Raw genomic sequence first — 72,089 nt, 5'->3', positions numbered from 1 at the left:
TATCGCTTCGAATCATTTTGATTTTACAACCAAGTTGATTCTCAACCTCGTTCTTATAATTTTTGAACGCTTCTATTGCTTCATCTTTACTTCTTAAAAGATAAATGTAGCAATACCTTGTGCAATCATCTATGAAAGTGATAAAGTACTTTTTACCACCTCTTGTTTGCACCATCTTTAAATCACATACGTCCGTGTGAATTAATTCAAGGGGTTTTGTGTTTCGTTCAACCGAATGAAACGGCAACTTAGTCATTTTTGCTTCAAGACAAATTTCACATTTATCTTGATTATCCACTTCATTAGCCTTTAGTAAATCTAAATTTACTAATCTTTTAATGGCTTTAGAATTTACATGTCCCAATCTACAATGCCACAAATTTGAAGACTCGGTCAAATAAGAGGAAGTAGATGCTTTATTATTATTAGCCAATGGCTTTGCAACACTGCGAGTTGCTACACTAAGCTTGAAAAGCCCATCGGTTACATAACCTTTTCCGAGGGATTTTCCAAACTTATACAAGACAAACCTATCAGACTCAAATACAAGTTTAAACCCCTTATTAACTAGTATTGATCCTGACACTAGGTTCTTGCGGATGTCCGGGACATGCAGCACATCCTTCAAAGTGATTGTGACGCCAGACGTCATCATGAGAATAACGTTGCCAACGCCGAGGACTTCGGACGATGCTTGATTCCCCATGTTGATCTTCCTCCCTTCAGCAGCAATGTAGGAGGCAAACTTGCTCCTATCTGAGCAGACATGAGCAGTAGCGCCGGTGTCGATGTACCAGCCACCCTTGTTATCCACAAGGTTAACCTCTTCGGTGACCACAGCAATGAGGTCATTTTCATCCCAGTCTTTGAACTCCTTCTCAACGACGTGGGCTGCCGGCTTCTTCTTCTTGCTGCGGCAGTCTTTACCAAAGTGGCCTGGTTTGCCACACTTGTAGCAGTCGCCTTCAAACTTCTTTGAAGGCTGCTTTCCCTTCCCTTTGTCGTTTGGACGGTTTGGGCGAGGGCGTTTGTTGGAGGGACCGCCCCGCTCCAACAGGTTGGCTTTGGCTTCATTTGGGGTGAAGCCCTTAGCCTTTTGATCACTTTTGCGCACGTCGGCCTCAATGCGCAATTTTACGATCAAGTCTTCAAGGGTCATCTGCTTTCGCTTGTGCTTGAGATAACTCTTGAAGTCCTTCCAACTTGGAGGGAGCTTGTCAATGATCGTGCACCTTAGGAACTTATCGGACAAGGTCATCCCTTCAGCCACTAAGGAGTGGATGGTCATTTGGAGCTCTTGGACTTGCTCCATGATAGGTCGAGAGTCGACCATTTTGTAGTCCATAAACTTGGACGCTACGACCTGTTCAGTCCCTGCAGCATTATCTATGCTATATTTCTTTTCTAGGCTTTCCCACATTTGTTTAGATGTGGTTACATTGGAGTATACATTGTACAAACTATCATCTAGTGCACTTAGAATGAAATTTTTACAAAGATAATCTCCTTTTCTCCAAGCTTCGTAGTCCGCCATGACTTCGAGCCTAGTCTCTTGGTCACTTGGCGCTGGCGGCTCGTTTTCCGTGAGGAAGTTGGCGACGCCCAATGTTGTCAAGTAGAACAATATCTTCTGGTACCACCGCTTGAAGTCAGATCCTCCAAACTTTGGTGGCTTCTCGGCGGGTGGCATCATTCTTGGTGCCATAGGTGCCGCACTTGGTCCATTGAAGGAACCAATTCCGTTGCCCCCGAAGGAGCCAACAACTTGGTTGGGCATAGAGCCACCCATGTTCGTGTTGGGCATAGTGCCCCCCACATTCGTGTTGGGCATAGTGCCCCCCACATTCGTGTTGATCCCGGAAGATCCAACACCAGTATTGAGCCCGAAGGCACCAACACTCGATCCATTAAAGGATCCGAAGGAACCACTAAAAGTGGAACCAACCGAACCACCAAAGGTGGAACCAGTGGACGCCCCGAAGGGGTTGTCCCAAACCCAAGGGACGGTGGATGAGGCAGCTGGGAAGCCGGGGGTTGGCATCATCGAGGGAATCGATGAAGTGTTGACCGGTCCAGTGGTCGCCATGGTGGAGGGAATGGCGGAGGTGGTGGTGGCAGCAGCAGTGTTGGATTCCGTCGACATCTCCAGCAAAGGTTTAAGTTTCGAAAGTTTTTAGTTCAGTTTAAAAGGTCCAAATCCCTTCAAAGGCAAGTTATCTCGTCTTGCGATTGTTGGTTTCTGGATTACAAGAGATAAGAGCCGGGCGTAATACAACCCAAAAGAATGAATACAAAAGAGGAAACTGAACTAGAATGAGATTACAAATGTAAAAACGAAACAGTAACCGTGAAAAATGTTTGAGCCGAGTCGAGGAGGCCTCTTCCCGCAAGACGAGATATGCCCCGGTAGTGCTCTTCGGTTTGGCGTGTCGTCCCCAAAGGTAAAACGGCTACGTCTCTATTGATGCAGCACCGCAATTAGTAGAGCTCCGGCGAACTGGATGTAGGAGAGGGCAGAGCTTCGACAGAAAGACAATGCAGAGAGGGAGAGAGCTTATGCTGTAATGCTTGTGAATGATGTAGTGTAATGCATGGAGTGGCTAGCCTATTTATAGGCTCAGTCCACTGTTGTGGGTCAACAGCCATGAAGGCTCATCATGGCAGATTTGTAACCGCCGACGGTTACGAGCGTGTGGCAGGAGTGTGCCATCCGTGTGTGGAGCGTGTGGATTTCTCACATGGCAGCCGTGACTGTGCCTCGCTTGACGACGTGTCAAGCCACTTGGATTGCTGACTCGGCGGTGGTCCAAAAAGAATAGTTTGGGCCAAGCCCCAAGCCCAAAAACCACCCAAAGACCAATTGCCAAGATCCAAGTCCAAGATCGAGATCGAGATCGGGATCGGGATCGGGATCGGTCCCGGGCCCGAGGCCCGCAGCCCGCGGCTGCGAGCGCGAGCACGAGCACGGGCTTGGGCTCGGGCGGGCGGGCGGCGGCGGCGGCGCGCGCGTGTGGGCTCTTTCACCCATCTTGGTCCACTATAATTATTAAGTAACATAAAGTCACTTAATTTATACACATTAAAAGATGTGTTAATCCTCCAATGTGGGATAATTAACACTAGTTAATTATTCTCTAAGTTCCAACTCCAAGCTTTAATTAAAAGCTAATTATGCCCAACTTTAATCCACTATTTCTCACTCACCGGAAATCGGATTTGAGAAAGTGAATATACTACATTTATCTACGTAAAATGTAGATCGACGCTATGTCATTTAATTTCACAAAATTAAATGTCTCGTCACATTTATTATTTGGTCAAAATCCATTGACCGGGCATATTTAATACCATGATTTTTACAACTTCAACAAGCGCCACACTGATAGAAAACAAAAGACAACCTACACCATCACTCTGCATGGAGTCTTCGACAACAAGGGAGTCTTCACGGACATCTGCGTCAGCTGGCCGGGCTCCATGACGGCCGAGCAGGTGCTGCATAAGTCCGCGCTGTTCCACCGCATAAATCTCGTTTCCTCCACGTGGATCGTTGGGAGCTCGGCCTTCCCGCTCGCGGAATGGCTGCTGGTGCCGTACGCGCGCCGGGAATCTGACGTGGACGCAGTACTCGTTCAATGAGAAGGTCAGCGGGGTGCAGGAGGTGGCGAGGGAGGCGTTCACACGCCTCAAGGCGCGTTGGACGTGTCTGCGGAAGCGGACAGAGATGAAGCTGCTCGATCTGCCCGTCGTGCTCGGGGCGTACTGCGTGCTGCATAATATATGCGAGATTAGGAGCGAGGGGTGTAAGAATATTTATATTCTTAGGTGACCTATGTATCTATTGGTTTAATATTAAGGATTAAGTTCATATTAAATGTTAGATTCTAATATAATAGACTATATCGTGATGGATCGGTTTTGATTAAATAATTAGAATCAGATGTATTGATAACCCTCCTCTCTTACATGTAATTATGGTAATAAATATATATTGTGTATAAATATATATGAAAGGTTTCATTACAATATATAAAGTAATGATTATTGTGTAAACGTATATGTATGAATGAGCATGTACGTGGCATTTGGAATTGCTATACATATATGTATTACTATGCATGTGTAAGTGTGGTACGGTTGAATTGTGAGATAAGATAATGTTAATTAGTTTATTATATTACTAAACTAATTCACAATTCCAACCGACACTTGTTAACGGAATTCGGAAACGGGTGACATGCATGTAAATATGTGGCTAGCGGTTATGTCCATATTTAATGAATAAAAGGTGACGACAGTTAAGTATATTATATAAAATGATTTATTTACTAAATCAAGACATTATAATATATTTATGAATAGTCATGTTTGTTCCTTTTAATCGTCAGTTGGTGCATGGAATGCTATATGGAAACCGACGCACCTTTTGACAAAAGGTTGTGCAGTGGCTATAAATATGGATGGTTCATTCATAAACAAGTGGATCTAAAAAACAATTTGCATGCTATCGGCAATTGTTTACATATTTATATTTTATAGTATTAATAACTCTCGATTCTTTATCCATTAAAAGAATCATTAGAGACTAGAGGTTAAAGAGGGGATAATATTAATTGGAGAATCCAATTGAAGAGACGATAAACATCAAATGGTGGATTTCAACCTCTACATTAAATGAACAAAGCATGGATGGAGGCTCGTGATTTTATCCCCACTTATAGTATAAATGTTATGGTTGAATTAATTCAAATCTAGACATAGATTTCATTATCTAAATCAGTAAAGAATTGAGATATGGCTTTCAAGGGTCCAGAGCCTTTGTCCTAGCGGCAAGGAGCTTAGACATTATTGCATGAGGTGCCGAGTTCGAGCACTATTGACATCATTTGTAATTTCTTCCTATCTATTGTATAGGAGTTTAATAGTAATTTCCTCCCTTATATAGGAGTTATTATTTTTTAAAAAAAAGAGATATGGCTTTCAAGGGGATCGCGGCAGACCTCAGGTTCGACCTCTTCGACGATCTCAGCGCACCGGAGGATCCCGTGTGGTCCGCCGAGGCTGTGCATGCCAGAGACCAAATTGCGCACAAGCTCTTGCATCATAATCTCGCCGCCACTAATTTTCAGTAGTCAGTCATTTTTGGTTTATTAGAGCACTAGCAATGGTGGCCTATCTCCGGAGCTCATCTCAGAGCCTATTTCAATTTTTTTCTGTCACGTCAGCAGGCCCATCCCAGAGCCTATCTCAGAGTCCATCTCATTTCCACATCATCACTATTTTATTTCACTTTTAATTGTTGATGTAAATTAAAGATAATGTAATATACGGCAAAAAATATATTTCATTTTAAAAACTAAATAAACCGAAATGAGAGTGAAATTAAAAGAAATTTATAGTGAGAAAAAAATGTGAAGTAGAGAAGGATGTGGGTGTGTGAAATGAAGGAGATGAGATTGAGGTATTTATAATAGGAGAAGAAAATTAAAAAAATAATTTAAAAAAATATGAAAATCGGCTCCGCAATCTGCCCGAGCCTCCGCAATGGAGGCCCATCGCAGGGTCGATGCGGAGTCGATGAGGCATCAGCTGAGGCTATTGTTCGGCGCTGGGGCGGAAGCGTTGGGGAAGGGCGATCGGCCCTCCCTCCGCAGTGGAGGCCAACGGGCGCCGATGTGGTGGCCGATCGCTCGGCTGTGGCGATCGGCCACCATTGACAATGCTCTTATTTCATACTATCTCCGTCCTATATTAAGTGTCACATTTTTCTATTTTGGTGCGTCCCACAATAAGAGTCACATTTCACTTTTATCATAAATGGTAAGTAGACCCCACATTCCACCAACCAATTCTACTAACATTTTATTATAAAACTAATATATAGAAGTGAGACTCATAGTCCAGTAACTTATTCAACTCACTTTTCTTTACATTTATTAAAACCCGCACCCATACTAAATGTGACACGTAATGTGAAACGGAGGTAGTATACTATAATTAATAATTAGTGTGTGGGAGGATTAATAATTGAACTATACCAATATATCTAGTTTGTGTGGGAGTAGTATGCATTTTGATTTGAAGATAACATTTGTTCAATTCAAGATTATTTGTGTGACAATTAAGATAAAATTTGTCCCTTATTTTTTAATTTTGGATTATATGGTGCAATGGCGGACGCAGGAATTGACATCCGTAGGGTCGAATACAATAGAAAATAATAATAAATATACTACATTTGTCCCATAAAAATATGTGTACTTTCCATGTTCGTCCGTCTCACAAAAATATGTGCATTCCATTTTTAGAAAGTTTTATCAATTTAATAATATATGTCCCACTGTCCACTAAGTGTACTTTAACTATCATTATCCTCCTCTCTCTTACTTTATCATACCATTCTCCTACTCTCTCTTACTTTACTAATTTTGTCTTAATACCCGTGCCGTTTCATCCGCCCATATTTTTATGGGACGGGACGAGTAATATTTAAATAATTATTTTAATTTCTTTTATAATTTAAATAGTTTATTTTCTAACTTAAATATTTGAAGTTATATTTAAATATTTTAAAACTAATATTATTAATGTTTATCAATAATTTTACAAAACTATTAAATAAAAATATAATGAAATTATCATTAAAATAAACATATAATTATAAATACACTTAATTTTAACTCTCATCACTTTTTAGATAAAGAAGTAGGCCAAATTATTTAGCCCATAATACAAAAGTAAGAATTAGAACACGTCTTCTTCGACGGTTCTTTCAATAGGCGGCGACCCCTCCCTCTTCCTCTCCATCTCTCTCATCTATTTTTTTCAATTGTTATTCTCTATATCTTTTATTTCCCGCAAAGGATGAAGATTTGCGTTGGAGATATGTCTCTTGGCATCAAGGTGGAGCTCCGTGGGGTCGAAGGTGGAGTTAGGACCTCGGAGGTCCATTAATGGAGTTTCCGGCAACTCTCGGCTGAGGACGGTGGGCTCGGTCGACCCCACCTGGGTCCGTCATTGTTGGGATAGATAGACAAGCAACTCAGCATATGGTTCTAAGCAATTTGCGATACGAAATTAGAGATAATCAAATAATCTGCGATACTGCCGATACATATAGGGATGAGCGTTCGGGTTTCGGTTTGGTTTTTTGTCCAAACCGAACCAAAACTGAAAACATATAGTATAATACATACTTCATCCGCTTTTTTAAAAATAGCAATTATTTCCATTTTGGATCGTTTATTAAAAATAGAAACTTTAGAATCTTTCTATTTCAAGACATGAACCTTGCAATCCACTAACTCTATTTTCTCTATTTTTTCCCTTCATCTCTCTTACTTTACTCAATTTTAATTTCATCTCTCTTACTTTATCAAATTTTCTCACTCACTTTACCAATTGTGCATTAAAATTCACGTCTTTTCAAATATTTCTATTTTTTTAATACGGAGGGAGTATTATATAAAATATATTAAATGAATATATATCATATATATGATATAATATATTAAATTAATAGAATAAATGTATATAATATTATATTTAAAATATAATTCGGTTTTTTGGTAGTTTTTTTCGCCCGAATTGAAAAACCAAAAATTTTGTATTTTTAAAACCGAACCGAACTGAATTTCAAAATTTCGGTTTGATTCGGTTCGGTTATTCGGTTTTCAATTTTTTTGCTCACTCCTTGATACATAAGCAAGCAAGACTGCCACATGGCAGACCAAGATTGAATTTGCTCCTAAATCTTAGGGTACTCATTTGTGATATGTTGTCATTGTTGTCATTTTAATACAATCCTATGAACATGTCAACAAATAATTAAATGTTTATAAAATCACATAAAATAGTTGTAATATTAGAATATAAATAGTTGTAAATAGAAAAACAAAAGTTATTTAACAATAAGTGATGAATGTACTAAGCATATCTTACACTTTTTTTTTAATATTAAACAAAAAATGAAATGTGTAAAATAAAATAAAACTACTACTCGGTATAAAATAAAAAAATAAAAATAAAAACACTTAATATTTGCTATGATAAATAAAATTTGTAATTATGCTAAATTATGAATCTAAATGCAAAAAATGCTCTATAATAAAATATATATATATATATATATATATATATATATATATATATATATATAGTAGTGATCTAAGGCAAATGCCCCTTAACAAAATAACTAGAGAACAAATCATACCCACAAGATCAAAGAAATCAAGGGCTAGTATTAATACATGTAATTTTCGAATTTAAGGAGAAATTAGTTCCCTCAATCACAAATTTACTCCACAATAACAAGGCAGGGGTATAATTGTCACTTCACAGACAAAATTACAAACATGGAAATGGAGGGGAGCACCCTGTTGGGCGTGGTGGAGCTGAACGAAGGAGGATCGGTGTCGGATCTGGAGACGGAAGGGGATTTCCTGGCAGATCGGTGTCGGCATCCAAAGCGTTCCATCTATTGCTGGCTGTGGTAGAATTCTTTGAGAAATTCTTGCAAAGATATGATCTCTGTGGATGCAAATTCAAGGATTTCTCGACTCGAGGAGGGAATGGGAGTGTGAGAAGAGTTAAGAAGGCGATGCATTGTTTGCTTCAGAGAAATCACAGCAGCATACGCCATCTCTCTCTTGGTAGATGAGTTTGAAAGAAAAAGAAGTGATTGAGAAATTACATGTTTAGAATTCCAAAATTGATTAATAATAATTTGAATGTAAACTAATGAAAATAAAATAATAGTAGTAATACTACTACTAATAAACTAACAACGAAAACCAACACCATTATTTAGAGTGATGTGTTTTGTGAACAAGAGTGAAGTATGATCAGAATACGAGTGATGTGTTTTGTGAACAAGAGTGAACTAAGATCAGAATAAGAGTGATGCGTTTTGTGAACAAGAGTAAAGTAAGATCAGAATAAGAGTGATGTGTTTTGTGAACAAGAGTAAAGTAATATCAGAATAAGAGTGATGTACTTTGTGAACAAGAGTGACGTAATATCAGAATAAAAGTGATGTGTTTTGTAAACAAGAGTGAAGTAAAATCAGAATAAGAGTGATGTGTTTTGTGAACAAGAGTGAAGTAAAATCAGAGTAAGAGTGATGTGTTTTGTGAACAAGAGTGAAGTAAGATCAGAATAAGAGTGATGTGTTTTGTAAACAAGAGTAGAGTAAATCAGAATAAGAGTGATGTGTTTTGTGAACAAGATTGAAGTAAAATCAGAGTAAGAGTGATGTGTTTTGTGAACAAGAGTGAAGTAAAATCAGAGTAAGAGTGATGTGTTTTGTGAACAAGAGTGAAGTAAGATCAGAATAAGAGTGTTGTATTTTGTGAACAAGTGTGAAGTAAAATCAGAATAAGAGTGATGTGTTTTGTGAACAAGAGTGAAGTAAAATCAGAATAAAAGTGATGTGTTTTGTGAACAAGAGTGAAGTAAAATTAGAATAAGAGTGATGCGTTTTGTAAACAAGAATGAAGTAAAATCAGAGTAAGAGTGATGTGTTCTGTAAACAAGAATGAAGTAAAATCAGAATAATAGTGATGTGTTTTGTGAACAAGAGTGAAGTACAATCAGAGTAAGAGTGATGTGTTTTGTTAACAAGAGTAGAGTAAAATCAGAATAAGAGTGAAGTAAAATCAGAGTACGAGTGATGTGTTTTGTGAACAAGAGTGAACTAAGATCAGAATAAGAGTGATGTGTTTTGTGAACAAGAGTAAAGTAAGATCAGAATAAGAGTGATGTGTTTTGTGAACAAGAGTAAAGTAATATCAGAATAAGAGTGATGTACTTTGTGAACAAGAGTGACGTAATATCAGAATAAAAGTGATGTGTTTTGTAAACAAGAGTGAAGTAAAATCAGAATAAGAGTGATGTGTTTTGTGAACTAGAGTGAAGTAAAATCAGAGTAAGAGTGATGTGTTTTGTGAACAAGAGTGAAGTAAGATCAGAATAAGAGTGATGTGTTTTCTAAACAAGAGTGAAGTAAAATCAAAATAAGAGTGATGTGTTTTGTGAACAAGAGTGAAGTAAAATCAGAGTAAGGGTGATGTGTTTTGTGAACAAGAGTGAAGTAAAATCAGAGTAAGAATGATGTGTTTTGTGAACAAGAGTGAAGTAAAATCAGAGTAAGAGTGATGTGTTTTGTGAACAAGAGTGAAGTAAGATCAGAATAAGAGTGTTGTATTTTGTGAACAAGTGTGAAGTAAAATCAGAATAAGAGTGATGTGTTTTGTGAACAAGAGTGAAGTAAAATCAGAATAAAAGTGATGTGTTTTGTGAACAAGAGTGAAGTAAAATTAGAATAAGAGTGATGCGTTTTGTAAACAAGAGTGAAGTAAAATCAGAGTAAGAGTGATGTGTTCTGTGAACAAGAATGAAGTAAAATCAGAATAATAGTGATGTGTTTTGTGAACAAGAGTGAAGTACAATCAGAGTAAGAGTGATGTGTTTTGTTAACAAGAGTAGAGTAAAATCAGAATAAGAGTGAAGTAAAATCAGAGTACGAGTGATGTGTTTTGTGAACAAGAGTGAACTAAGATCAGAATAAGAGTGATGTGTTTTGTGAACAAGAGTAAAGTAAGATCAGAATAAGAGTGATGTGTTTTGTGAACAAGAGTAAAGTAATATCAGAATAAGAGTGATGTACTTTGTGAACAAGAGTGACGTAATATCAGAATAAAAGTGATGTGTTTTGTAAACAAGAGTGAAGTAAAATCAGAATAAGAGTGATGTGTTTTGTGAACAAGAGTGAAGTAAAATCAGAGTAAGAGTGATGTGTTTTGTGAACAAGAGTGAAGTAAGATCAGAATAAGAGTGATGTGTTTTCTAAACAAGAGTGAAGTAAAATCAGAATAAGAGTGATGTGTTTTGTGAACAAGAGTGAAGTAAAATCAGAGTAAGAGTGATGTGTTTTGTGAACAAGAGTGAAGTAAAATCAGAGTAAGAATGATGTGTTTTGTGAACAAGAGTGAAGTAAAATCAGAGTAAGAGTGATGTGTTTTGTGAACAAGAGTGAAGTAAAATCAGAGTAAGAGTGACGCGTTTTGTAAACAAGAGTGAAGTAAAATCAGAGTAAGAGTGATGTGTTTTGTAAAAAAGAGTAGAGTAAATCAGAATAAGAGTGATGTGTTTTGTGAACAAGATTGAAGTAAAATCAGAGTAAGAGTGATGTGTTTTGTGAACAAGAGTGAAGTAAAATCAGAGTAAGAGTGATGTGTTTTGTGAACAAGAGTGAAGTAAAATTAGAATAAGAGTGTTGTATTTTGTGAACAAGAGTGAAGTAAAATCAGAGTAAGAGTGATGTGTTTTGTGAACAAGAGTGAAGTAAAATCAGAGTAAGAGTGATGTGTTTTGTGAACTAGAGTGAAGTAAGATCAGAATAAGAGTGTTGTATTTTGTGAACAAGAGTAAAGTAAAATCAGAATAAGAGTGATGTGTTTTGTGAACAAGAGTGAAGTAAAATTAGAATAAGAGTGATGCGTTTTGTAAACAAGAGTGAAGTAAAATTAGAATAAGAGTGATGCGTTTTGTAAACAAGAGTGAAGTAAAATCAGAGTAAGAGTGATGTGTTCTGTGAACAAGAATGAAGTAAAATCAGAATAATAGTGATGTGTTTTGTGAACAAGAGTGAAGTACAATCAGAGTAAGAGTGATGTGTTTTGTTAACAAGAGTAGAGTAAAATCAGAATAAGAGTGAAGTAAAATCAGAGTACGAGTGATGTGTTTTGTGAACAAGAGTGAACTAAGATCAGAATAAGAGTGATGTGTTTTGTGAACAAGAGTAAAGTAAGATCAGAATAAGAGTGATGTGTTTTGTGAACAAGAGTAAAGTAATATCAGAATAAGAGTGATGTACTTTGTGAACAAGAGTGACGTAATATCAGAATAAAAGTGATGTGTTTTGTAAACAAGAGTGAAGTAAAATCAGAATAAGAGTGATGTGTTTTGTGAACAAGAGTGAAGTAAAATCAGAGTAAGAGTGATGTGTTTTGTGAACAAGAGTGAAGTAAGATCAGAATAAGAGTGATGTGTTTTCTAAACAAGAGTGAAGTAAAATCAGAATAAGAGTGATGTGTTTTGTGAACAAGAGTGAAGTAAAATCAGAGTAAGAGTTATGTGTTTTGTGAACAAGAGTGAAGTAAAATCAGAGTAAGAATGATGTGTTTTGTGAACAAGAGTGAAGTAAAATCAGAGTAAGAGTGATGTGTTTTGTGAACAAGAGTGAAGTAAAATCAGAGTAAGAGTGACGCGTTTTGTAAACAAGAGTGAAGTAAAATCAGAGTAAGAGTGATGTGTTTTGTAAAAAAGAGTAGAGTAAATCAGAATAAGAGTGATGTGTTTTGTGAACAAGATTGAAGTAAAATCAGAGTAAGAGTGATGTGTTTTCTAAACAAGAGTGAAGTAAAATCAAAATAAGAGTGATGTGTTTTGTGAACAAGAGTGAAGTAAAATCAGAGTAAGAGTGATGTGTTTTGTGAACAAGAGTGAAGTAAAATCAGAGTAAGAATGATGTGTTTTGTGAACAAGAGTGAAGTAAAATCAGAGTAAGAGTGATGTGTTTTGTGAACAAGAGTGAAGTAAGATCAGAATAAGAGTGTTGTATTTTGTGAACAAGTGTGAAGTAAAATCAGAATAAGAGTGATGTGTTTTGTGAACAAGAGTGAAGTAAAATCAGAATAACAGTGATGTGTTTTGTGAATAAGAGTGAAGTAAAATTAGAATAAGAGTGATGCGTTTTGTAAACAAGAGTGAAGTAAAATCAGAGTAAGAGTGATGTGTTCTGTGAACAAGAATGAAGTAAAATCAGAATAATAGTGATGTGTTTTGTGAACAAGAGTGAAGTACAATCAGAGTAAGAGTGATGTGTTTTGTTAACAAGAGTAGAGTAAAATCAGAATAAGAGTGAAGTAAAATCAGAGTACGAGTGATGTGTTTTGTGAACAAGAGTGAACTAAGATCAGAATAAGAGTGATGTGTTTTGTGAACAAGAGTAAAGTAAGATCAGAATAAGAGTGATGTGTTTTGTGAACAAGAGTAAAGTAATATCAGAATAAGAGTGATGTACTTTGTGAACAAGAGTGACGTAATATCAGAATAAAAGTGATGTGTTTTGTAAACAAGAGTGAAGTAAAATCAGAATAAGAGTGATGTGTTTTGTGAACAAGAGTGAAGTAAAATCAGAGTAAGAGTGATGTGTTTTGTGAACAAGAGTGAAGTAAGATCAGAATAAGAGTGATGTGTTTTCTAAACAAGAGTGAAGTAAAATCAGAATAAGAGTGATGTGTTTTGTGAACAAGAGTGAAGTAAAATCAGAGTAAGAGTGATGTGTTTTGTGAACAAGAGTGAAGTAAAATCAGAGTAAGAATGATATGTTTTGTGAACAAGAGTGAAGTAAAATCAGAGTAAGAGTGATGTGTTTTGTGAACAAGAGTGAAGTAAAATCAGAGTAAGAGTGACGCGTTTTGTAAACAAGAGTGAAGTAAAATCAGAGTAAGAGTGATGTGTTTTGTAAAAAAGAGTAGAGTAAATCAGAATAAGAGTGATGTGTTTTGTGAACAAGATTGAAGTAAAATCAGAGTAAGAGTGATGTGTTTTGTGAACAAGAGTGAAGTAAAATCAGAGTAAGAGTGATGTGTTTTGTGAACAAGAGTGAAGTAAAATTAGAATAAGAGTGTTGTATTTTGTGAACAAGAGTAAAGTAAAATCAGAGTAAGAGTGATGTGTTTTGTGAACAAGAGTGAAGTAAAATCAGAATAAAAGTGATGTGTTTTGTGAACAAGAGTGAAGTAAAATTAGAATAAGAGTGATGCGTTTTGTAAACAAGAATGAAGTAAAATCAGAGTAAGAGTGATGTGTTTTGTGAACAAGAGTGAAGTAAAATCAGAATAAAAGTGATGTGTTTTGTGAACAAGAGTGAAGTAAAATTAGAATAAGAGTGATGCGTTTTGTAAACAAGAGTGAAGTAAAATCAGAGTAAGAGTGATGTGTTCTGTGAACAAGAATGAAGTAAAATCAGAATAATAGTGATGTGTTTTGTGAACAAGAGTGAAGTACAATCAGAGTAAGAGTGATGTGTTTTGTTAACAAGAGTAGAGTAAAATCAGAATAAGAGTGAAGTAAAATCAGAGTACGAGTGATGTGTTTTGTGAACAAGAGTGAACTAAGATCAGAATAAGAGTGATGTGTTTTGTGAACAAGAGTAAAGTAAGATCAGAATAAGAGTGATGTGTTTTGTGAACAAGAGTAAAGTAATATCAGAATAAGAGTGATGTACTTTGTGAACAAGAGTGACGTAATATCAGAATAAAAGTGATGTGTTTTGTAAACAAGAGTGAAGTAAAATCAGAATAAGAGTGATGTGTTTTGTGAACAAGAGTGAAGTAAAATCAGAGTAAGAGTGATGTGTTTTGTGAACAAGAGTGAAGTAAGATCAGAATAAGAGTGATGTGTTTTCTAAACAAGAGTGAAGTAAAATCAGAATAAGAGTGATGTGTTTTGTGAACAAGAGTGAAGTAAAATCAGAGTAAGAGTGATGTGTTTTGTGAACAAGAGTGAAGTAAAATCAGAGTAAGAATGATGTGTTTTGTGAACAAGAGTGAAGTAAAATCAGAGTAAGAGTGATGTGTTTTGTGAACAAGAGTGAAGTAAAATCAGAGTAAGAGTGACGCGTTTTGTAAACAAGAGTGAAGTAAAATCAGAGTAAGAGTGATGTGTTTTGTAAAAAAGAGTAGAGTAAATCAGAATAAGAGTGATGTGTTTTGTGAACAAGATTGAAGTAAAATCAGAGTAAGAGTGATGTGTTTTGTGAACAAGAGTGAAGTAAAATCAGAGTAAGAGTGATGTGTTTTGTGAACAAGAGTGAAGTAAAATTAGAATAAGAGTGTTGTATTTTGTGAACAAGAGTGAAGTAAAATCAGAGTAAGAGTGATGTGTTTTGTGAACAAGAGTGAAGTAAAATCAGAGTAAGAGTGATGTGTTTTGTGAACTAGAGTGAAGTAAGATCAGAATAAGAGTGTTGTATTTTGTGAACAAGAGTAAAGTAAAATCAGAATAAGAGTGATGTGTTTTGTGAACAAGAGTGAAGTAAAATCAGAATAAAAGTGATGTGTTTTGTGAACAAGAGTGAAGTAAAATTAGAATAAGAGTGATGCGTTTTGTAAACAAGAGTGAAGTAAAATCAGAGTAAGAGTGATGTGTTCTGTGAACAAGAATGAAGTAAAATCAGAATAATAGTGATGTGTTTTGTGAACAAGAGTGAAGTACAATCAGAGTAAGAGTGATGTGTTTTGTTAACAAGAGTAGAGTAAAATCAGAATAAGAGTGAAGTAAAATCAGAGTACGAGTGATGTGTTTTGTGAACAAGAGTGAACTAAGATCAGAATAAGAGTGATGTGTTTTGTGAACAAGAGTAAAGTAAGATCAGAATAAGAGTGATGTGTTTTGTGAACAAGAGTAAAGTAATATCAGAATAAGAGTGATGTACTTTGTGAACAAGAGTGACGTAATATCAGAATAAAAGTGATGTGTTTTGTAAACAAGAGTGAAGTAAAATCAGAATAAGAGTGATGTGTTTTGTGAACAAGAGTGAAGTAAAATCAGAGTAAGAGTGATGTGTTTTGTGAACAAGAGTGAAGTAAGATCAGAATAAGAGTGATGTGTTTTCTAAACAAGAGTGAAGTAAAATCAGAATAAGAGTGATGTGTTTTGTGAACAAGAGTGAAGTAAAATCAGAGTAAGAGTGATGTGTTTTGTGAACAAGAGTGAAGTAAAATCAGAGTAAGAATGATGTGTTTTGTGAACAAGAGTGAAGTAAAATCAGAGTAAGAGTGATGTGTTTTGTGAACAAGAGTGAAGTAAAATCAGAGTAAGAGTGACGCGTTTTGTAAACAAGAGTGAAGTAAAATCAGAGTAAGAGTGATGTGTTTTGTAAAAAAGAGTAGAGTAAATCAGAATAAGAGTGATGTGTTTTGTGAACAAGATTGAAGTAAAATCAGAGTAAGAGTGATGTGTTTTGTGAACAAGAGTGAAGTAAAATCAGAGTAAGAGTGATGTGTTTTGTGAACAAGAGTGAAGTAAAATTAGAATAAGAGTGTTGTATTTTGTGAACAAGAGTGAAGTAAAATCAGAGTAAGAGTGATGTGTTTTGTGAACAAGAGTGAAGTAAAATCAGAGTAAGAGTGATGTGTTTTGTGAACTAGAGTGAAGTAAGATCAGAATAAGAGTGTTGTATTTTGTGAACAAGAGTAAAGTAAAATCAGAATAAGAGTGATGTGTTTTGTGAACAAGAGTGAAGTAAAATCAGAATAAAAGTGATGTGTTTTGTGAACAAGAGTGAAGTAAAATTAGAATAAGAGTGATGCGTTTTGTAAACAAGAGTGAAGTAAAATCAGAGTAAGAGTGATGTGTTCTGTGAACAAGAATGAAGTAAAATCAGAATAATAGTGATGTGTTTTGTGAACAAGAGTGAAGTACAATCAGAGTAAGAGTGATGTGTTTTGTTAACAAGAGTAGAGTAAAATCAGAATAAGAGTGAAGTAAAATCAGAGTACGAGTGATGTGTTTTGTGAACAAGAGTGAACTAAGATCAGAATAAGAGTGATGTGTTTTGTGAACAAGAGTAAAGTAAGATCAGAATAAGAGTGATGTGTTTTGTAAACAAGAGTAGAGTAAATCAGAATAAGAGTGATGTGTTTTGTGAACAAGATTGAAGTAAAATCAGAGTAAGAGTGATGTGTTTTGTGAACAAGAGTGAAGTAAAATCAGAGTAAGAGTGATGTGTTTTGTGAACAAGAGTGAAGTAAGATCAGAATAAGAGTGTTGTATTTTGTGAACAAGAGTGAAGTAAAATCAGAGTAAGAGTGATGTGTTTTGTGAACAAGAGTGAAGTAAAATCAGAGTAAGAGTGATGTGTTTTGTGAACTAGAGTGAAGTAAGATCAGAATAAGAGTGTTGTATTTTGTGAACAAGAGTAAAGTAAAATCAGAATAAGAGTGATGTGTTTTGTGAACAAGAGTGAAGTAAAATCAGAATAAAAGTGATGTGTTTTGTGAACAAGAGTGAAGTAAAATTAGAATAAGAGTGATGCGTTTTGTAAACAAGAGTGAAGTAAAATCAGAGTAAGAGTGATGTGTTCTGTGAACAAGAATGAAGTAAAATCAGAATAATAGTGATGTGTTTTGTGAACAAGAGTGAAGTACAATCAGAGTAAGAGTGATGTGTTTTGTGAACAAGAGTAGAGTAAAATCAGAATAAGAGTGAAGTAAAATCAGAGTACGAGTGATGTGTTTTGTGAACAAGAGTGAAGTAAGATCAGAATAAGAGTGATGTGTTTTCTAAACAAGAGTGAAGTAAAATCAGAATAAGAGTGATGTGTTTTGTGAACAAGAGTGAAGTAAGATCAGAATAAGAGTGATATATTTTGTAAACAATAGTGAAGTAAAATCAGAGTAAGAATGATGTGTTTTGTGAACAAGAGTGAAGCTTGGTTTTTCTTTCTTTCTTTTAAATAACAATTCTTTTATATTATATAAATAAATCTGTAGAAATCATTTAATCTAAATTGAAGTAATCACAATTCACATATAATAATTGATTGCCTTCATTTCATACATAATCAAAACTAATGCAAATAAACCCGAATGCCTCAAACTCAGGGCAATCAAAACTCACTGCCTTTTGTGAATTTTATGAATCAACTTTAAACTAAGCAAAAAAAAACATCATCTCCTCATCATCGCCCGCCCTAATTTCCAGCATCTCCGCATCGAGATCGGCCAGCAAATTCGTTACAAATCCACAGAATTCGAACACCACGCCTATTGTTTAGCTAATTGCGCCAATTTCCACCCTACCGCTGCAAGGCATCGCAGTTATCGGGCACCGGCGAGTGCCACAGCGACCGCGGAACTGGCGACGGCGTTGCTGCTGATGATGCATCAAAATCCGCAACTCCTCCTCCAGGCTGCTCCGGAGCTCCCTCTCTAGCTCCACGTTTCTCTGCCGAAGCGCCTCCGACGCATCACGATGGCGGTCAGAGATTGGCACACAGGGAGAGAGAGAGAATGATAATAGAAATAGAGAGAGATAATGTTTTAATGGAATGTGTATGTGAGAATATGGGAACGAAGTTTGTTTCCAAAAATACCCCTATGCTATTTTTATTACCTAATAATGTATACTTTTATTAATCATTGGATTAAGATAATATGTGCCTGAGATTTGTTCTCTAGTTATACACTTTAAATTAGTTATACTTTGATCACTACTATATATATATATATATATATATATGGTGATGATCTATGGCAAACACCTCTTAACCATATAACTAGAGAACAAATCACAGCCACAAGATCAAGAAAATCAAGGGCTAGTATTAATACATGTAATTTTTTAATTTAAGGAGAAATTAGTTCCTTCAATTACAAATTTACTCCACAATAACAAGGCGGGGTATAATAGTCATTGCAGCCAAAATTAGTTGTTCAACTTTGCGTGAGTTTTGAATGATATCACAGTCATTTGATCAAATCACATAATTGAGAAGGAATCTGCGCAATATTTTTATCTCCATTTTTAACTAGTTTCAGTTGTCGCCGGAATGCTGCAGCTCCAGTTTCGCCGCTTGCGGCTGCATTGCGATGTGATTTTGACCCCTACATCAGATCAACTCCAAATCTCCGCCACGGCCGTTCAGTTTTGTGCAATTCCGAGCCCAATCACGGCTTCATTTCGCCCAATGTCATCTCCAAGCACCCACGGGCGTCAACTGCAAGTCGAGATGCCGACTTTTCCAGCGGCGGTTCTTCTACTGTTGCGTCCGCGAACGATCACCTGTATCTCCTTGGATACGGCCGGCCTCGGGTCTCTTACCGAGCGGCGGAGTTTTCCTTTGGTGCCGGAGCTGCGGCGGCGGCGAAAGGTGGGGACGCAGAGCGACAGGAGGAAGAGAATGAGCAAAATCACTGCTCCGATTACTATTCCGATCACCACCCATAGCTGCATCCCGAAGATCAATGTCCTGTTAGAGAGCTTCATGTTCCCAAGCAATGTATGTAAAAATGACATTTTTGTTGTCACTCAGATCCACAAAATCTACCAATTCTCCACGTATCTTTGTGCGAGAATTGAAGAGTGCGAACCGTGTGTGAGAGAGTTAAGGTGAAAATTAGTCATGCGAGAATTGAAGAGTGCGAACAGTGTGTGAGAGAGTTAAGGTGAAAATTAGTCATGCATGGAGAAAGCTGAAGTGGCTGTGAGATAGGAATTAAATGTGTTTGTGTGATCAGTAAGCAGGCTGCAGTTGTTGGTTTAATGGATTTGTATTCAATGAATTCGTATCCGCCGGCAAATTGATTTTCCGGCGAATGTGTGTAGAGAGAGAATCGGTGAACTGGAGAGTTGATGTGTGTGTTTGTTTCCCACACTACGTGATTTTCCGGCGAGTGTGTTTCCCACACATCATTCCGCTGCCAATCAACGCTCTTGTTAACAACATAGTGATGTGTTTTGTAAACAAGAGTGAAGTAAAATCATGCTAAGAGTGATGTGTTTTGTAAACAAGAGTGAAGTACAATCATGTTAAGAGTGATGTGTTTTGTAGACAACAGTGAAGTAAAATCATGCTAAGAGTGATGCGTTTTGTAAACAAGAGTGAAGTAAAATCATAATAAGAGTGATGTGTTTTGTAAACAAGAGTGAAGTAAAAGCATGCTAAGAGTATGTGTTTGTTAAACAAGAGTGAAGTAAAATCAGAATAAGAGTGATGTGTTTTGTAAACAAGAGTGAAGTAAAATCAGAATAAGAGTGATGTGTTTTGTAAACAAGAGTGAAGTAAAATCATGCTAAGAGTGATATGTTTTGTAAACAAGAGTGAAGTAAAATCATGCTAAGAATGACGTGTTCTGTAACAAGAGTGAAGTAAAATCATGCTAAGAGTGATGTGTTCTGTAAACAAGAGTGAAGTAAAATCATGCTAAGAGTGATGTGTTTTGTAAACAAGAGTGAAGTAAAATCAGAATAAGAGTGATGTGTTTTGTAAATAAGAGTGAAGTAAAATCAGAATAAGAGTGATGTGTTTTGTAAACAAGAATGAAGTAAAAGTTTTTTAGTTGTTGAAATAAATCATCAGTTACATGGATAAAAATATTGCAGATAAAAAATATGAGCAAGTTTATCAACATTAATTAAATATCCAGGAATAACTATAACAAATAAAAGAGAAAGAAAAAGCGACAGTTCCATGTCTTCAATTTCCTTCCAAATTTCTTCTAAGCTTATGTTACTCTTCTCGACAGTCCACAACTCCACCTTTCTTTTACAATCTTCCAACAAACACTTGAACAACTCTCATCTCTCATTCAATATCAATGAATGAGTGCGGCGTTGATATGGTGGAGGCGGATGATGAGCTCGGCGGCAGAGCCTACATCGTCGCCGCCTTCATCGGTGAAGAACAGCGAGTCGCCGGAGGAGAAGGCCGAGAAAGGTGGCGTTGTGGTTTCGAGCTATTGGGGAATTTCGAGACCTAAGATTACGAGGGAGATTTGGAAGGAGATTTGAAAATCTGGAAGGAAATCTGGAAGGAAATGAAACGTGATTTTGAATTTCATAATGTATTTTCCAAAAATACCCTTGGCCTATTTTAGATTATTAAAATAAATAATATTTGTTCCATTAAGATGTGTGGCTGAGATTTGTTTATATCTTGATCACTAACCTATATATATATATATATAGGATTGTATTCGATGTCGAACTATTTTTAATGACCGAACTAGAGACTGAATCTTGTCCACATATTTTTATAATTTGTGGTCATAGTTAATTCAAGCATTTAATATCAAATATTACATATTTCCATTAATTTAATTCCAAAATCAGAGTTGGGGGATTGTTTTTTAATTCCATCTTTGGCAGTTATCATTTCTTCCTTAATTCAAGTCACGTAAATATGGTAGAGATTTGTATACGATGAAACTGCAATCTCTTGTTCTCAATTAAATCTGCATTTCCATTCCATCGCTAGAACCAGGGCAGACCCATTTTTTAATCTTCATAACTAAATACCTTGGTTTGCTGCAATGGAACATTCAAGCACCCCAAACGCGTAGAGATGATTTTACTAATACGTCAATGCACCTCGATTGATCTTTCTCCGACGACTGATTTTACACATGAAGCAGCGAATGGACATGCTTCTACCGAGATTAATCAAGAGCCTCATGGAACAATATTTGATGAGTTACAATAGATTCTGAAGAATCAAACGATCCTAGTTAGTTCTATCGTTTCTTGTTGTATCTGTTATGCTACGTGGTCGACGACAGCTTTATCGAATGATTAATGTATTCAACTACTTATTTTAGTGATTAATGTATTCAATAAATTCAATGATTTTGTTTGATTTTTGAATGTCGAATTGTAACAGTTTATGTATCGAGTAATTTATGTGTTTGATTGTTATGAATGTCGAATGATTACTGGTTATGTGTTTTGTTCGAGTAATGAACTGATTATCATTTGGGATGAATTGTTTTGTTTTAGTAATGAACTTGTTATATTTTGCGATCAACCGTTTTATAGGAGTAGTGATACGATTATCTTTTTTATTATTATTATAGTAGTTTTAAGCATCTTACAAGCAACAATTGATTTTCCATAATGTTTGGTCATGATGCAAGGAATCGCAAAAGGTTAAAGGAGAAGCAGAAAAAAAATTAGTTCAAGATCCTTAATGCCATGTATGATAGGCTCGTTGTTTAACTCAATTGTGATCGTGAGTCGCGAGTCAATTTTGATCTTAAATCAATTTTAGATGTAATTTTTCAGTTTTTGAACTTCTTTAATTTTAAAGTAGTTGAACTACATTTTCAGTGTGATGCATCGTTTTACATACATGATGAAGTTTTTATATATTTTGTTTCAATGTTATACTATTACTTTTATATTCTCTTGAATGGCAATGAATTAACACTTTTATAAAGATTGATGCCATTCATCTTTTCCAATTAATTTAATGTGTTTTTGAATTACACTATATAATGAGGTTTTTCGCATTGTTATTCCGAAGCTATTTTTTTATATAATATTATATCTGCATCTTATACTTTTATAACTTCATCCTATAATGTTATAACTTCATCCAAAAAAATGAACCCAATTTCAAATGAACCAAATATGAAACAAATCACTACATCTTATAAGGTTATAACTTCATCAAATATTGTAACCACTTCATCTTATAATGTTATAATGTCAACTGAGCCTTGAAAACACACCAGTTAAGTTGAATCAAATATGAACTCCCCGAAAAATGAATCAAAAATTGAAATGACTCAAATTTGAAAGAAAACATTACATTTTAAAATGTAACAATTTCATCTTATACTCATATTACTTCATCTTATAATGTAATAACTTCATATTCTAATTTGTACCTTCCCAAAAAATAATCAAATTTGAAACAAACCAAATATGAATCAAATCACTGCATCCAATAAAGTAGTAACTTCATATTATACCATAGCCATTTCATCTTATACCGTAATCACTCATCTCTTGAATAGCTTTCTTGAAATCCAAAAATCTGAACCAAAACTGTAAAAAATATTATAGACATCAATTGAATTATCGTAGAATGTGATCCAAAGACAACAATCAATTTTTCTTTCTAGTCGTTTCCTCAAACACGTGCGGCACTCTCGGGTCATGCCTACTGGATTGCCTACCCCCAAGTTTTGCACAAGCAGTTGTTGTTTTACCTGTGTTCAATTATATCATTACCAAAATACATCTACACTTCACCAAAGACCAAATTCCAACTACATAACCATCTTTATAATTTAAATGAACAAAAAAAAATCAGAACTCACCACAAAATACACTAAAGCACGAATAGAAATTAGAAATTAAAGTATGGAATCAGTTCATATTGTAATCACTTTTCTTCATCCTATAATGAAATAAATCCACCCGAGAAACGGAAACATTTCGGTTAAAATGAACAAATTTGAACAATCCTAAAACAGATAACTTTATCTTATGATATAATTTCTTCAATTAATGTGAAATCTCTTCATCTTATACTGTAATAAATTCATCGTATACAGTTAAAACAAACAAATACCGTTCAATTTGGCCCGCCTTGTGTCCACCATGGTGAGAATCGTTTGATAAGAGATTAGAAACAATTCATCTTATAATGCGCACACTTCATTCACAAAATTTTTATATATACACCAGATACAACCCTGAACCAAGTTCATATACAATACAACATAACAACATATAACACAAAAGCATATATGACTGCATATCTGTTCACGATTTTATCTATTCACAAATTCAGATACAACACAAGCATCTTTGACTCTTGAATGAAAATAAGAGTATGTAATCAACTTTTTTATGGTTGAAATACTCATACAAGTTAAGTTACAACAGACCACAAACAGAATTCAGTTACAACAAACCACAAATAGAATCCAGAGCATCATACAATCGAAAAATATTTCAGTCGATGTTGAACATACTTCATCTTATAACTTGATAAATTCAGTCGAAAATACTTCATCTGATAAATTCACCCAAGAGTGAATGAAAAACAAAAACTTTAATCAACTAATCAAACGAAAAAATGTGAACAAAATTAAATTTCCAGAATTGGGATAGCTCACCCGAACGGTTTGGTTCCATCGAGATTGGGGTGGACCTCGGTTTGCTTTTAGGAAGGCGTCCCCGTTTACTTTTTCCAATTGAAGACAATGGTACTAGGCTTAAGTAAAACGAGAATCAGAAAACATAAAGGATGAACTAAATTACCGCATGCCCTGAACTTATTTAAGCAAAACGAGACTCAGAAAAAACAAAATCTAAACTAAATTAACTAAGGAATAGAACTCACCTGCACCGGCTGAAGTTCTGGAATGCAACATCCACTCATCTACAAGTTAGAGATTAGTTTGTAGGATTTTCGTAGACTGTAAAAATCGATGAAGACAACAATTACCGTTTAATTTTTCGCGTCTTGTGTCCACCATGTTGAAATTAGGCAGATAGCTGGGGTTGAGAATGACGACGGAAGGAATGAATCAAACTATTGGACTACCACGCCGCGTTGGGAAGAAGAGAATTGGGGAGGGGGAGGTTGAAGCGTTGAGCGGGAAGTGGAAATGGGGCAAGTTTTTGTTTTACCCTAATTCATACTCCCTTGATTTACGCCAAAAATAATTTTACCCTATTTGACTCATATACAAAATGACTAAGCTACCCATGGCTGAACTAATTAATTCATAGGATGAAATACGGAATTAACGTGCAGTAGCTTTAATCTTAGCCATTAAATTTAAATCTATTGGCCAATATTTAGTCTCTAGTTCTACACTAAGGATGTGTTGTGCATATAAGGGGACCCTATATATATATATATATATATATATATATATATATATATATATATATAGGTTCATGATCAATTGAGATTTTTTAAGCTAATTGAGAAATGAGATGCAATCTCAGCCACTCGTTTTTATTAAATGAGTGGTCAAGAATTTGCCACATAGAAAATATTTTTACATTAATTAATTGTGAAAGGGCAGAATAGTAATTCTATATTTTTTTAAGATTACCGCTCACCCACCCCCACATTCCCTGCCACACCATCGAATTTCCCCTCAAAAACCTCCCCCCTCCGCCGCCGCACCACACACCTCCACCCTTCGCCGCCGTCGATGCTCCGGAGAAAGTCGTCGAGCTCGGCGACCAGATCTCGAACCTCACCCTCGCCGACACTCAGAAGCTCGTTGAGTACCTCCAGGACAAGCTCGGCGTCTCCGCCGCCTCCTTCGCCCCCTTCGACGTGGTGATCGACGACGTGCCAAGCAACTCAAGGATCGCGACGATTAAGGTGGTTAGGGCTCTGACGAGCCTGGCGCTGAAGGAGGCGAAGAAATTGATTGAAGGATTGCCGAAGAAATTCAAGGAAAGAGTGACGAAGGAGGAGGCGGAGGTGGCGAAGAAGCAGCTCGAGGAGGCCGGCGCGAAGATCTCCATTTTAGCGCGATGCAGAGGAAATTTCGATCGACTAATTTTGTGCGGTAAATGAATTTTGATTTCTGGTTGATTTCGTCTGAATTTGGAAATAGATGAGTAGATGCAGTTCATAATCTGAATTTGTGATTCAATTGAGCTCAATTTTCTATTTCAATTCCATGTGAATTGTAAGTGTTATTTTTGGTTGATTTCGTCTGAATTTGGAAATAGATGAGTAGATGCAGTTCATAATCTGAATTTGTGATTCAATTGAGCTCAATTTTCTATTTCAATTCCCACTGCCGAAAAATTTGTTTTGCACTGTGCTATAAACAAAAGCTGTTGTTTATTAAAGATAAACAAATTTGAATTGGTAATTTTAAAATTGAGAAATTTCATCATACGTTTGGGAATGGTAATTGAATTGTAAGAAATTCAAATAGATTTGGAATTGAAGCTCCGATTTGGAATTGAAGCTCCGCAAAAGCGTTGTTGCTTGTGTGGATCAGATCGAAGCATTTGGTGACGTTGTTGCTTGTGTGGATCAGATCGAAGCATTTGGTGAATCCTTATAAGTGTTATTTTTTAGTTGTTGACATTTTAATACGAGTTGTTGACATTTGATATTCTCGTAATTGATATGTGAATTATAAGTGTTATTTTTAGTTGTTGACATTTTAATACGAGTTGTTGACATTTGATATTCTCGGTATTCAAATGTGAATTGTAAGTGTTATTTTTTAGTTGTTGACATTTGATATTCTCGGTATTCAAATGTGAATTGTAAGTGTTATTTTTTAGTTGTTGACATTTTAATACGAGTTGGTGACATTTGATATTCTCGGTATTGATATGTGAATTGTAAGTGTTATCTTTTAGTTGTTGACATTTTAATACGAGCTGTTGACATTTGATATTCTGACTATTGAAATGAAATGACACTTATACCCCCGTGTTGACATAATGTGATAGCTGTTGACATTTAGTTAATCTTGTAGATTAGTGGCTGATATTGCATCTCATTTCTCAATTTAGCTAAATAATCTCAATCTAACAGGACCCTATATATATATATATATATAAATGACACAAAAAGAAGAGAAAAAAAGAAAATTAGCGTTTAATTCCTTAGTGCGTTTTGACAAGGCATCATATGATGTGCTTGCTTGAAGAGCAGAGGATCTCATCCCAGTAATAATAAGAAAAAAAGTCGTCGACGACCAGGGAGAACGCATTCAATCAATCAACCAAGACTAAATAGCTCGTCCACACATTTCTGCTAGGATCAACCATATTCATCAAGAGAGTCTAGACTCTGCTACCCACAACTTCTTTGATACATTTCATGATGGAATTCATTGCTCCCATCGTCTCCCTTCTGAGTTGTTTGATCAATTATGTTTTGAAAAGATTGACAACCCCTGAGAATCTGGAAGAGAGAATCCATAATCTTGAGAGAGCTCTAGAAGAGCTGACAGAGGTGAGGGATGACTTGCAGAGGCAAGTGGATCAAGCAGTGATGAAAGGGCTGACTCTTTCCAGCCAAGTCAAAGGGTGGCTAGAGAGAGTAGACCAAGTCGTAGACCAAGTAAGGATGATTAGAGAAGACATGGATGATAAGAAGAAATGCCTGTTCTGTTGCAACTCGAAGTGTTTGTCGAGATATGAGCTAGGGAAGAGGGTCTCGGAGGAGCTTGATCGAGTCAATGATCTTAAGGGAAAAGGAAAGTTGGAAGTTGGGTTGCCTGATGGGTTGCTGCTTGTTCCAGCTGTGGAGATTCCGAGCAGACCGGCGGTGGGGCTTGATGTGATGTTGGATAGAGTCAAGCTGCTTCTCGGGGAAGATGATGTGGGGACTATTGGGTTATATGGGATGGGCGGCGTAGGCAAGACCACTCTGCTCAAGAGCATCAACAACGGCTTCTTGCACCGGGATCATGATTTCGACTTGGTGATCTTGGCCGTTGTGTCGAGGGATTTTGTGGTTGAGAAGGTCCAGCAAGCTATAGGGGTGAGGCTGGGATTGTCTTGGGATGAAGCTCAGTTTCAAGAACTGAGAGCATTGAGGATTTACAGCATCATGAGGAGGAAGAAGTTTGTGCTGCTGTTGGATGATGTTTGGGAAGGTCTTGATCTTGAAAAGATTGGGATTCCTGCACCTAGTAAGGACAACGGGAGCAAGGTGGTGTTCACAACGCGTTCCATGGAGGTCTGCAGCGACATGGATTCCGACTGCAAGCTGAAGGTGGAGTTTCTCAATGAGGAGGAATCATGGGAGCTATTCCAGCAGAAAGTTGGAGAATCTGCTGAGATAGTTAACTCACCCTTGATATTGCCTCATGCCAAGGCTATGGTTAGGAAATGTGGGGGTCTTCCGCTTGCTCTGGTGACCACAGGGAGGGCGATGGCGAACAAGAGGAGTGAGCAGGAATGGAGATATGCAGTAGAGATCCTACACAAGACCCCCTCCCAAGTTCGAGGAATGGAGGATGTTTTCAATCTTCTCAAGTTCGGATATGATAACCTTGGCAGTGATAATCTGAGGTCATGTCTGTCGTATTGCTCGCTGTTCCCTGAAGACTACGAGATTGAGAAAGAGCAGCTTATTGAGTACTGGGCAGGGGAAGGCTTCTTGGGAAATGGCAGTAACCTGCACATAATGGGGCATGCCATTATTGGATCACTGAAAGTTGCATGCTTCTTGGAGAGTGGAGAAGATCCGTCACGAGTCAAGCTGCACGACGTGGTGAGGAGTTTCCTGCTGTGGACGGTGCCTGAGCAACGGTTCATAATGCAGGCGAGCCAAGGCCTGACAGAGGCGCCGTCTGGGGAGAGATGGGAACAAGCTGAGAGAATCTCTTTGATGGATAATCAGATCACAGAACTGTCTCAATCACCTCATTGTCCCAACCTTTCAACATTACTGCTCCACTGGAACAATGGGTTGAGCAAATTCTGTGATGGTTTCTTCCAAAACATGCCAGCTCTCAAGGTCTTAGACTTATCCTTCACCAGCATCAAAGAGCTTCCTCCGAGCATCTGCAAATTAGCCGCAATTCACCATCTTGATCTATCAGGAACTAAGCTAACCACACTGCCAAGAGAGCTTGGGTCTCTCACAAATTTAAGGCATTTGAATCTGCAGAGAAATCAATATCTTAGAACAATTCCACGCGAAGCAATATCAGGGCTGTCTCAGCTGAGAGTCTTGAATTTCTACTACAGTTACCATGGTTGGGGGATGCAAACCACCGCTACCGCTGCAGATGCTAGTGAGCTAAGGCTTGCTGACTTGGAACGCCTGAGCAGCCTCGACTCTCTTGGGTTCACTGCAACCTCCTTGTCTGATCTCCACAATGTGTCGCGCAGCAGATTCTTGCGTGGATGCATACACTACTTGCACATCAAGGAGTGTGAAGGCCTGCATCAACTGCCACTGTCATCATATGCAGGAGATGGCGATCAACTACGGAGGCTTAGCATCAACAACTGCATGGACCTTAGGTACTTGACCATCAACGAGACTGCAGGCGAGAACTGGCTTCCTAACCTAGAGATCTTGGCTCTCAATGGCCTTCCCAGCCTCACCACAATATGGAACAACGCAGTTAACGCCACATGTCTACTAAACCTCAGATGCATCAACATTTGGTACTGCGAAAAGCTGAAGGATGTTTCTTGGATACTGAGGCTGCCAAAGCTCGAGGTGGTTTACATATTTTACTGCAAGGAGATGGAACAAGTGATAAGAGAGGAGGATGTAGAAGGGGAAGATTACTCGAATGCGTTTTTAAAGTTGAGGATTATGTCGATAAGAGATGCACCCAAGTTGAGAAGCCTCTGTAACAAGGCTATGATCTTTCCTTGTCTGAAGAGGATTGCCATCATAGATTGTCCAAAGCTGATGAAACTTCCACTCAAAGCACACAATGTTTCGGCAATGCCAACAGTTTACTGCAGCAAAGAATGGTGGAGTAATTTGGTGTGGGATGACACTGATACCCAAGATACCTGCTACCCCTACTTCATGGAAGCATGACAATGTCCAAACTTTTTATTTATTTTGCATATTGATGAGTAGAACTTGTCCAAACTTTAATAGTTAAGCATATTATTAAGAGTTCAAGAATTTCAAGCATCCATCTACGTTAGAGCCGGAAGCAATCTGGCTGAAGCTGAACAGTCGCTAATGGTGATGCGAATAACTCAAATCACCTCATTTTCTCAGATAATAGCATGAAATTTTTCTCAGATAATAGCATGAAACATAGACAGAATCAAATCAGCTAACAATTCATTGTCAATCACAAAAAAAATGCTGAAGCCAACTTATCAATTCACCATAAATTGATTTGGGAACAACAATAAACTCAAAAATACCCCACACCAAATCAAAGTGCCACTATTTTCTGCAATTATTAATGTGAAATTCAAAATCTTTCACCAATGTATTAGTATATTAACTGAGAATATTATTTGAAATGGATTATATGGATATTCAGACACACACACAGCTCAAATTTCATAAAATTGTCGTGCAATCCATCATCTAAACAGTTCCATCTATGTTTCCACCTGGTCACTTGCTCTCAGCATCATATATATCAGTCCTGAACAAGCAAATAAGGAAGAACAAACGAAAGCAATAGCTAATGCTAGAAATATTCGGGAATATAATAAAGTACATTTACATGTACAGAATACATAACTCCTGCAATATAGTTATATAAGGAAGGAATCATCCTTATAACTCTATCAGATATTAATTAATACTTTGGCTCCATAAATGAATTCTGAATGGAATCTCTTATAGCATATAATCTCAATCAAGAAATTTGGTGAGGACTTGAGTTGAAACTAGCAAGCCAAATTAATCAAGAAGGAAACAATGTGGTCACTCGTTCAGCAATCAAGAAGGAAGCTTTGTGGTCACTCGTTCAGCAAAATACTGCATGGCTACAAGTTTTCTAAATATGAAATAATGTATGAGTAAAAACTATCATATAAATTATGGCAATCGTTACATATAAATACTACAAGTGATCGCCACTAATTGAAAAAGTAATAAAGATCCGCACCTACTTTACTCTCTCTTACTTTATTTTCTCTTCATCTCTACCTTTTTCATTTTCCACTTTGTTCTCCTTTACTTAACTCACCTACCACAATTTTCTTAATATCCGTGCCGAAAAGAAACGTCTCCATTACTATGGAACGGAGGGAGTACTATTTTGGTCCTAAACATATGGTCGATTTACGATTTTGGTCCAAAACATTCACTTTTTGAAAAACGAATCCAAAACATACGAAAACGCTATCGTTTACATCCTTTTTTTACGGTTCCCTCTATTCTTGACGGTCAACTGTTAATTAGCCCAATTTTGACCCGATTAGACTTACTCTGAGATTATTTGAAGGTTAATATTATGTTAATTATTATGCTAAATGTTTCAATTTTTAATATTTTGAATTTGAATAGTCACTCTTCCAAAACTCAACTAAAGCAATGAACCGTCACTCTCTCTCTTTTCTATCTTCTCTCTCGTCACTCTCATACAAAGAAGAACCCTAGTTCCGATTCCGACCAAGAACAGCCCGATTCCGACTAAGAACAACCCGATTCCAACTGGTTATTGTTGGTTGCCATGAGTTGGAAGTCTCCGTACCCTAACTTCCGTTCCAGTGATGGTCTCGTCAACGTGAAAAAAGCATATGCGAGGAAGAGGAAGTCTAACCATCATCCGACGCGGAAGTCCATTCTTCTCCGATTCTAGAAGTTGAAGACGACGGTGAACTCAGTCACGACGAAGAGGAAGCAAGGCGCCTAACAATATGTTTTTGTGGATGTAATTCAACACTGACTGTGGTTTTTTTGGGTTTTATTGGTGTTAAGGTTGATGCAGTGCCCTTATGACAATGTTTTTTTGATGGTGTAAATGTTCAGGACCAATTCGAAGTAGAAAATGAATATGAAGGACCACTTTGTATTGTATTTTGTTGTCAATTTATTGGTTCAAATTGATGTTAGTTTATTGACATAAATTATTGCCTCATTGTCAGAAATAATCACATACGAAGATAAATCAATCACATAATGTATGAAACCAACAATAACTACAAAAGTTTTTGTTAGTAAGTCTGTAATTTGATTTCTGCCACATTGTAATTTAGGGTTGTCGCATTGTCTAAGAAGAAGAAGCATTCACTTGATTAATTTGGTAACTTCTTTCAGATTCAAAATTCAAATAGGAACAAAAAATTAGGGTTTTCAAACACTCCATTCCTTACTTCAAAATAAAAAAAATGTTGTAACAACAAAAAACAAAGACCAAAACGTTCTTTTATTTCTGAATTTGGTAACTTCTTTCAAAACGTTCACTAATTTGGTAACTTCTTTCAAAACGTTCACTAATTTCTGAATTTTATCCTTAATTTCTGATAAATACAATGCTAAACCCTCAAAATTGACAACACCGAAGGAGGTTGATGAAGAACAGGTACGTGCTTCGACTTCATGATTTGGCTCGCACCACTTGAAGAAACCACATTCCTTCCTCTCACATACAAAGTAAAGCTTCCCCTCGACGGTTTGCCTTGGCCGGTGACATTAGATGCATCTAGTTGAAGAATCATGAAACATTAACTTCTTGTGAGTTACAAATTAGATGTTGGACACTTCATTGTCCATGTTGAAACATTTAACATCCATCATCCATTATGTGTCACAGTTTTTTTATGTTGGTTCGTGTTTTATTTTTATTTTTTTGCTATTTTTGGTAGAATACATCATATTTCACTAACTCGTTTACACATATTTTATTATAAAATTAGATATATAAAAGTATGACTCACATTTTAATATATTTTTTAAATTCAATTTTTTACATTTTTTAATGTGTGACGATACAAAGTGGAACACATATTAAGGGATGGATGAAAAATTAGATTCTTACTCCTTTTAACTTCACTTCAATAATGGTATTGTTCTACATAGGAATGATATGTTACATATCTTATGTGAGTTCCTTATGTGACATCACTATCGTTTGACAAACATTTAGAATTGTTTGTTTCGATTTATATACTTAGTTTGATTATAATACATTAATACATGTTATTGAAATTTCTAATTTCACAAAATTCATAAAAATCAAAGTTTGATTTATTATTTTATTAATTTATATGAAATTTATAGAGAAAACGAGCAAATCAAGCTTTGATTTTTAATATTTTGTGAAATTAGAAATTTCAATAACATTTTTTAATGTATTAGAACCAAACTAAATATATAAATCGAAACGAACAACACTAAATGTGCGTCAAACGAGAGTGGTGCTCACATAAGGTATGTAGCATATCGTTCCTCTTGTTTCACATATATCAAAGTGAATAGGTATATTTTTCTTCTTATAAAGGCTTTCTTAAAAGATTAACTTTTAATATATTATGCAAGTATTATTTGTAGTCATGTGAATACTCCTACTCCCTTTCGTCCCAAAAGAATATACACTTTGAGTTCGACATGAATTTTAATGTAAAATTTGTAAAGTAAAAAAGAGATAGAGAGAAAAAGTAATTAAAATATTATTAATGAAGAATGAATTATACCTCATCTGTAGTAATAAAAAGTGACAGTGGGATGAAGTTACTTTTAAACCTTTTTTGAGAAGTCAAAAGTCGTCGATAACTTGAAATCTATGTCACATGCTCGTTCCATCATCTGCGAACATGGCAAAGTTCCATGGTGCTAGAATTTTGGATTGTTGAGGATAATACAAGCAAGGAGATCTTGTGGGTTTCAGTATGTTAACTTGCGGTATTTTGCAAACAATTATGGAGAAAAGCCCTTGAGTTTTTCTTCTTTCAATCACCTTTGGAATTTGCAGGTGACTTACAACAACACTACATTTGTGTTTACTGAGTTTTGGGAAATGCCTCAACTGAGGCATATTAAGGTTGATCGTGTGCTTCTCCCAGCTCCTTCGAGTGAAATTGGATACATACCGACTCTCCAAACTATATATGGGTATTGTCTTGTGGTGAATCAATGGTGAAACTATATAAGAGGAACAAATGGATTTACAAGGTGACGATCTTCCCTTTCATGTTAAGGTTCACCTTCATCATGAGTATAATAAGAACGAAGCAATGACAGGTCCTAACTTTGAAGTTGAACGACATATAGGGGAGGTTATGTTTTCTAAATATTTGGTTCAATACTTATTCTCTTCTCATCTTCAAAGGAGAATTGTAATATTCGTGTATACCTCTCCAAGATATATCATTGCAACAGTATATTCATATAACTACGAACAATTTATTTACATATTTGCTTTAGATTTTCTTCAAAACATTCACTACATCTTGCATGCTGTCTCTTCAATAAATCTTGAATTGCACTTATTTTCTCCTTTTCTCCACACCCTTCTTCACTGGAATACTGTTTACTTTACAAAATACCTCCCGTCACAAAAATAGAGAATTTGGCAATGACATGAATTTTATATGAAATTAGTATAGTAAGAAAGATAAAAAGGAAAAAAAATTGACTAAAGTACTATTAATAGAGAATGGAAGGTAATTTTCAAGACGGACCAAAATAATAAAAATGAATAATTCACTTCCATCTCCAAAAAATAATTTCCCTTTTTCAGTCAAAACGTCCTCTGGCATAAGCAAAGTCATGATGTCACCACCATGCAGATATTCCATGACTAAGTAGAGATACTCGGCATCGGCGTCTTGGAACGAGCAATGAAGCTTCACGATGATTTGAATTGATGGTATCATAATCATATACTACTACGTGATTTATTTATTTTGTACGCCATAGAAACAAAGATGTGAGTAGTATTTTATTCAAATGTCATTTACAATATCATATTTAAGGAGGATTATAAGATAGTGATCAATATTCTAAACTAAATTTGAATGTGTAATTCTGATCAAATTTAGGTAATAAGATATTGTAATCAAATGATTAATTGTCATATGATAGGAGATAATTTTGAACAATAAAGATAAATTGGATAACATCGGCTGGAGTGACAACCTGATGCCGCGAAACTGGAGAAGGCGACGGCTACAGCAGCGAAAGGAGAAGAACGGAGAGCAGGCGGCCGCGATGAAAGATAGAAGTTAGAGTCGGCCGAAGGTAATTACACTCCAATTTAATCAACTGCGGCAATCAATCAAAACCAAATTATCATCTATGTCACACTTACTGCTAATACTAGAGATGCCCAAAGTTTACGGTTCGGGCGGTTAACCGTGAAACCGTTACGGTTCTAAACTGGGACCGTGAGATTTAAATGGAACCAAAACTGCCACTTTTGGAACTGTGGGCCGGTTCAGTTTCCAAAATTCCGGAACCGAAACCGTGCCTGAACCGCGAAAAACCGCCGGGAACTGAGCCGGAACCGTGAAAAAAGTAAAAACTGCCGGTCGAAACCGGAAGCGGAGGTCTAGGAACCGTAACCATAACCGCGAGACACCCTCGCGGTTTGGTTCCGGCTCGACAATTTCCAAAACTGGAATCGGCGATTTAGAACTGTAACCACCGGTTCCGAAACCGTGGGCATCTCTAACTCATATGATCTATTAAAATAATTCACAAAAACAGTTCAAAATGATTTTAAACAATTCCAAAAAAATCACATATCTTCCCTGCATAATTATTTATAGCATATCTCAAGATTATATCATCTCACGCCAATACATTATGCACACGGTTCAAAACCGTAAGTTTTGGTTGGGAACCGGTGGTTCACGGTTCAGAAAATCGTTGAACCTGAACTGGCCCGGCAAAGGTTTAGACGGTTCCGGTTCCGGTTCAAAAACCGCTGGTTCTGGCGGCGGTCAGGGCTGGTTCGGCAATTCGAATTTTTTTTCTTTAGCATTTTAGTCTTTATTTATCTATGAAATATGTGTAAATAAAATTCAAACAATAACGATGAAAATTGCAATTTTATTGACATAAATATACGAGACTACAAGGTACAACAATTACGGTTTACAAAAGACTTAAAGTCTTAAAAAAAATTAAATATATTTGTAAATTTCAACGAGACTACAACGAAGCTATTTACAAATTACAAAGAAGACTTAAAGGAACAATAAATTTATAAGTATATACTCTTGGTCGGCGAAAGAGATGTTTTTACATAACTAAATTGAGGATATCTTTAACAATTCAACCTTTAATGTTGAGTTTAGTCTAACAATCAACAATCATGGTAGAATTGTCAAAAATTTTTCGGATTTAGTCTTATAGAGAAGTCTCCTTCACCGACTAGAGTATATACATTTAATTGTATTTGCATATTTTTGAAGTTGAAACAAATGAAAAAAAAATCAAGGAAAAAAAGACTTGTGCTCAACTTGAATTTAAAATTTAAGTTGAGGTACCTACGTATCATCAATACGTAATTGCATTGGGGAATCAAAGCCCGCGTAGTTCTTTTACCTGACTTACCTAGTTGGCGGTAGAGGCATGCACATATTTGATAGGATTAATTGTCTTCATATGATGGATGAGAGTACGATAACCCCCATTAAATTTGTAGATTTTTTTGCAGTAGTTACAACAAACATTAAACTCTTGAGATGTCGGATCAGCACTACTAGACACTATTAGGACCTTCTTATAATGTTTACTAATTATAGACATAGTCGATGATAACTTATACTTTTTACTGTTTTGTGGTACGGGTGGAGGTGGGGGATGCATGTCCTCATTACAAGAAGACATATTGAAATTGAAGTATGAGAATGAGAGTAGAAAATAGAGATTGAGAAGAGAAATCCTTGTCAACACAAGAACCGGGTGAGTAGAAATGATAGCGAATGGGGTATTTGTAGGAAAAAATTGGGAAAAATCAGATTTAAAAAAAAAATTGAAATTTGAAATTTCAGTTGGTTTACCGTCGGAACAGCGATTTAAAGCTGAACCGGCGATTCAGTCCATTGTTTTTTACCAAAACTGCTAGTTTCTGACCATTTTCTGCAACACTACACTTGAAAATCCTCAAAAGCCTAGGACCTAGTTGGAAAACCTACTTGAAGCGAACCGTCTGAACCGCCGGGCCAGTTCCAGTTCCGGTTCTGGGTTACGAACCGGCGGTTAACTGACGATTCGGTTCAGTTTGTGCATGTGTAAATTTAAAACCATCACTTTCACTTTTCTAGATTACTATTCACAATAGGTCACTATTCACAACATGCCTATTTTTAATCTAGGAATATTTGTGATTTAAATCACGAAGTTTGGTCAAATTTTGATCTTGTCCTGGTTTCAATTTTTTTCAATCGTCTTATTCATGCACAAATTTACATATTTTTATAATGTTAAAAACAACAATATTTCAATAGAATAAATAGAGAAATAAGAAAATAAATAAATATAAAGAAGAAAAATATACTTATTTATAATGAAATACATCATTTGGAATATCATTAAAGACAACCTTTTATGCCTAAATGAGATAAGTGAGAAAAATTAAAATTTCATGATTTAAAATTCCAAAGCATGTTCAACACTTTAATCTAATAAATTGCTTGCGTGGGTCAGTGTGAGAAATGTGTCTGCATGAGTTTGTAGATTTTTTTATGTCATTTTCTTTTCTATATCTTTTTCTTATTGTAAGTTTACTTGTAACTATCAAATAGACATAATATCAACAACATAAATATTAAATGTAGCTATTTTCTAATTTTAGTTAACCTATTAAAATCAATTAACAATCACAAATAAACACAAAATCAAACTATAAAACGTATTAATCAAATTCTTTGTTTTCCAATTTTAGTTCAGGCTTTCTATGGCTACTAATTTCACCTATAGGCCAAAAAATAAACACTTAGAGCATCCACAATGGCGCCTAGCGCACCGCCTAGCCGAGCCCCGGCGCTAGACGGTCCGCTAGGCGAATCATTGTAACCGCCGAGCCGGTTTCCGGAAAAAAAATCGCCTAGCGCTAGGCGATGTGTGGGCGTTGGGCGATCCGCTAGGCGCCATTGCAGGCTCCGGATCGCCGAGCGCATCGTCCAGCGGATTTTTTTTTTTTTAATTTTCGAAACACTATATATACGCGCTTTGCACGTCATTTTTATTCGCACCACTTGTTTTAACGAGTTTTCTCTCTATCTTAATTTCTGTACAAGAGCAACAACGCGAAATGGAGAACAACAACGAAGGTACTCAAGTGACGAGCGGGTTTCAAACTCCCCCGGTACCCGTGGGAGGTGGATGGGGTCCGATGCCAGGGTACTACAACATGTACCCGTGGCAGGGGATGATGCCCGGGATGGCAGCCAGGGGGAATATGCCCGGGATGGCAGCTGGGGGGAGTACGCCGGCGTGGCAGGGGATACCGGGGATGCAACCCGGTATGCAGATGATGCCGGGGTGGGTGCCCGGGATGCAGATGATGCCGGGGGGGCCGCGATGCAGCCCCCGACAGGGGTGGTACCCGCGACGCAGGGGACGCCGGGGGAGGAAAACGTCTATCGCCCCAGTTTTGATTTTTCGACTGCTTCTTCGCACACATCGACCCCAACGGAGGCACGGTTCACGCAATTTGATACTTTTTCATTAGATGAGTTGGGGTTTGATATTCTCGGAGTTCCGGATACTCCCTTTCAAACGGGGAGAGCAGTGCGGGGTCGTGGCGCCCCAAAGAAGAAGGGCAAGGGGAAGAGGGTAGGCGAGTCGTTACAGCCGGGTGAGGACGACTGCTCGGTACGGAGGAGGTGGACGGATGCGGAGAACGTCGCGCTGTCCAAGGCGTGGGTGAGTGTTTGCGATGATCCCCTCACTTCGAACAATCAGAGGATCGTCAACTTGTGGCCTAAAATAGCAGCAACCTATAAGACACTTTGCCCGGAGGGGAGGCCACGCACCGGGGAGGATTGCCGGAAAGCGTGGGACCGAATGAGGGCCGCGGTCTCCCGATTTTCGGGCTTGTACACCAACGCCCTCCGCATGGAGAGTAGTGGCCAAACGGAGGATGACTGCAGGAGGAGAGCGGAGAAAGCCTTCCCCCAGCCCGGGTTGTATAAGGATTTCACATACTGGAACTGCTTTGTGGTACTGAACGAATCCGAGAAGTTTTGAGGGGGTGTCGACGCTGGCTGGCCGAAGAAGCAACGATTGAACTACACCGGTGATTACAGCGGCAGCAGCGGTGGTTCCCACGACCTCCCCGAGACGACCTAGATGATCCCCACCCCTCGTTCGTTCGCTCGCCGACCTCGCCCAGCTGGGCGAAAGCGGGCGCAACGGGAGGCGGGGGGGTCGCCGGGGGTTCCCAGGAGGTCCAGTCGGCATCCCCCTTTGGCCAGTCCACAGCGGATCTCAAATTCTTCGCGCGTCAACAAACGCACGCTCAGATGGTCAAGACGTTAGCCGAATGGCGGGCGGCGACGGACTCCGTGGAGAAGAGTTTTCTTCACGCATTGCTCGTGAGCATGCATGACGATTTGGGTGGAGGCGGCGGCGACGGTGGCGACAGAGGCGGCGGTGACGATGGCGGCGGAGGCGACGACGACAGTGGCGACGACGGCGGAGGCGACGGAGACGAGGAGTGAATTTTTTTAATTAATGTACTTTTTTTATTTTTATTGTACTTTTTTTTAATTAATGTATTTTTTAAATTTTAATAGTATTATTAAAATTTCCCGTATCTGTGTCGTAAATTTAATTCCGTATGTTGTGTGATTGTTAATTATTTGTTTTATATAATTTTGAGTGATGTGGCTAGGCTATGGCTGGGCTATTTGCTTGTCTTGATGATGTGGAAGAAGAATTTTTAGGGCTGATGATGTGGCAGAAGGAGTTTGTGGCTAGGCTATGACTGGGCTATTGCTAAGCTATTCCTATTGTGGATGCTCTTAGACCTTATTTGTTCTTCTAGGGTGTATCATCATTCTAAGTTAGACAACCTATAAAACATTTAAAATTATATTCATTAATTTCAAAGTTGAACTGTAACTTTTTTTCTTATTGTCACTTAAATAATTTCAAATTATATTTGAAAATGTTAATAAATTATCTTGTTTAAAGTGTATTCGAGTAGAAGATGGCAGCACCTTACATATGAACATGGGGTGCGTTAGGGTGACACCAGTCTTAAAGTGACAACTTGACAACAACATTACATGCAAACTGCGATACATAGACAAACAACTCGTCACATGGTTTCAAGCAATCTGCGATACGAAATCAGAGCATTATGGTGACACCATAACTAAAATGACAATCTAGGCAACAAGCAATCTGTGATTATATGGTGTTAGAACACTGACCATTTTCTTAAGCCGGAGGACATTGAATTCAACTTTTATAAGGTCTTTCTTAAGCCGGAGGACATTGAATTCAACTTTTATAAGGTCTTTAAATAAACACTTTGAATCCTAAGTAATTACTCTCCTACTATATATTTTCAGGAAGTCTTATCTGAAAAAAACAAATCGTAAAGCCATCTGTTTAAAACTAAGAGAGACATGAAATAAACCTTGCGTAAATTAATAAATAAGGTATGGGTCATTTTTAATTGTTTTAGTCAATGGCCCCAATTAGTTTTATCTATCTACCCATGCTTCACTCGTCACCAATAAGATACACTAATTTTCTTGATATCATATTCTCCCATTTATTTTCCTCTAATATTCAAGTCAACCAGATATGTGTTCAGATATGAAATACTCTAGCTAGCTCGGTTTATATCTCTGTAATTCATCAAATGCAGCACGTTTGATATAGTAGTCATTAGTTATCTTGCGTTACATTCGGTCTTTTCTTCTTGGACTTGCGGTTCAATCGTAGTAAACAAAGTAAAAGAGAATTACAAGTGAAGGAAGAAATCTTAAGCAAAAGAGAAATATTTCATGACATTATATTACATGACGTTTCTTAATAGAAACAAAATAAGAAGACTTAAATTTTAATAAATACGGAGTACTACTCCTAACAAATATGTATCAAAATGATAGTATTCAGTATAGTATCTTTTATATATTTTTTGATGACTTAATATGTGATATTTCGTGTCATCAAATTTGCAAAATCACAAAGTAAAAAGAGAATAATATCAATTCAAAAGAATATTAAAATTCAAAATATACGTTCACAATATTTTAAAAAAATCTATTTACTAAATTTGTAAGAGCATCCAGAACGGCGAGCAGGACGACGTCCATCCATCCGTGCCAGCGGCACGGAGACGTTGTCCGCCGCTGGCACGGTGCTGCTCGATGCATCGAGTACGTCCGTGCCAACGAGCAGGCGACGTGGCAGCGTGTGATTGACTAACGGCATAGCCGTTGGCAATTTAAATTTTTTTTTAAAAAAAATCGGATTTTAATTAAAAAATCTGATTAAAAATATAAAAAAATATTTTCCCACTTCCCAAAAAATTATATCCGTTTTCTACCCACTTTTAATTTATTTTTCAATTTTTTCCCCAAAAATAAACATTTTCATCTATAAATACCCACACTTCCACACCAAAAATTCACACCACACTACACAATTATCATCCAAATTCTCTCATTTCCATTATCAATTCCCATCCAATCTTTCATTCACTCTTACTCTTACAACAAAACAATGTCCGGCCACGGCGATCACCCCTAGGCTTCCACGGTTGAAACCCCGATTGGTTCGTTTCACAACCGTTTCCTAGTCCGGAAACGGAATATTCGGTCCCTCCTCAAACCCAAGGTTCGGAAGTTTCGGGTGGCTACCGGCCTTACCCGATCGACTACCAAGATGCCCCCGAAGGGCAATACGGGTGGACACCCGAGCCTAGAGTGAGGTCGAGCGGCCCCTCCCAAACTCGGACTCCTTCTACTCGCGGTGTCCGCACACCATACACTCCGGCGGAGATGGAGCAATTGTTCAAAGCGTTCTTGTCAATCTCCGAAGATCCGAAGATTGGCATGAACCAATCCGACGATCATTATTGGTGACGCATCTGTCGTCGGTACAATGAAAACAGGTCGGCTGGAACAATCGAGCGCAACGAGAGTATGGTGCGCAACGCCATATATAGAGCCAACGAAGAAGTCCAAAAGTTCCAGGGGTATTACCTCCAGGAAGAGCGGTCGGCAGGGAGCGGCCAGAGCGAGGTCAACATCATCAGTTCCGCCTTGTCGACCTACCAATCCATGAACTACAATCCGTTTAAGTACCTCAACATTTGGCAGGAGACGCGGTCGCATCCGAAGTATAGGGGAGGCGTAACATCCTCCTCTAGCGGCTCCTCCAAACGGTCAAGGTCGGTATCCCTATCCGACGCCAGCTCCGAAGACGTGACTAGCCAACTTGCCGGAGCTAACTTGGGTAGCCCCGACGCCGGCCCGAGCGGTTCCCAACGCCGACCGCAAAGAAGGAAGAAGGCGGCGGCCAACCGCCGTCGCGGCGCGACTCCATCCGCCCCCGATCCCGAACCCGCTCCCTATGTGCCACCTCAACCCCCCACCAACACGTTGTGGGGGGTTTTGACCAAACTCAATTTGTCCGATAGGTCAAATATGACCTCCCTTCGATCGCATGTGGCGATGATACGGGGTCTCCAAAGAACGTTGGGGGTATTGCCGGATGATGATTAATCTTCACCGGGGGCATTTTTACGCTTAAATTGTGTAATTTTTATTTTTTAGTAGTTTAATTATGTAATTTTCATTTTTAGGATTTTAATTATGTAATTTTTGTTTTTTAGGATTTTAATTACGTAATTTTTATTTTTTAGGATTTTAATTATGTAATTTTTAATTTTATTGTAATTTGTAATATTATTTTGTGTATTTTTAATGAATTTTAATTTTATGGAAATATTTTTTATTTAAATTGAATAATAGAATGGTGGGACCCTTGTGCTCGTCCTTGTGGAAGAGCACGGATGTGGGTGTTGTGCTCTTGCCTAAGAGCAGGCAGAAAAAGTGGGGCCGGGCCCACATCCGTGCTCGCAGGCAAGAGCACGGATGTGGATGCTCTAAGATGAAAATTGTCAAAAATGGAACAAAATAAGTACAAGGAAAATAGAAAAGGGATATCTGTAAAACAGTATCATCAATAATACTCACTTCGTACTGCTTTAGGAGTCCCGGTTGAATCGGGCGCATGTTCTAAGAAAGTGTTTGAGTGTGTAATAAATACAAATGGATATTGGGATCCACTTTTTGCACATGTTTTAAGAAAGTATTTGGATGTGTAATAAATAAATGTTGTAGTGGATATTGTGACCCACTTTTAACGCTTTTTAAATTGAATTGCAAGCATTTTTTATTAGTTTACCCCAACCGGGACTCCTAAAGCGTGACGCAATAAATTGATCAACCGGGACTCCTTAAGCGGGACGGAGGGAGTAATAGGGCAACTTGAACTTCCAACATCACCACCTAACACAAAATAGAATTTATAATAAAATGAATTCATAACAAAAATATACTCCCTCTATCCCACGTCCCACAAAGTTTGTCTCATTTTACCATTTTCATCAGCCCCATAAAATTTATCACGCTTAAATCTATCAAAAATAGACATTAAATACACTCTTTCACTATACACTTTCATTTAATTAAAAATAAAATAATTTCTTAAAAATTGCGTTGGATAAATCTGGAACAAATTTTGTGGGACGGAGGGGAGGGAGTAATAAATATTTGAGACTAAATATTATAGTCAAAACATAAGAAAAATATTTGAGAGTATACATTAATAATTCCATATTTAATCTATCATAATCTAAGGTGCCAGTTTAATGAAAAGACTTATTTGCCCTTTTTGGCGGGAAATTATGAAGCTCATTTTGGTCATTTTGCGAAATGACAACCATTGGATAAAAAAAATGCAGCTCCTATGGAGCAATAGTGGCTTCTCAAATAGTCCAACCAAATGCAATCTTCTTGAAGAAGATTTGAAACATTTTTAAATAGATGGACTAGAATCTGCATTTTGTGAACTAATTTTGTGATTGCAGTATAGCAGGTTTGGTTCTGCTTGGAATCCAGCGACAGCCGGCGGGTGAGGCGACGAGAGAGATGCCGGAGATGAAGGGAAGCGGCGACGCTGCTGCTGTGCTGGATGGGTTACTGCAGCGGCGGTGGTGCCGGAGGGTCGACGACGGCGGAAGCGGAATAAAGAGAAGGAGAGCCGACGGCGGTGGCGGCTGGACTCGCACGCCGGCAAGCCCGATACCTGAGAGTTACGAGAGAGAGGGGTTGGTGACCGGTGACGGCGGTTGGGTTGCGTGGAGGATTCCACAAGCCGGTGGCCAAGAGGTGGAACCGCGAGAAGGAGAGAAAGGCGGCGACCATGGCAAGTAAGGCAGCAGCGGGTAAGGCTGCACAACAGGCGGGACGAGTGGCGAGGCTGTGTGGAAGGAGAGCCGGCGAGGAAGAAGGAGTGGTGCTCTGGCCGGGGAGATGATTTCCGCCGCCGGTTAAGGAGGAGGAGGAAGGAGGGAGGGAGAGAGAAATTGAGAGAGATGGAGGCGTCACATGTTGCATTAGGGTTTTAGAATATTATTAATTTATTGTATATTATTTGAAATTTTTGTTTAATATTTAGTAGGCTTTTAGTACTTCTTATAAAACTATGTAATCAATTTAGTAGGCTTTTAGGGATGCCACTTTTAGGATGCGGGTTTATTAATTTATGTATTGCATAATTTTTGGGCTTTATTTTGGGTATTAATGTACTGCTTGGGTATTATATTGAGATTTAAATATATATTTAATATTTAAATGTTTCAATTTGGGTGTTTTTCTCGATTATGTCTTAAATTAGTAGGTTCTAATTTTGACTTTTGATTTTTGGATTATGTTTACTACGGAGTATGTATTTTAAAAATTAAATTCTTTGTAATGAAATAAATAAATTTAACATTAATTTATTACATATTTTTTATAACCCTTTATTATATTAAAACTATCATATGCAATATAAAATAGTAAAATTTATTATTTATTTTTAATATTTATGGAAATATATCTACAGTTAAATTTAGTATACATAATTCTAATTGAGTTGATTTTATTTTATCTATTATAAATAATTACTATGTAGATCAAACTCTACAACCATTCAATAAGAAGCAATACTTTCTCTAATTTGTTTTCATTTTTTTTATTTCTATTAAGCTCTACAAGTTTATTGGTAGTAAGGCTATTCCATGTAAAAAAGTTGCATTGGCCCATCGGATATTTAAATAAGGAATGAAATAGGGAAAAAACAATGAGAGAAATAGAATTAGAGTACTGCGTGTTTAAAATTCTATCATCCTATTGCTTTTCATATGATAGTGGTTACGTTTAACCATAGCAACCCCCGCTATGTTATAGTATAACACAACAGAGGATTCTCCCCATCTTACACGTGTTTTTATTGAATGTGTCTTTGTTATATATCTCTCATAAAATAAAATGTCAATTAAATTTAGATGTTTGTGTAGTGTTTTTTGTCATTTGTCACTTTGTGTGTATTTGTGCATTTTGTATATGCATTTTGTTTTTGTGCGTAGTAATGTAATAGTTGGGTGAAAGATATAGCCATACATGGTTTATGGTTTTATATATTCATTTATTTTGTATTTATAATTTGAAACATTTATGTCCGGTGTATAGCACGGGTGTTAATACTAGTTAAATAAAATGGGCGGGTAATACTGATTATTAACCGGAAACACGATTAAAGCTAAAAAAATTGATAATTAAACTAAAAAGGTTTTAAATAAAAAATAACACACCATCTCCTTCTCCAACACACAACTCCTTCAGCCCTGACCCACGCCGTCAATCCCTCCCTCTACTTCTACAGAAATTAAAATTGAGGAAACACCATAGTCGACTACAAAAGGGGCTAAACCATTACAATAGAAGAATACTTACATTTGGGAAGTTTATAAACAAAAATGAATAAAACAAATATTTCACTCGCTCCTCGCCTATTTGCCTCTCTCTCTCTACGACCCCCCACTTCTAGGGCTAAATTCCACGAATGTACGTCATGGGAGATGATATCCGCCATTTGTACCCGGAAAAAAAACATTTCCAGTGATGGGAAAGACGCGTGAGCCTCTTGCGTGTTTTAACCAAACACGCGATAGTCTCTTGCGTGTATACAAAACACGCGTTACTCTCATGCGTGTTTTAATTAAACACGCATCAAGCTCATGCGTGTTTGAATGAATGAAAAATCGACGCTTCTCCCCTCTTCCTTCACTCCCAGCAGCTCCCTCTTCACGCCCAGCGACGAGACGGCGAATTCGTCATCTAGCCGACAAAAATCGAAGTGAATCCGACGTATAGCTGCTCACATTTCTCTTTTAAGTGTTGTTAGGTAACTTTTTACCCTAAATTTCGATTTTAGTTGGTTATAGATTTAGGGTTCATGGGTTTGAAATTTTTTGTTGAATTATTGAATTTGTGAATTATTGAAATTGGTGTCGAATTTTTTGTTGAATTATTGAAATTGGTTTCGAATTTTTTGTGTTGGGATGAATTTGTGATGAATTTGGTGTTGAATTGTGATGAAAGACATATGTTAAAAGACATATTAAACTTTACAATGTTTATCAATCTTATTATTTTGTAATTTGTTCCAATCAAAAAGTATACCTTGCTTAATCGGATTTAGAATAGTTAAAAGCAAATTAGTTGAAAGCACCGTCAACTTTAGATTTGTTTAGTTCTCTTAACAATGAAAATTGATTTGTTTTGATAAACTAAGATTGTTGTTTGATGAAAATTGTTGTTAGTAACTAAGATTTGGTGTTGGATTTGATCTCAGAGAATTGAACTCTACATGAGTTGATTGAATTTTGAAATATAAGTAAAATATATGGAGTAATGTATACTAATTGATTTTTATATATACACTTAACTAGATGACGAGCCAAAGATCCTTCTATATTATAATTAAACATGTTGTTAATTGTTGATTATATTAGGATGTCGCGATATGGACCAGAAGATCCTTGTGTATTGCATATCAGCACAGTCATATATCTCGCAAGGCGTGGGCAGGCGACGAAACAACTCCTTTCAATATTCGGCGCTTTGAGGGCCATTTTTGAGAAATAGATAATCATCACAGACGCGTGATTGATTATGTCTGCAGATTTGGTTTTGGTGGAGTTTTTTACTGTGGGAAGTCTCTAGATGTAGATCATGCTTTGATCATAGCTTTGGTTGAACCTTGGAGGCCAGAGATACATACATTCCATCTTCCCGTAGGAGAAACTACTATTACATTATAGGACGTTCAAGTATTATGGGCTCTACGTGTAGATGGAGTACCCTTTACAGGAAATGGTTATTGTGAATCTGGGTGGAAGAGTTATGTGATGAACTGTTGGGCTTCTATCCCCTTCAGAGCGAGATGAAGGAAAACGGTATCTTGGCATCGGCTCTAATACATAGGATGACGATTGAACCGTTAGAAGATGGTCTGGAAGACGAAGCCTACATTCAATGGGCACGTATGATTGTGCTTGTGCTATTGGGAGGGTTGATATTACCCGACGGCTCAGTCTGATGTGGTTGACCCAACTTCAAGATGTAGAGGCTGCCTCTATGATTAGTTGGGCGAGTGCTGCACTTGCTACATTATATCATAATCTTTGTGAGGCGTCCATGGGAAAAGGATAGACATTGGAGGTCCGACAGTACTCCTACAACTGTGGGTGTGGGAGAGTCGTTCGGTTAACAAACCAGTTGATGGTCCGCCAGAATGTAATATCAATGATAGCTCCAATTGGGAGTTCCCTCGTAGATAACAACACATTGTTATAACACTCGGCCATGTTAGTAGATGTCTTACCCCATCGACGAAATTCATCGTGTGCCATAGTCCACTGCGATCTGTCTATGGTGGTTTCGAGGTACCTCAGAGCTTCTGGACTCACATTTTCTAATTCATGCCTTGCAGTCTAATATCTCCGCTCCTCAATTACTTCACCCATTATCCATACCCATTTCTTCACTCCGAGGCCTTTGTGTCTTTGTAACACATTCGATCTAACATGAACTAAACAGTATCGATGATAACCAACTGGTACCTCTTTCCACACATCAGACTGCATGGCATTTTTAATGCCTTGATGTCTGTCTGATATTATGCACGCTTCCTGATCATGCTTTATAATATGCACTCTGACAAGATTCAAAAACCAACTGCAACTCTCATTTGTTTCTTCATCAACAGTAGCAAAAGCAACAGGCAAACAGTTCTTATTTGCATCGTAACCTACTACAGCAAGTAGTTTACCTTTCAGTCTTCCACGCAGGTGAGTCCCATCAACTGATAAGACTGGCTTTGCTAGTTGGAACACCTCTATTGCTGGCCCAAATGCCCAAAATACGTAGCGGAACACCTTCTTATTACCTTGACTCAATATAGGGTCATGCAACCACTCAACGATTGTCCCAGGATTTTGACTTTGCAACTCAGTCACGTAGCTGGGGAGTTGTCTGAATGATCCCTCCCACCCACCGTATACAAGCTCAATAGCTTTTCTGCGAGCATACCATGCTTTCTTGTAGCCGATTTTCACGTGAAATTTATCTTTGATATATGTACCTACCGCAGAAGGCTTGAATTCAGCATCGTTTTCAATTTGACTTCGAATACAGAGAGTAATCATGGATGATGTAAGATTAACATGTTCACTTGGATCGTGATCTCCCATACAACAATGACGATCAACCCATGAGTTGATTGACCAGCTACCATCGCGTTTCTTAAACGTTGCTTTAACCTCCCAATTACATGGGTATCGTTGCCCAAGGTCCTTGCCTTTTCTTTTCGGACCAAATGGGTCCCTACAAACTGCATGCCATCTTCTTGATTTACTATCCATAACCTCATACATCCGATCTGTTCCCACATGCCATAATGTTACAGCAGTTTTCAACTGCAATTTGCTATCAAATTTCGTTCCCACATCTATATGTCTCGGATTATCCTCATCCCAATACCACATATCTTCTTCACCCACTCCATGGTCTTCTGAAAAGTAACCTCGGCTGCCTTCACATGGTAATGATCAAAAAAATGGTAACCCTTCAGGCACATAGTCGGGAACAGGTTGCTCCCCACGAACAGATGGTTGTACATAATTCTCAACCATCATATCAAGTGTCTCGTCGTCTGTAGAATCTTCACATGATTCTGCACTATAATCAAGATCACTTGGTTGAGAACCATCAGAACCATCACAATCAGAACCATCTGAACCATCACAATTATCAGAACCATCTAAACCATCACAATTATCAGAACCATCTGAACCATCATAACCATCACATGTCACATTTGGTACATCTAGTTGTTCATCAACCTCCCTTCCAAATGTGTTGAATTCAAAGTTATGATATTCATCATCCCTCCTAGATGTCCCGATATCAAAACTATTATAATCATCTCTCCTAGACGTTCCAACATCATGATGAGTGATAGGTGGTTCAAATTGCAACGCAGTAGTAACCGGAGTATATTCAATAAAAAGTTCAATTTGACGTGGATTTTCAGCAAACATATACTCCAATAAATTATCATCCACTGGTGTAGCTATATAATTCACCACTCCACTAAAAACCACAAGATGCCTCCATGTTAAATCAATCGTATGTGCATCCAAATCAATTCCAATTTTTTCACATATCATTGAAACTAGCTGATAATAAGATATCTTTTCATTCAATATAATAAATGATTTTGCACGAGGGGGATCATAAGCAACACCAAACCTGGGAGCTGAATAATTTTCCCATCCCAATATAAACTCACAAACACCATCAAACCTGCAAAATAAGTACGACAAAACATCATATACTCTAAATTCAACATACTTAAATAAATATTGCACAAAATTAAATACGAAAATTCAATACCAAGTTCAATGCTTCGATTATATATTTAGTTTACAATGCGTACATATAACTACATCAATGGCCTAAATTCAATGTTTTTCTTGTCACACAATGTCAAACCATGAACCCTAAATCTATACCTAACTAACATATAGCAATGATAATTGAAATTAATGGTCAAAAATTACCTAACACCACTTAAAATAGGAATTAGAGCATCAAAATATCGGATTCACTTCGATTTCTGCCGGCTAGAGACGTTGGGCGTCGCTGAGAGTGAGAGAGCGAAGCGAGGTGGAAGTGAAGTTTCTGCCGTCTGGACTGGAACATGTATCCAAGGCAAACACGCGAGAGCGTCACGCGTGTTTAATCAAAGACGCGAGAGCGTCATGCGTGTTTATCAAAGACGCGAGAGGCTCACGCGTCTTTCCCATCACTGGAAATGTTTTTTTTCGGGTACAAATGACAGATATCATATCCCATGACGTACATTCGCGGAATTTACCCCCACTTCTAGTGGCCGATTGAGAAACTTGAAATGGATCGGAGAGGGCGTAATTAAAGAGCGACGCGCTGAAAAATCTCGCTTCAAAACATCATTTTGTAGAGAGCAAATTGATCAACATCTTCTTCTTCTCTGGGGCGGCGCCGGAGACCAAGGAAGAGGCGCTACAGCGATTTCCCGGCAAGGTGAGGGAAAATCAGTCTCGGAGATGGGGAGACTCGCACCCTCCTTGGATCACCACTGCCTACTTCTCCGCACAGCAAATCCCCTCCACTGCCTTCCTTGCTTCGCCGTCAGCCGACTACCGGTAGCCACCGCATGGACTCCAGATTTCACCCAGTTCATACTGCCCGATTTACTCCCTCGCCTAAGTATAGTAAAAATAAAATAAAATATTTATTGGCGGACAAATGAAAAAGGAAAAAAAAATGAGACATTTAATGGATAACATAGGAATTATAACAAAAGTAAAATGAAATATTTATTGGCAGATGGATGAAAAAGAAAAAATAAAACATTAAATGGTTGAGGCAGAAGTAACTTCAAAGACTTCAAAGAAAACTATGTTTTCAACTTTTCATTGACACAAAACATATTAATCTTATCAAAGATGAAAGAAATAGACTATTCATGCAATTTATTTTGCTCAGCGTAAACCTGTTTGTGATATACTACTTCTTCCGTTCCCTCGTAACTGAGTAATTTTTTTATTTAGAATTTTTTTTATTGCTGGGTCATTTCTATATATGGTAATATTTTATTTTTCACTCATACTTTACTTCTCTTATTTTATTTTCTCTACTTTATTCACATTCTACTTTATTCTCTTTTTTTTTCTTTTACTTTTTTTTATGTATCTACATAACACAAATAACATTTATTTCTTAAACTCACATCTATTTCTTAAACTCTGTACTGAAAAATTTGGCCTCAACTATGAGAAAACGGAGGGAGTAGTATTATTCACAAAGAAAAATTCAAAGTACTCCCTTCGTTCCATAAATATTGTCATAGTTTGACCGGACACGAGTTTTAAGAAATATAATGGGAGTGAGTTGAAAATTTTGGTTGAATGTGGGTTCTACTTTTAAAATATTAGTTTTATAATAAAATGTGAGTGAGAATAAGTTAGCGGAATGTGAGGTCCATTACAAAAAATGGAAAAAGTGAAAAGTAAAATGCGACGTGACAAATATATTTTGTATTAGTCCCACCTCCAACTAGAATCACAAGTAGAAGCATATTTGGAAATTTCTCATATCCATGCATAAAACATATAGCGTCATATACAGTTTCATAAACATCCATATATACGCATTTGATCTTATTAATCATTTTATTAGAAGATCTTATTAACTAAATTTGATTTTAATTATACATTTAGGGTTCGTTTGGTTTCAGTGATAGCCAAACATGGGTTTGAAGCTAGTAGACTCCAATAGCATGTTGGAGGATGGAGTTAACAATCACACCCTCGTGTTTGGTTGAAGAGATTCATATCCCGAGATTGTAACACCTCTGTTTGGTTTGGGTTGCATAAAGTATAGATAGGCAATACGGAATGACGGTTTTGTCCTCAAATATTTGTTAACAATCCCAATTTGCCCTCGTCATCCCTAAATTGGGGCTGCCAATTTAATACTCGTCAAACCCTAGCTCCCGCCCACGCAATTGATTCTGAAGGACTTCTCAATCACCTTGTGGAATCGACGACGGCGAACGAAGGTTGAAGCTCCACCGCAGGTCTGTTTATTCGGTTATCAGAAGTAGTTAGGCTGTTTTGCGTATGTGACTGTTGCTACCAATCTGTGTTACGTATTATTTGATGAACATTGATGCCGGCGAAAGTGAAGTTCATGGTTTCGCCGTTTCGGTATTGTGTCAACCTACATCCATACATTTAGATGGTTTATTGTGTTTGTTATTTGCTTTCTTTGTTGCATATAAAACCAGGAAATAAGTATCACAATTGCTTCATCCTATGGCATCTCAACACCGAAGCGTTAATGACTATGACGGGAGTCCATTACCAGAGGGTAATGTCTTCATCTAAGCTCCGTTCTTTTGCGTAGGAGTTACGGACGTGATAGTGCCCTGCTTTTTTCGGTGCAGGTAGCTCAGATATGGTTCCCAACAAAGGGGTAATAGCAGCTGCAGGTGCAGGTGCAAGACGTTGTTGGACAGAACGTGAGGAGACTATTCTTATGTCAGCCATGAAAGAGTTGGCTGCAACCGGTTGGATGTCCGATAATGGGTTTCGTTCAGGTTATCTAACTCGTGCTCTGGAGGCACTTAAACGTGAATTTCCAAAAACTGATATTTGTGTTCACCCTCACATCAAGTCAAAAATCACCACCTGGAAAAAGAATTACTACTCTCTAATGCAAATACTTGACCGTAGTGGAGTTGGTTTCAATGCGGATGGTGACTTCAAGATAGACATCGATGATGAACAATGGACACAAGTTGTGAAGGTATAACTATTCAAATTTTGTGTTTGGATATAGTAGTATGTGCTTATGCAAGTGTGTTTTACTTTCCCACCTGTTTCTGTTATTATGGTGTTTGAATGATTCACGCATTAGTACCATGAGTAAGTGAGTAAGTGATTCACGCATTAGTACCGTGAGTAAGTGAGTTTGGTAATTGTGGCTGCCTGTTAAAGTTGCAACTTTAACTTTATTAGTATTTGAAGTCTTATTTTCAATTGGCTGTACACATGGTTATTGGTGTCTTTTGTTGAATGTGTCTTCAGAAAGACAGCAATGCCAAGTACATGAGGAATAAGTCGTGGCCAATGTTCAATGACTGGAAGGAGATTTTCGGCAAGGACCGTGCGGATGGGCTTAAGAGAATGGACACCGGGGAGGCTGTTCAAAAGATATATGGTTCTAAGGCTGATGCTGGTTCAAGTTCAGCCAACTCTTCACCAATTACCTTAGATGAACTATTCCCAGATGAAGTTTTTACTGGAGGTGTAGTGCCTGAGATGGTAGATGAGAGCACCTCGACCCCGGCACCAGCGAGACTACCTGCGAGGGTACCAACCAAATTGTATCCAAAAAAGAGGAAGACCGAGGACAAGATGGACAGTGTCCTTGCTTTGATGAATCGCATCCATGAAGACACCAATGAGCGGCTGAAGGACATATCTAACCGAATTGGTTATGAGTTTGATTTAAGCACAAAGAGAACCGAGGTCTTCAACCAGCTGAAAGGCATGGCCGGGCTCACCATCAAACAACAGTTTTATGCGGCAAAGAAGTTAGTAAAGGAGCCAGAGCTAATGGATCTGTTTAGGGGATTGGATGAATGGGCACAGCCGGCGTTTGTGCTTGATCTCCTGGAGACGGATGGAATGATTTGAAATTGGTGAAGTATGTGGCTTTTGTATGTATTTTGTTAACTATCGGGGTTATAACTTTACGCCTGTATATGTTTATTACGGCGCATGCATCAGCTTGCAATATGGCAACTAATTTTTTTGGCTTGTGACTTTGGGATGCATAGCCATATTTTGTATTATGGATTATGACTGTTATCACTCCAGCAGATGAGAAGGTATTTCGTATATAAGGTGCACTTGTTCATGTTAGCTGCTTCGAATCATTTTTTGGCCTTTGTTTTTTCACTTCCAACACAACACTCGTTTATTATACTTATAATTCAATAAATCAATGATGCATCGAAGTGAATGGCCGTTGTCAAAGCTGGAGAGAAGTTATTCTAAAATTCCATTACATATTGGATCAGGCAATCACCCGATGAGGTATGTCAATTGTAACTGCATTTTTTTGGCCTTTACCGAGTTGATATTGTGGCATAATGTTGTAGGAATGTTGTCATCAAAGTAATACAAATACGAGTGATTATGACATTGATACGAAACATTAACCATATCTAAAGCCCACGTTGCACTTACATCAAGCATTATAAACGATCAACTGACATTGTCACATACATTACGCCACAGAAGTTACTACAACTGCATATAGCTACGTACTTCATTCCAACGACCTTAAGGACGATCAAACCACACTTCAAATTGGAGGTAGTCGCTACAAGTTATTAGTTGAATTCAGTACAAGAATAGGACAATTTCATACGTATTATTGTAAGATACCCATCGAGTTACCATGTCATCCTTGCATCGATCCTGATGGAAAACCTTCATGAAAGCCGACAGCGTTGGGTTGTCCGGGTCCTCATCCGCCATAGCTATCTCAATTCAAGATGAGTGTGGCTTTGCATCGGCTAGCGCATTTATTGGAATTCCTCTATGAACCAACTCCTAATACATTGAATATTATGCAAAGATTATTCAATGGTGAGTGTCTGCAAAAGCTGCCGACTGGATGAATGCATTGAACCAAGGCATTTGACTATTTGTGAACATGTTGGTAAGCACGAGTTGGGGTATTGATATGGTTGTGCAGTTACAACAATGAATATTTGATTAATAGTTTTGTATTGTATTTCTATGTAGACACATACAAATGGTGGGATTATAGTACAAATTAACAAATTGAGTGATTGTAGTTTGATTACGTACAGTGGGAGTAAGTTTACAAAGATTGTGTGAAGGTGGCTACACAACGTTACTTGAGTCGCCGGAAACCACAGTAGATTGAGTTTATGTAATATTAACAATACAATACTTACTACTTAATAGAAGCAACAAACTTGTTGCTTTCATAAAAAGTCATTTGATAAAAGCCACAACATTACATAAGATTGGTCTAGACAACGTAACGGACAGGGCGGAAACAACATTAGATTTAAAGTACCAACGATGATGAACTAATACAAACAGACAAATCACACGTTCAACCACGCAAGGTCCTGATCACGGTCGATCAAACCACACATAGAATTGTATATCTTGCGCATCGACGAGCTTAAAATGGCATCGAACACCCGGGAATAAAGCGTTATCATCTTTAAAGCGACGCCAACCGTGCTTGATCCAGATCTTGCCCGAACTATGTTTAAGGAAGAGCCGCCAAGTTTGGCCTACACCAAGGAAATGCACGACATCCTGCTGAGGAGCGGAACTGACGTGGAGTTGCCAAAAGTCTTTCGGAATTTCAATGGTTCGCTTGATATTTGACTTAGTAAGCTTCAACGTCCATGTGGGATACTCATCAGCCTCAATCGCACCCTTATCGTCGTCGTAGTCACTGTCTTCCACTGAATCCGATTCAACGTCGGATGGGGCATAGTCGTCCGACGAATCTATGTCTGGAGTGTATATCTGTTCGTCCTCTTCCTACTCGGACAACGCTACAAAACCAATTATAACTTAATGTGCACATGAAAATTTATTAAGGATGTTACATGCTTACTAATAACGTCAATTAGATATTTTTTCAAATGCAACTCACAAATAAGATCGTTTCGCGGTGGGCTTCCGGCCCCCGACTTGTATCTTTTGACGTGGAAAATCCCCACATCGACGAGGGTGAAGCATAGTGTTTCACCATGGGAAATTTTATTCCCACGCCGGAATTCAGACCATCCAACGCAAAAGTAGCATCCACTCGCGATATTCAACACACGGACTGGCCATCGGGAGCCATTTGGCATTACAAGTCGACAATCAAACGACAGCTCTTCCCCCGTGTTCCGCAACCCATTGTGGAGGTAGACGCTGCATAATATACAAAATTTGCTTTAATTATAATAATTCGTTTAAAAACGGCCCAGTGGGAAGTCATTTACCATTTCCTCTTTGTTGCGAGCTCCGGAGAACAATTTGATGAATGAAGGAAGCCTGTGGTAGGCGCCATACGAGTCGTCGTCTGCCATAGCTTGGTAAAACAACATTGGACGGCTGGTTTACATTGTGGTACCTTATTTATTGGGCCGAACTTATCTATCAATGAGAACCCTATTTACATTCAATGACATGATTTGTCAATGCCAAAAGCTGTCAAAAGTCGAATTGGTTGGTTTGCAATTAATGAATGAATTGAAACCAAGTGTGTTTCCAAATGCAAACAGTATTGGTTAAGTAGGGTGGGAGTTGTGGTTAATGAAGATATGTACAAAACATAGGTAGTGTCGGTTGTGCCAATAACCAAAACTAAACACTACACAACAAGGGGTGACACAATATGGAAAAAAACCGCAGTGTTATGTTACAAACACTAACTAAGCTACAAACATGCTTATAGATTAAGTTAATACATGCAGCTGCCTACTAAGGACGGTCAAACCAAACTTGAAATTGTGGACCAAATGCATCGACGAGTTTGAAGTGGCAACGAACCCCTATCACTATATTGTGTTGATGTTTGAAGCGAGCCCACCCATGCTTCACCCATATCTTCCGCGAATTGTGTTGGAGTGTACATAGCCACGTTCCCCGTTCGGTTGATAGATACACGCCCGCGTGTAGTGCCCCGTTCGGAATATGGCGTTGCCAAAAGCCATATGGAATCTCAAATCGGTGATTGATGTTCGATGAGGTGAGTGTAACTGCGAATGTAGGGAACCCGTCTATTTGTAGTGCCCTGCTATCGTCCGCATAATCGTCATCAAATGTTGTTTCCGATTCAGTCCCCGATGGCACGTACTCCTCGGAAGTTTCGATGTCCATTGCATGGCTAACTTCCCCCTCGTCGTCTTCAACAACTACAAAACAAATGCATGTGGGTTTTAAAACCAAATATTGTAAAATCCACCCATGATGTGAATCAGGCTTACCGTGAACGTCTCCTTGCGGGGGACAGTGCATTTCGCTATTGAACTGTTTAACGTTGAAAATTCCACTATCTACCAAAGTGAAGGTGAGTGTATCTCCGTGTAGAACGCCGGTTTCTCGAACAAAATCTCTCCATCCGGATGCGAAGAAGAACCCATGGCCAAGCTTTAGCATTCGCACTCTATATCGTATACCATTCGGCCAAACAAGCCTGCAGTCGAAAGGTAGCTCATGCCCGTACATCCCAACGAATTGGTCTGGTAGTCGCTGCATGCAACAATTTCATACGTGCAATCAAAACTCGGCCAATCTCATCCATAAATCATCAACACATAAAGCCACATACCATGTCGTCATGGAATCGCCCCTCGTGGAAAACCGTCATGAAAGCAGGGAGTCGTTGATAGTCCGGGTCGAAGTCCGGGACGGCGTTAGAGCCATCAAGTGCCATTTTGTTAAACAAAGACTATTGCTATAATTTGACGAGAGTTTCTATAACTTGCTTACCGAATTAGTAGTGTGATTTATTCTGAAATCTATGGCATTTGCATTAACTTTAATGGGTGAGGAACGAGGAGTTCATTTATGGAGTTTCAGTCGGTGATTGACCATGCAGAGTAGCTGTTTGAGGCTATGTTTGAGCTACTACTATACAACAAATACAGCAGATAAGTTTCTGATCAAACAATGTAGTAAATAGTGACGAAAATTAAACATCCCTGCATGGGTGATTGACCAAAGACTGCCGATTACTTTATGGTAGGTGGGAGTTGAATTACAAAGAACAAACCAATTTAATGGGGGTGCCTATATTCACTTCATACAGCTATGAGTCGATAGTTGTGTGGTTTGGTGGGATAAAAGATGTACAATATAATGCTATGCAATTTATCGTGGTGTTTAATTAAGGGAAGTACCTTCCCACAATTGAAATGACATTTATCTAACTTGAGTAAATAAGTCTATGAACCAACTCTAGGCGGTGCACATGCATGCATGTTTACTTAATTCTACATAAACGAACCTCCATTCCATTCCATAGCTCGCACCAATTCTCTAACCCACAAATCAGCCAATAGGCGCCATGAACCCACTTATCCCAAATCAAGCGACCTTCTTCTACAGGGGCAAGTGGACCGCAGCTATGGATACGTTGTTGCTTTCTACGGTGATCAAGCTGCGACCTAGCCGCTCATCGGCAGATGACTTTGTGACGGATGGGGTGCTCAACCATGCGTGTATGGTAATCAATAATCGCTTTACCACTGCAATAACTTGTGCTGACATTGTGAGTCGGTTGGAGCTCCTACGAGTTCGACTCCAGACTTTCAACAAAGTTGTTAGAACACCGGGGGTCCGATGGGACCTTGATGAGAAGCGCATCATTGCTGACAACAAAACTTGGAAGTTTATATTCCGGGTATGTCGTTTACTCATATGCATATCTGCGTTGAATGCTAGGGGCTTTATAATATGATAAACGGTCTAATCCAACTCGTTGATATTACTTTTTTGCAGACAAACCCCCTTGCCGGCGCGTACTATTACCGAGACGAGGTGGAATACAGCCGCTTAACGACTATGTTTGGGCTGCGTGATGGGAAGAATGAACCGTCGACGGAAGTGATAGCCATATCCGACACTACAGAGGTAATCGTGATTACCGATTCCCCCGTACCAAATGCTCCAACTCGTGCGAAGCATGCGATTTCACCCCTTGATCCCGATGAAGTCAATTCGCCTTTTGTTCAGCCATCAACCATGGTTCGACGGAAGCTGTTTGATGAGCAATTGACCAATACGGAACAAGAATCATCAAGTAACGCTGGCGGCTTTGGGGGACGAATGGATCCTCCTAAGTTGTTTCCACTGAAGCCATTGTACTCATCACCGAAAGGTTCCTCGTGCGCGTCTTGGAGTCCTGCAGCCCCAGGGCGCAAATCCACCCCATAAGTACCTCAGTCTTGCCCCCGACCGGTCTCGATCACTTTTGCCGATGTAGTAATATGTTGTTGTTTACGTGTAATTAGTAGCCTACACTTGAATGTAGGTTTAGCATGTTTTATCTATTTTGGGATGTACAAGATTGAGTCTGGTCTAGTAGGTTTTGTATTAAAATTCAGTAATTCAGTAATGAAAACTTAAGCTAGTTGGACAAAGTCACGTAGCAACAATAAAAACGTTATAGCTCTAGAATTTGATATAATGGCGCAACACAAATGCAAAGTCAACTAGATAATGTTAAAGAGTATGATACATTACGAATCAATGTCTGGATACATAGCCACATGTTAGGTAACGGGTGAGATCAGCGGCGACGATCACATGTTTGTCCTATTATTCCACATTGTAGAAGCTAAGTCGTCCCGTTTCTTCGTCCACGCCGGTGTTGGTGCGACCGAACTTATAATGGGAACAACAGGATCATCGCTATCACTTCCATACCCATCTTCATAATGTTCTCCAACCAATGCATCATACGGATCCACCTCCATCTGCGTGCGTATGAAATTGTGGAGCAAGAAACAGGCAATGATCAATCCAGTTTGGACATCAATAGGATAGAAGCTTGGACTGCGGAGTATTCCCCAACGCATCTTCAGTACTGCAAATGAGCGCTCAATAACATTCCGAGCTTTAGAGTGCTTCAAGTTGAACAATTCCTCGGGCGATTGAGGTGCCTGAGCGCCATTACCCCACTCCTTCAAATGGTACCGGACGCCTTTGTACGGTGTGATGAATCCCTCGCTGTTGGCGTATGCATTGTCGCAGAGGTAATAACAATCTACCAATGAGAACAAATGTCAAAAGGTGATTAAGCAGCCAACCAACTATACAACAATAAAAAAGAGTTTGACCTGTAGGCATTTTAAGCCCGAGGGGCCGGCTAATGGCATCGCGTAATATTCGGGAATCACCAGCTGAACCTTCCCATCCTGGCAGCACGTAAACGAACCGAAGGTAGCGATCACACACTGCAAGTGTATTTGTTGATATTTGCCCCTTCCTGTTACGATAACGTGGTGCGTCAGCTATGGGCACGCGCACGTGTATGTATGTTCCATCTAAAGCTCCTAGACAACCCTACAATGTCAACAGTTGGAATAGCATTAGTATACCGTATAATACACTTAACTTGAGATTACACATACCTTAAAACACTTCCATCGTGAGTCCGTGCAGTCATCCCCAACCGGTTCCGGTTTAACCAAAAAAATGTCATGCAAAGTAAGCACCCCACGTAGCACAAAATGAGTGTACTTAGAAACTGTTTCAGAAGAACGCATGAAATCGTGTCCTACAACCCGTGTCTTTTTGTGGTGGGCCAAAATGAACAAAAACATAGCAACTTGTTCCTCAACGGTGACAAATTTTTGGTCGACTAATCCTACCCGGTCCCGTAGAATGCGACACAATCTACCGAAAGTGTTTCTATCCATACGCAAATTGTCCACGCATGAACGATCAGAAACCCGGACAAGCCTATCCATCTGCTTTACATGTGCCGGAATGGCTTCAATCATAGCCTCGGTAATTAATCCCCCCACCATCCGTTTCCTTTTTTGTGATTTAGATCTGGCCAAATTGATAAACATGGTGACTAGAAGCATGTTCATCCGATGATTTCTCAGTATTTCCTCAAGTAAGATCAATAGCTCTGTTGGTTCTGTTCTTGCAATCTACACGAACAATTTGCACAAGATTCCTCAAATTGAAATACACACCACAACACCATGACATTCGACATAATAATCACTGCTGAAGCATCACATACACATTAACATTGAATCACAAATCAATTGCATAAACCTATTTGACAGAGCCTCAAATCCATGAAACTTTATGCAACAAAAAACATACAATAACCCCCCTATCAAATCTGGAAAACACAAGCTTGTATTTGTGAAGGCCGATCTGTCTACGCAGAACTTCATTCTCGTTTAAGAACAAAACCAATTCCATTCAGTTTATGCAACAAAATTAATACAATAACACCCAAAATTATTTAACAGCACACGTTCGGCAGTTTATGCTCACATTGCGAAGGCCATGGGAATGAACACATTGAACTCAATCTCATCATTAACCGAATTGGCTGGAGTAATTTCAATCTCGTCAGGGTACACATTTTTCGGGATCGGATTTTTGAAGAACTTACCTTCTGAACAACGTCTTGCTCAGCCATGGCTCTTCGTCGTCCGATTTAGCCCGAACCCTCACTTGCAACCTGCAAATACACGCAGGCGCGGTGAGAAATTCGAATAGTAGTTCAACCATCTCAATTCGGGAACCAACACATAAAAAACAGGCTTACCGTGAACTCTTCAATTACAGTCTCTCACCGATTTCGGCGACCTCTGGAAATTGTTGCTCAAATGTGGAAGAGGTAGATGGAGATGGAGTGAAGGGGTATTGGAGTCAATTGATGCAAAGTTTGAAATCTTCACTTTGTTGATTGCGTACAATCGCACGTCGAAGTACCGATTGAGTTATCGGTTTTTTGGAGATCCATAACTCAATCCGAGCCGGGTCGTTAGATTGAAGATGCGGGTCAGAGTGATTGCTATCATGCCAACCAAACATGGAATAGAGGGTGGATACAAATGACTATCTATGGCTATCAATGAAACCAAACGAACCCTTAAATTTAGATCAGAATATTGATCACTATCCTATAATACTCCTTAAATATGATACTCTAAATGACATCACACCTCACATCTTTATTTGTATAGCATACAAAATAATCACGTAGCATATGATCCATACCACTCTCACAACAATTCCAACTCAAATATCGGCCACGTAAGCATTGGAAACCCAATAGTATTTATAATGATCAATTTACCCTAAGTCGAATGTGTCTGCATTTCTGATCCGCTTTCCTCTCCGGCAATTTAACGGAGGCGAAGCGGAGGACGAAATGGAGGAGCAATCGACGGAGCTCGCATCCATTTCCACCCTCCAACGCGCCGCCGCCGCCAAGAAACTCATCGAGAATCATTACAAAGCGCATATCAAAGCCATCAAGGAACGCAGGCAAAGGTAATTCAAATTTTTACAATTTCATTTTCCAGATTTCCGATCATCATAAAAAGCGTACGCAAATCGCAGGCGTCAATTGCTGCAAAAGCTGCTCGCTGCTTCCGGCGAATCCGAGGAAGAACAGAGGAATGTATTGAAAGAGCTGGAGCGCAAAGAGACTGAATTCATGCGATTGAGGCGAAATCGAACTTCCGTTACTGACTTCGACCTCTTAACCGTTATCGGAAGAGGCGCTTTTGGAGAGGTTTCATTCATATTTCATCATTGTAGTCTTGATTCCTTTAATATCTCAGCTAATTGCTCTATTGGAATCAAAGGTGATATTGTGCCGGGAGAAGTTAACTGGCAACGTATACGCGATGAAGAAGTTGAAAAAGTCTGAAATGCTCAGAAGAGGGCAGGTTGAGCATGTCAAGGCCGAAAGGAATTTGTTAGCTGAAGTTGCCAGCGACTACATCGTGAAGCTTTATTGCTCGTTCCAGGATGCCGAGTATCTCTACTTAGTCATGGAATATCTGCATGGTGGCGACATGATGACTTTGCTCATGCGAGAGGACGTTTTGACTGAAAACGTTGCGAGGTTTTACATTGCAGAAGCTGTTCTGGCGATAGAATCTGTACACGAGCGCAACTACATTCACAGGTTAGCAATTCAGTTGTGGAAATTGACAAATGTGCCGATTAAAGTATGTTCTTAAGACATTCCCTTGTTATCCGCAGGGATGTTAAACCAGACAACCTTATTTTGGACAAAAATGGTCATCTCAAGTTGTCTGATTTTGGCCTCTGCAAGTCCATTGACTGTTCGAATCTTGACTCTTTAAATGGGAAGGAGCCGGTCGATGGAAAGGAGTCCATGGAACCAAGAAGTGAGAATGATTGTGTACCTGACAAAGGAGAGAGTTCCCGCGAAAAACTAGAGCACTGGCAAAAGAGCAGGAGGACACAGGTATTTGGAAAGAGCATGAATTGTATTGTAGTTTCTTTATGCAGTCTGATTCTGCTTTATTCTAAGAAACTATTCTTCTTACAACAGGCCTTTTCGACCGTTGGGACGCCTGACTATATTGCTCCGGAAGTATTGCTTAAGAAAGGCTATGGGGTAGAGTGTGATTGGTTAGTTTCCTTGCTCCAAGTATTACTTCAAAATTTTGTTACTTCCCCAGTCTTTCAAGGCAATTGAGCTTCTTTCGTCCTACGATCGTGTGATGAAAAATTTGTAGTAGAGTTGTTGCTCGTCATGGTTCTGTGATCATGAAAAGTGGAAAGTGATACAACTGATTCTGAAAGCTTTCAGGTGGTCACTTGGTTGCATTATGTATGAGATGCTCATTGGCTACCCTCCGTTCTACTCTGACAATCCGGTAACGACATGCAAAAAGGTGATTATCGTGTTGGTTCGTTTACATGTTTTTATCTGCCCAGTTTCATCAATCTATGAGTATATCTGTTTGAGCTGTATTTATAGTTGATAAGAGTATAAAGTTACTACTTCTACATAGAAAAAAAGTGGCAAACCGATTTCTCGTTGTTCTTTCCATGTTTGTATATACGCGACTGCCAACTGTATTTCTTTAAAGGCTTGAAACTATGCATTCCCTTTTGACAGCAGAAACTTATAATAGTCTGTCTACTTATAAAGAATGATAGAAACTTATTCCTAAAAGTAATGGAAGAATATACCCTTCATTCTCCTTGTTCATTATCCAAAACAGATTGTGCACTGGAAAAATCACCTGAAGTTTCCGAGTGACACAAGGCTAACCCCGGGCGCAAAGGACCTGATCTGCAGGTTGCTATGCAATGTAGATGACAGGATAGGTTCGCGTGGCGTGGCTGAAATAAAGGTTCAACTCCTCACCATGATTTCTAAGTTGTTAAAACATTCTTAATGCCCACATTCCATTTTGATTGTATTATGTTCAGGCTCATCCATGGTTCCAACAAATAGAGTGGGACAATATCTACGACACGGAAGCTGCATACAGGCCGGAGGTAAACGGGGAGCTCGATACCCAAAATTTTTTCGAACAGGAAGAGGTAGACTCTTGTACATTTTCTTCTTCACTTGAACTCTTTAATGGGAAAGGGGGATGAGTAAAAACATAGTCTCCTTTTACATTCTCTTGCTTCTAATTAAGCATTTTATAATTGATCATGAAGTTAATTCATTTCAAATCTAGTAGTCTCAGTTTATGCTATTTCTGATGTATTTTGAAGGTGGATTTCCAGCCAGAAAAATCTCCAACAGTGGCTTGGAGGAAGGTCTGTAATCTCACTTCCTGAATTGAAAATGAAGTGGCCTTTTGCATTTAAATATCTAACTGTTATTTTTACTAATTTTACTTCGTTCTTTTATATATATATATATATGGCAGTTTCATAATTCAAACGACTTGAGTTTTATTGGCTACACGTACCGATGTTTTGAACCAGTGGAAGGGCTAACTAAGTCTTCCGGTAAATTTTTACTCCCTCTATCCCATTAAAAATGAAATATTTATTTTAGATTGTCTTATTAAAAATAAAACGTTTCTCAAATTAAAAATATAATAATCTCTATTTTTCATTTTCTCTTACTTTATTCTCTCTTCATTATCTCATAAAATAATACTCCATCCGTTCCACTTAAGATAACACGTTTTTCTTTTTAGTTTATCCCAACTAAATAATTTTGTCAATATATTTTGCAGAAAAAGCCACTAATGGAAAAGGTCTAAAGCGAGATGCATCCGCCGATGTTCCTCTTCATTGAAAGCAGACATAGCATTGATTCTAATTATTGGCTGAGTTGAGCAATGGATCTAAAAATATGATTTTTACTACTAATGGTTAGATAACTGAAAACAGAAAAAGAAAATCAAAATTGTACAGAATATATTCCTTGAAAAGGTTATTCATTCTTTTGTACTACTATGGAGCATGGAGGAATATCCGTGGGCCATGGCACTTGTAACACTTTAATGTTTTTCAACAAATAACTAATCTATAATTTTATTTTTATTCTTTTTTGGATAAAACTCTAAAATAAAACTCTAAAATAAAGAAGTGAGGTTTAGTTAAAACTTAAATTTAAATACACATAAATTTGATTCGAGAAAAGATTAAAGTAATTTTCATTTTTGAGTTTATTTAGGATAGTTGCAGTATCTCCATGGAATTAATTGGCCGGCTCGATTCCTTGTAAGAAACACTACTAGGCATATGAATCTTTCAGGTTCTCTAGAAAACTACCACTTAGTACACTTTTTATTAGCACTAAAAATAACTGCAAGTATATATTGTAGATTTGGTATAGCTAAAGGTTAATAGCGAATATCGAAAACAAGGAATAAGTTTATAGACGGTTTAGAGAAATGAGGTTTTGGTTGGTTTAAACTAAACTAAAATTAAAATAAAATAAGTAAATAATTGCAAATAATAAAAGCAATTAAAGAAAGAGTTTGAGAAACAGTGAAGGCAAGGGAATTCCAAAAATATGATTTCATTATTTTAGTCTATTTAAATTATAGTTATCATATCCAAACAATAATCTCAGGATTACTAAAGTGAGTCACCTAATTAATTATTGTCGTTGACTGGACAACGTTGATTACTAGCATTAACGTTGTCAATGTTGAGTGTCCGCTCTTAGGTTTATCATTTTGAGGATATTAACTATAGTGTCATCAATTATAATCTAACATGCGGATCATCTCTTGATTCCCCACATGTCATCATCATACGTAGGTTGTGTCACTCAACTCGAAGCATTATCACACATAATTGAACGGAATAAATGAAGTCTTGGATACCAAAAGAAGAATTCAAATAAATATGAAGAGTTACTTTCAAATTCTTAGAATTCAACAGATTAGTGATCAATAGGCAAAGTAACAAAATCCATAGTTATGAATGAAAAACAATAAAAGATAAAACCTAAAGGATGAATCTTGAAGTCTTCGTCTTTAAGTCTTGCCTTGCTCCTAACTCCAGGTTGAATGCAACATAATGGTGATGGAATGGTTGTATCTCTTAGAGTGGGAATTTTCAATTAAAAGTGTGGACCTCTTCCTTGAAGAACCATGGGGAGTATTTATAGACTATGGGTGAATTCTTAAGTATGGTAACAATTCTAGCTTAGAAAGATAAGTCTTCAGATGAATTGGGGCTGAATGCATCCACCGCATAGACTCAACTGACCGCTGATAATGTCTCAGCTGGCCGCTGACTTGCTTATAGACTCTCGACATCGAACTCGGCGACTGCTGACTCCATCTCCACAGTACGTTGGGTGAGAGGTCAGTTCTGGCTAGATTTACGCAACGGGTTGCTAGACTTCCATCTATGCTGTCGCTTACTTCGGGTCAGCGAACTACTGAAATGGTTCGATCCTAAACTTCAATTCTGACCTTTTTTGTCCTTTTCTAAGTCTATTTTGCACATTTATCACAAAACAGGTCAAAATACCATGTTGTACAAATATTGCAATTAAAGGATATATTTGGTGCACTATTTATTAGCACTAAAAATACCTGCAAGTTTACAGGGTAGATCTAGTATAGCTAAAGGTCAGTACCGGGATATCGAACATAGGGAATAAGATTGCAACTGGCTACCATAACTAAGCGTCATATACTATTTAGAGACATTGGATTTTTGGGTTGATTATAAACTAGACAGAAATAAATAAACAAGTATAAAAACAAAATAATACAAAGCATGCTAAAGAATGTAGAGTTTTAGGATCTAACTGCTACGACCTAATGATGATTAATCTCACAAAACCTTTACCTTTATGTGTCTCTAGGGTTATTAGGAAAGTAGTGATTCTAGGATAAGCCATCTCTCGAGTGCACCTACCCACTAGATTAGACTCTAACTATCAAAGTCTCCTTCCAATAGATTAGATTCTAACTCCTTAAGTTCCTAAGACTCAAGCCCTCTCTCAAGTGCAGATAAACCTATGTGTTGTACTCGTTCCTTTTACCACGTAAAACTAGCTATCTCTCGATTAATCTAGTTAAATGGGCATAGTTCTAAAGTTGGCCAGAAAAAAGAACAATAAAAGCACAAGAACAAGCAAAATAATCACAAGAGCTGGGAAAATGTTCAATTCAATAAATCAAAACACGTTCATAATAGTCTTCACCAAAAAATCTACAAATGATGTTTAACTACTCATAGACAAGTAGTAAAAATAATAAAAGTACGAGACATGAAAGAAATTGATAAAACCCAAGGTTGAATCTTCAATCTTCAATCTTCAGTCTTCTCTTGCTTGGATTTGCAGAGCTCCGGTCTAATGGAAGGTGGAGGAATTTAAGTGTGGAAGAAGGGGTGGAAGAAGGTGTAGAGAGGGGGAAGGATTGGAGGCTCTGAGATCAAGATTATGAATTAGGTTTGGGTATTTATAGGCTAAAGAAAGGTTTATCGGGTTATGAAAGTTCAACCCTAACCGTAAAAGCTCGGGTTAATCGGGTTGCTACCGATACGATTAAGATGCGATCAATCCAATAAATCATGATGAAAATTAGTTATATTTACAAAATATAAAATATTTAATTATGATAAATTGATATATATACTTAAACTCAATCATAAACATGATCAAATACTAATGTTTGAGATATTTCATGAAATTTTAATGCATGTTTTAGAAATTTAAATATTCTTTTAATGAGTTTAATTTATTTATCATTTATTATATTAAAAAAATTTCAATATATAATTTGTATATTTAATACTATAAAATTGAAAGTTATTTTTTTAGTAATCTATATTATAAAATTAGTCAATGAAATGTCGAATTAGGAGTAAATATATAGAATAATGAAAATTTTATCGAGTTTCCGGGTCTGGCTCTAACGGGTTGCGTGTTAATCGGGTTATAATTTTATCGGGCTATAAATTTTCGGTCTCTATAAATTTGGCAGGCTATTCAGGTCAACCCACGGGTTGCGGGCTACACTGACGTCCCTAAATGTATGTGCGTGTGCAGTTCATGTTGTGTGAAATGTGTGCGTAGTGCGTGTAATGAATATATGTGTGTACAATGTCTATGTTGTGTATGCGTGGGTCAGTGCAGTATGTGTAGTGTATTTAATTCCCTTCCTATATCATTTCGTATTAAGTACTACTCCCTTGTCCCATTAAATACGAAACATTAGCTTTTCGGCACATGATATTATGATGTGTTGTTTTGTGAGTTAATGAAGAGAGTATAAAGTAAGAGGCAGGAAAAAGTAGAGATAATATTAATTCTAATTTTAGGAAACATTTTTTTTTATAGTACAACTTAAAAAGGAAAATGTTTCGTTTTTAGTGGGACAGAGGGAAGTATATAATTTAAGAATATAATCAACAAGGAATGATAAATTAACAATTTCGTTATATTTCTTGTATTTACCAAACAAAAGAATTGTCATTTCATTCCATTCTGCTACATCGTACCAAAAATATTGTTCCATTAATTAGATTATTCCCAACAATCGTTTAATTTACATGGTGGCCAAAGAATCCACATAATCATTTACGGTAACTTCTGCAGAGTTCTGCTACCCGTCCCATAAAGTTTGTCACATGTTTCCATTTTTGTCTATTTCCATTTACGGTAACCCTCTCCTTCTTTCTCCATCAACTCACGCCGCAGCTCGTGACTCCAGCCGTCTCTCCCTCTTCTTGCTTCGCCGTGGGAGCTCACTTCTCAACTAGGAGAAATTGTCCATCATTACTCCCCTTCTCTGGGGTGCTGTCTCCCTGCCCTATCACTGCTTGGTCATCTCCCTCTTTTTTTGATGAATCAATGAGTGGAATATAAAGGCAAAAATTAAAGTACAAGCAAAAGACAGGCATACCCGAGGGATACATGCCTAAGAGTCGAGGCTAAGTAGGCCGATGGGGGGGAAGTAGACTCAAGGGAAAAGGTACCCATAGAGTCGGTATTGCAATCCATAAAACATACATTAACAATACATGAATAAGATCAACCAATTGAACTTCACTTCGGTAGGTAGGGGTAGGGCCTCATTAAAACCTCCTAGAGATAAAACCCAGTGGGAAAAAATCTCTAGGAGGAAAAAGAGTACCCCCGTGGCCGAGAGCAACGCTAGACTCCCAAGTGCTCGGTCACTTGCTCATGCGGATAAAGGGAGTATAATACTGAGTATGTTACCTTCTTCACCTCAAACACCAAGTGCTTGGGTTCAAATGCTGATCCGTCAAAAATCAAGGCATTTCTGCCTCGCCACATCAGGCTGACCATTGCGATGAGGGCTAGTCTTCTAGCTTTGCGGATGATTGTCGCGCCGCTTCGTTCCTTGATTATCCACTTAATGGCGCTCGGTATGGTGGTGATGTTCCTCCACATCCCCATCTAAGCTTTGATCTCCTTCCAAACTGCCCAAGTCTTGTGGCATTTGAAGAAAAGGTGGTCCACGGTCTCCGTGTGCGCCATGCACAAGGGGCAGCGTTGGTCAATGTTCAAGTAGCCCAGTCTGTCCCTCGTTGGAAGCCGTCCTCTGAGAGCTTGCCAAGTAGTGAAGGAGTACTTTGGCGGGAAAAACTTCTTCCACACGAATCTGTGCCATAGTCATCGTTCTCCTTTTAGCCTGAACCCTCGTACGCCTCGACTGCTCCCTTGGTCCCGTACCATTGTCCCAGCATCTTCTCAGTTTCTCTTCTCGGCCGGTCGGCTAGCATTTCGTCTCGGATTTCAAGCACCCTCTTGAAGAGTGGTGAGTCCCATGGTCTTGCCGTCCAATCCCACAGCGTCCTGTTCTTAAGGAACTCACTATGGATCCATTTGATCCATAGGGAATCCTTCTTCACGTGAATGTTCCATAAGTTCCGCACAAGAAGAGCCTTGTTCCACGCCCCGAGGTCCCGAAAGTCGAGCCCCCCTTCATCCTTTGGTAGGCAGAGATCCTTCCAAGATACCGGGGGTATTTCGGTCATCTCTCTATTCTTTGTGAAAGACAACGGCAAATTTAGGTAATTAATCAGGCTGATTTTCAGAAATAATGAAGTTGACTTTGGGCTCAAAAAGAATTAGTAATAGGTCTAAATGTGTATATTATTTGATATTCTTTTGGGAACAAAAGAAAAAATTGATTAAATATTTGACATTCTTTTGGGAACAAATTAGAAAAAAATTGGGGTGTTACAATCCATTTCATTTTCACTCATATTTTATTATACTCCTTCCGTTTCATAAGAATATGCACTATTTTTTTTAGTTCGTCCCACAAGAATATGCATTTTTCAATATGAAAAGTCTTTTCTCTCTAATAAGGTGGGACCCATTTTTCACTAACATACTTTATTTACTTTTTCTATCTACCTCTCTCTTACTTTACCAATTTTACATTAAAACCCGTGTCGAACCCAAAGTGCATATTCTTTGGGGACGGATGGAGTAAAACTAATACTCTTCGTCCCGACCTAAGCAAGACATATTTCTATTTTGGTACACCAATTTAGACAGTGGTGTTCAGTGAATTATATTTATTAATAGTAAAGTAAGAGAGAGAAAGTAAGAAAAAGAAAAGGAGAAAAAAGTAAAAGAGATGAGTACAAAAGAAAGATAGAATAAAGTAAGAGAGATGATAATGTAGGAGAGAGGAGCGAGTTGATTGTTGAATAAAAAGGAAACGTCTCATTTAGGTTGGAATGTACCTAAAAGGAATACGCCTCACTTGGACTAGGACAGAGGGAGTGTAAAAAAGTATGACTCACATTCCATTACTTTTTCTATCAACTTTTACGAACACAGTCGAACAATGTCTTAAAGCCGCACCAGATAAATATGTGACAGTTATTGGGGACCGGAGAGAGTATATGATATATCAATACTCCCTCCGTCCCTCAAGAATATGCACTCTTTCCTTTTTAGTCCGTCCCACAAGAATATGCCCTTTTCAATTTTTGAAAGTCTTTTCTCTCTAATGAGGTGAGACTCATTCTCCACTAACAATACTTTATTTACTTTTTCTCTGCCTCTCTCTTACTTTACCAATTTTATATTAAAACCTGTGTCGACCCCAAAGTGCATATTCTTTGGAGACGGATGGAGTAAGTAATACTACTGAAAATAACTTAATGGGTGGAATGTAAGTAAAATCAAAGTAGTTTAATTTGTGGGATGTTTAAAATAATTTTTCTATAAATAATAATAAATGTAAAAATAAATCTTCTATGAATAATATAATAATTAAAAAAATTATACCTTCAAGTTTTAGTTTCTTGGGTGGGTGTGTAAAAAAGAATGAAACAAAACAAAGCGTGTTTCGTGAAAAATAAGAAATCTATAGAAAAAGAAGCATTTTGTGTTGTTGTGTGAAAAAGAGTGAAACATAAGAGCATGCACAGCGGTGGATGGACGACGTCCGTCCGTCCGTGGTCGTCCGTCCACCGTGTCAGCGGCACGGAAGACGTCGTCCGCCGCTGTGCTCGCGCCGCTGGCACGGCGCTGCTCGATGCATCGAGCACGTCCGTGCCAACGAGCAGGTGACGTGGCGTGCTGCGATTGGGAAATGGCATAGCCGTTGCCTTTGAATTTATTATTATTTTTTTAAAAATCGGTTTTTAATTAAAAATCGATTAAAATAAAAAAATATATTTTTCCACTTCCCAAAAAAAATATATCCGTATTTTACCGTTTTCTACCACTTTTTTATTTTTTTTTATTTTTTTCCCCCAAAAATACACATTTTCATCTATAAATACCATCACTTTCACACCCAAAAATTCACACCACATTCTCTCATTTCCATTCTCATCTACATTCTCTCATCTCCATTCTCAATCTTTCTTCCACGCATACAATATAACAATGTCCGGCCACGGCAATAACCCCCCGGACTCCCACGGTTGGAACCCCGAGTGGTTCGATTCACAACCGTTTCCTAGTCCGAAAACGGAATATTCGGCCCCTCCTCAAACCCAAAGTTCGGGCGTTCCGGGTGGCTACCAGCCATACCGAATCGACGACCAAGATGCCCCCGAAGGGCGATACGGGTGGACACCCGAGCCTAGAGCAAGGTCGACCGCCTCCTTCTAAACTCCGACTCCTCCTAATCGCTGTGTCCGCACACCGTACTCGTTGGCGGAGATGGAGCAATTGTTCAAGGCGTATTTGTCTATCTCTGAAGATCCGGAGGTTGGCACGAACCAATCCGGCGATCACTTTTGGTGGCGCATCTGTCGCCGGTACAATGAAAACCGGCCGGAGGGAACAATCGAGCGCAACGAGAGCATGGTGCGCAACGTCATCTACCGAGCCAACGACGAAATTAACAAGTTCCAGGGGTATTACCTCCAGGAAGAGCGGTCGGCGGGGAGTGGCTGGAGCGAGGTCGACATCATCAGTTCCGCCATGTCGACCTACCAATCCATGAACTACAAGGCGTTCAAGTACCTCAACATTTGGCAGGAGACGCGGTCGCATCCGAAGTATAGGGGAGGCGTAACATCCTCCTCTAGCGGCTCCTCCAAACGGTCAAGGTCGGTATCCCTATCTGACTCCGGCTCCGAAGACGTGGTTAGCTAACTCGCCGGAGCTAACTTGGGTAGCCCTCAACGCCGACCGCAAGGAAGGAGAAGGCGGCGGCCAACCGCCGTCGCGCCGCGACTCCATCCGGCGATGCTCCCGACCCCGCTCCCTTTCCCGTTCCCTATGCGCCACCTCCACCACCCACCAACTCGTTGTGGACCCTTTTGGCCAAACTCAATATGGCCGATAGGTCAACTATGACCCCCTCGCAACTTCGATCGCACGAGGTCATGATATTGGGCCTCCAAAAACAATTGGGGGTAGTGCCGCCGGATGAGTAGTCTTCAACGGGGATATTTTTATCTTTAATTATGTAACTTTTAATTTTTAGTATTTTAATTATGTAATTTTTAATTTTTAGGATTTTAATTAAGTAA

At 38.2% G+C, this 72,089-nt stretch overlaps 6 protein-coding genes and 2 pseudogenes across 6 annotated transcripts; 4 read left to right on the top strand and 4 right to left on the bottom strand.

Annotated features, from left to right (window-relative positions):
* The window catches only part of LOC121752807, an 8,342-nt pseudogene extending 4,513 nt beyond the window's left edge, over positions 1–3,829 (top strand).
* Positions 3,830–24,090: 20,261 nt separating this feature from the next.
* LOC121752806 lies at positions 24,091–25,123 on the top strand (annotated as a pseudogene).
* Positions 25,124–26,244: 1,121 nt separating this feature from the next.
* Positions 26,245–29,306, top strand: LOC121750762 (disease resistance protein RPS2). The gene has a single exon (XM_042145366.1). The coding sequence runs from the start codon at positions 26,396–26,398 to the stop codon at positions 29,087–29,089; it is 2,694 nt and encodes an 897-aa protein (XP_042001300.1). The 5' UTR covers positions 26,245–26,395; the 3' UTR covers positions 29,090–29,306.
* Positions 29,307–46,982: 17,676 nt separating this feature from the next.
* On the bottom strand, positions 46,983–47,912 carry LOC121752805. Its single transcript, XM_042147896.1, has 2 exons — positions 47,637–47,912; positions 46,983–47,534 (listed from the first exon to the last, which is right to left on the bottom strand). The coding sequence occupies exons 1-2, from the start codon at positions 47,910–47,912 to the stop codon at positions 46,983–46,985; spliced, it is 828 nt and encodes a 275-aa protein (XP_042003830.1).
* Positions 47,913–53,657: 5,745 nt separating this feature from the next.
* Positions 53,658–56,586, bottom strand: LOC121752804 (B3 domain-containing protein At4g34400-like). The gene is made up of 6 exons (XM_042147895.1): positions 56,482–56,586; positions 56,138–56,402; positions 55,816–56,065; positions 55,019–55,079; positions 54,489–54,698; positions 53,658–53,720 (listed from the first exon to the last, which is right to left on the bottom strand). The coding sequence occupies exons 1-6, from the start codon at positions 56,584–56,586 to the stop codon at positions 53,658–53,660; spliced, it is 954 nt and encodes a 317-aa protein (XP_042003829.1).
* Positions 56,587–58,456: 1,870 nt separating this feature from the next.
* LOC121752803 lies at positions 58,457–59,003 on the bottom strand. Its single transcript, XM_042147894.1, has 2 exons — positions 58,994–59,003; positions 58,457–58,920 (listed from the first exon to the last, which is right to left on the bottom strand). Exons 1-2 carry the CDS (start codon positions 59,001–59,003, stop codon positions 58,457–58,459), a joined length of 474 nt encoding a protein of 157 aa, XP_042003828.1.
* A 1,896-nt stretch (positions 59,004–60,899) lies between these two features.
* Positions 60,900–64,186, top strand: LOC121750184 (serine/threonine-protein kinase 38-like). The gene is made up of 11 exons (XM_042144664.1): positions 60,900–61,181; positions 61,251–61,425; positions 61,499–61,824; positions 61,902–62,130; positions 62,218–62,297; positions 62,479–62,563; positions 62,897–63,028; positions 63,108–63,221; positions 63,402–63,446; positions 63,560–63,641; positions 63,875–64,186. The coding sequence occupies exons 1-11, from the start codon at positions 61,060–61,062 to the stop codon at positions 63,934–63,936; spliced, it is 1,452 nt and encodes a 483-aa protein (XP_042000598.1). The 5' UTR covers positions 60,900–61,059; the 3' UTR covers positions 63,937–64,186.
* A 4,579-nt stretch (positions 64,187–68,765) lies between these two features.
* On the bottom strand, positions 68,766–69,116 carry LOC121752802 (uncharacterized mitochondrial protein AtMg00310-like). Its single transcript, XM_042147893.1, has one exon. The coding sequence runs from the start codon at positions 69,114–69,116 to the stop codon at positions 68,766–68,768; it is 351 nt and encodes a 116-aa protein (XP_042003827.1).
* Between the last annotated feature and the right edge of the window lie 2,973 nt (positions 69,117–72,089).

The sequence above is a fragment of the Salvia splendens genome, chromosome 10 (genome assembly GCF_004379255.2).
Source record: "Salvia splendens isolate huo1 chromosome 10, SspV2, whole genome shotgun sequence".
Classification (NCBI taxonomy): Eukaryota; Viridiplantae; Streptophyta; class Magnoliopsida; order Lamiales; family Lamiaceae; genus Salvia; species Salvia splendens.
This window is presented reverse-complemented; position numbering and strand designations above follow the sequence as displayed.

Bases quoted from the DNA above. Each gene is read 5' to 3' on its own strand.
- LOC121752804 (XM_042147895.1), bottom strand. From the start codon at position 56,586: ATGGCACTTGATGGCTCTAACGCCGTCCCGGACTTCGACCCGGACTAT. The intron at 55,080-55,815 runs GTATCTATCAAC...TATATTATGCAG, and splicing joins GGGGCACTACACGCGGGCGT to CGTCTACCTCCACAATGGGT. The intron at 54,699-55,018 runs GTAATGCCAAAT...TTGTCCGAGTAG, and splicing joins TGTCGTTTGATTGTCGACTT to GAAGAGGACGAACAGATATA.
- LOC121750762 (XM_042145366.1), top strand. From the start codon at position 26,396: ATGATGGAATTCATTGCTCCCATCGTCTCCCTTCTGAGTTGTTTGATC.
- LOC121750184 (XM_042144664.1), top strand. From the start codon at position 61,060: ATGGAGGAGCAATCGACGGAGCTCGCATCCATTTCCACCCTCCAACGC. The intron at 63,029-63,107 runs GTTCAACTCCTC...TATTATGTTCAG, and splicing joins GTGGCGTGGCTGAAATAAAG to GCTCATCCATGGTTCCAACA. The intron at 63,642-63,874 runs GTAAATTTTTAC...TATATTTTGCAG, and splicing joins AGGGCTAACTAAGTCTTCCG to AAAAAGCCACTAATGGAAAA.
- LOC121752802 (XM_042147893.1), bottom strand. From the start codon at position 69,116: ATGACCGAAATACCCCCGGTATCTTGGAAGGATCTCTGCCTACCAAAG.
- LOC121752805 (XM_042147896.1), bottom strand. From the start codon at position 47,912: ATGGATAGTAAATCAAGAAGATGGCATGCAGTTTGTAGGGACCCATTT. The intron at 47,535-47,636 runs GTAGGTACATAT...GGTGGGTGGGAG, and splicing joins CTGAATTCAAGCCTTCTGCG to GGATCATTCAGACAACTCCC.